This window comes from Nanorana parkeri, unplaced genomic scaffold (genome assembly GCF_000935625.1).
Source record: "Nanorana parkeri isolate BGI_ZX_2015 unplaced genomic scaffold, ASM93562v1 scaffold167, whole genome shotgun sequence".
Classification (NCBI taxonomy): Eukaryota; Metazoa; Chordata; class Amphibia; order Anura; family Dicroglossidae; genus Nanorana; species Nanorana parkeri.
The window spans coordinates 1,249,227-1,321,315 of NW_017306435.1; the positions used below are offsets into that span (position 1 = coordinate 1,249,227).

Consider the following 72,089-nt stretch of genomic DNA (forward strand, 5'->3'; position numbering starts at 1 on the left):
ACCAATGTCGGTTTCGGTATTCATTCGTTAGCAATACAAACTGACCGAATTTTGTTGATCGACAGAATGGATTTTCATTTGCACATGTGCAGTGTTCTTGCTGTGATTTTTTTCTTACGAAAACACCACTAATCCATCGATTCGAAAAATATTTTCCAACCTGAACGATCTAGGAAATTCAGCCACTAGTACAGTAATTAAAATCATTGGTGTCCCATCAACTGAACGGTTATTGTTTGAAAGGCCATTCGTAGTTTCCATATGTGTATGGGCGCCATTAGCTAGACTTTGGTTATCCCCAAACTATTGCCATCAGATATCTTTACATAGATTGGCTGACAATATTCACCATTTGACATCATCCTGAGATGAGTGCAGAAACTTTAGATCACAAGAAGGCATTTTCTACCATGAAGATTTTTTGGCAGAAGGTAAAGGGATTGTGAAGATCACGATGGTCTGGTGCATTGCAGTAACATCAAATAAGACCACAGGGGGTAATATTTGTTAAACTCCCCAGCGCTGGTATAAAATAGTGAGTCTAACTTTATCAAAGCACTGATTATAATTTTAAATATTACGCACTGCATTTATCAATCCAGTCCTGTTTGCATGCTCTATATATTTTCTATCTTGCAAGTAGTTAGCCTCTACTCATATAAATAAACTATCAAACAATTAGCAGCACCAAAGATGAACTAATGTCTTATCATTTTACTAATACGGATGGTAGTTCAAGACTTTACTTACGACAGGGTATTCCCCGATCTCTCATTAATCTCAACCCTTCACTTTTTCCAGAATAAGTTGCAGTAATAAGGCCTCGTATCTCACATTCTATCCATTATAATTTTACCCTATATTCAGCTGAGATAGTGAATTCTCAAGGTAAGGGCCTCATAACCCCTTTTGTTAGTTTGTACATTAAATATTGCCTTGTCATGTATGTACTTGTTATTAGTACAGGCATTTTATAAATGTAACATATTTTGAACAGCAAACCCTTAAAAAGAAACCTGAAAAGTAATTTGCTTGAGCCATAACCAATATACCCTCAGAGCCTAGACTACTCCATATCAATCAATAGAAAACTCATATTTCTCCAGCTCTTCTCCTGTTTTACCATTGCTAGATTGAGAATGCATTTTTAATCATGTTAATATATTTAAAGGTTCACTTCACCCAACACTGTTTCTCGGCTTTTGGTAGATTCTGCAGATTTAAACTACTTCACAGTTTCATATACCTCTCAGGGACTCTATTGGTGAGAACACTGTCTCTATTGGTGAGAACACTGTCTCTGTTCAACTTTGTATATATTGTACATTATGGAGAATGAAGCAGGAGGCTGTGGAACACAGTTCTAAAAGTGGTTGGAAACATCCAACTATGCACATGCAGCCACTGGTCCTGCCTTTTACATAATGACATTAGCAAGAGGGTCGGAGACACGGCCAGAGAAGAGGATCAGCTTCCAGGGACTGGTCACCACTACTGTAAGTGGCAGGGGGTAAGCCTGCAAGACTGTGGAGTAAGGTAAGTAATGCTGTCTATTAGACCCCCCACCCCCCAGACAAAACCAGCATTTTATCCTGCATGTCACACCAACAGCCTTTTCTTCTTGGGAAATGCATCTTATTTGTTTAACATTAATAACCCCTTAATGGCTGCCCTGGGGATGATGATGATTTGTTGCAGCCATCGATCAATTCTGTCAATTTGAGTTGTACATGATATTGACATGACATTTTTATTATTTATATAGCTCATTATATTGTATATCCAAGTTGCATAATGCTCAGTTTATGCAACTGTCAGAAATTATTCTGCAGTGTCACAATTTAGTATAGGCAGAATAAATTCTATTCAGTAACATTATCATTGATAAAGTCTAGCTACTGTTCACCTGGTCAGTGAAGACAACAGCAGTCTCCAAGTGTAAAATGGTTTATTGTCATATCCTGTACCGTCATTGCTGAGTTAAACAATCCATCTGCCATATAAATACAAATAATAGAGTGCAATCTTCTCTGGCAAGCAGGTGTGTAAAGATTAGAAGAGGCAAGCACACATTTCTATTATTTTAATCTAACGAATAGATCCTTATGTTAATTAGGTGTCACAATCTCAGCCTACTGTATATATTTGCCTGAGCAGAGTAGCCATAATGGGTTGCATGTTGGTTGTTACCTGGAATTAATCAGCATGGAAGATTTGTGGGGTTGCCTAAAGCCACCTTAGCAAGGGACCTTGTTTGGACACTCGTTGGCATGCTGATGAAACTATTTGATGGAATAAATTACAATGACAACTCTCCCTTAACCTTGATATTGGACTGTTCCTTTAAAGTCTTTGCTTTAACAGAAGAGTTAATGATATATTGGTGGGTTTCTGAGAGGAAGCAGGTTGTTGACCAGCTAACCGAAGGCAGCTGAGGCCAGCACAAAGTATACACCTGGAATAGAATATATGCACTGGGTTAGAGATCAGCAGTGACATAGGAAGTGGAGACATAACCAGAGATGTGTAACGGACTCAACCGCTGACTCACCTGATCCTCGTTCCAGCGCGGCCAGAATCGCCGTCGGAACTTCGTGACGTCAGCCGCGACGTCACGAAACTCCTCCCACACTCACTTCTTAAAGCCAACGGTTACACTTGCCTGGCGTTCGAGCAAGTGTGAAGACGCCAGGCAAGTTCCCCGTCTCAACCCACCGAACCTCTGCTGCTTTTGGGCCGGCCATAGCCCTCCAAAACCGCCATCCCAGCAATACCCGACCTCCCTCCTCTGTGGGTGTCAGTCTCCTTCCACCACTCTATCCTGAGCATTCAGCAAGGACATCTCAGCCGGACTGCAGTTCCACTAACTAACCACTGGAGGGCACCAACTTACTCCTGCCATTCCTCTCCACAGAAACAGCAAGTAGTCATTTCAAAGACATTGTTTTCACATATGCCTTCATCACTATAGGACTGTGTATCAAGATAACCTGCTAACAATCCTGACTGTTGCATTCCATAAACCCACCAATCAAGGACTGCTCCCCTGAATAAAACCCTCAGCTTAACTTTAGCTCCAGTATTTCTAATTCACTTCCACCATCAACACTATTAAAATTCTGTGGCATAGTATTTCACCCCTGCTTCATACTTCTGCAGCTGTGATCCTCTACCATAACAGACCTGTGGGGTCTGGTCGTTACAAGATGAAGGCTACAGGAAACATAATGAGACTGAGGCAGTAGAGTGAGCAGATGAGCATGACACAGTGGATGTACCTATGGGGTCTACTGGCACCTAGCAGAACCGTGGTAGGAATAGCATCACAAGAGGTGACCATGAGGAAGGGAAACTGCAACTTGAGGGCTAGCACAGGGAACAATGTTGCCTGCCAGAGCAAAAACTAGGACAACATAACTGAGACTGAGTGACAAAGACATTGAGGGACAAAACATCTGGAGGAGAGATGCCATTGCTTAAACTGGTTGTTTTAGGTTGGGGTTGAATCTTGAGGAGCATAGAAAGTGATATTGACTGAACAACAGGTGGTTTAGGAACATAGAAAGTGATATTGAGTAAACATTTGTGCCAGCTTCCTCTATTTGTGGCTGTGGACAACTATATCTGCTTGCCAGATTTGTTTAATTAAAATGTTTGCATAATGAGACTGATTTGAGTTAATGATGATAACATCTTTGCATAAGTAATACCTTCCCAACCCAGCAGCAATAATGTAGTTTATATAAAATACATTTTATTTTCGTGCACCAAATCTTGCTTGTTTTATGTCTCTAGTTAACCCCTGCAATGGTGTTCCCTTATAATTTTATTGTAATAGGCAATTATAATGACAATGTGCATGAGAGAAAAATAGAAATTCACCTTCTGTTAGCAGTAAACTTTTAGCAGCACTTTATCTTTTTTCCCTTATTTATAATTTTGCTGGTCCCTGCTGCCTCAAAGTCTGAGTTTCCATTCACACATAGCAGTAGCAAAACTGTGCAAATGTTAACATACGCGCGGATTCCGCATGTTTGCGGCTATTACTATAGCCGAAACACGTGAAATGCGCTCATAAAATCGGGCTTGTACTATTTTGCGGGAGGTGTGGTTTCGTACCGCGCGGATGCCACAATAGTCTGAACGATGCACATTGCAATGCGTTATTTTTCTGTTTATCGTGTTTCTGCACGTATTCGTATGTGCGAATACGCGTGGAAAACCGCCCATGTGTGAATGGAGCCTGACAGTTCCCCCCATGTATGTCCCCAATTTGTCCTGAAGGAATGTGTCTTACCTGTGTATAGTACATTACCGGTAATAAAGTTTGTGTGCTCAAGGAGATCCTACAGCTCATCATTGCACCTGGATAATGGGAGGTTCTTCATTTCATGTTTGTGTTTTGGAAAGTTTGTTGTGCCCTACCAGACTATACAGTATATGGCCTGTGCAATGGAGGTGGCTAATGAGCACAACCGCAGAGCTTATAGACTGCTTCTATTACAGCTTTTCCATATACCAACTGCAACTTCTGGAAAATGAATGGGCTTGAGTAATAAACCATAAACAGGGTACAAAGAAAGCTGTGGTATACATTACATGTAGAGATTAATAAACTTGGCAAGAAGATATATGTGTTTTGGAGGTGGGATTATATTGACATTAAATTATGCACCAACAGATGATTACTGAGCTCTGTACAGTTTGGTGGATGTAGCATGGCTATGAGTTGGAGTGCAGTCAAAGTGTATCTAAACTTAAGAACAAGAATGCACTAATATGTCAGTCTACCAGCCCTTAGATTTGATGGCTGCAATCATTTTCTTTTTTTCAGGCTTTTTGTCGTATATTTTTACCTGGAGATCCTGGCCTAGGTTGACAGCAATTACTCACTGTATTGTATCTATGGGGGAGAAGTAATTTCACCTTAGGACGGGACTACCGCCCTCTATCCACTTCTCCATAACATAACCCGGGGGAAGGTGTTCTGTAGTCTACAAAGAGGACTGGCAACATTGTAATTGTTAACAAGTCATCTCAGTCAGAGAAAACAATACGGTATTGGCTCATTAGATGTATGGCAGCAACAACAAGAATTCTGAAAAAACATCATTTCAGAATAGAAATACATTTTCTTTCACTGTCCGGTATTATTTAGTCATCCCACCAGATAAAAAACACTGTTGTATTGTGGGAACATATTATGGAGTAAAACCACATGACTTTTTAGAAAAAGAGTTAAACACACTCCAAAAAAAGGAGATAAACAACAGAAGAATTGCCACTGCAAAACCTAAATCAAAGGATCCCAACCATTAATTCTGTCTATGGCTACCCAAGATGAGGTAAGTACCGCTGTCATATTCATTAATGAAAAACATATTTAAACGTACATAGAAACAGGAAACTTTAAAGTTGCATTTATATTTTCAGTGCAGTCTTTTGTTATATTCAGCTAAAGCAAACAGGCTGCCTGCATAGTCTTTCATGAGACAGCAAACAGAAAGATTGTTGTGCGCAGAAAAATATCTCCCATTGGGATCAGAGCTGTATCTGCATTATATTCAGGTTCTATAATCCCATAAAATGTTTCGATACATATTTGTGAATCTTCTCAAAGCGATTTCAACTTTTTAGCTTATCTTCAAAGTGAGCCCTCCTTTGAACAACATGAGAACATAGCATACCACAGAAGTGTCCCATTCACATTTTTGTATCATGCTCCAGATGAAGCTAGCATCAAATGTGTAATGGGCATAAGCAATGATAACAAAACATAGCATGATGCAGGCTAAATAGTAATCCTGGATTACACTGGCATACTTGGATAATGTCAAGTAAGATGCGATCAATTGTGAAGGTATTTTCAGGGTGTTTTCATTGTTTTCACCTACGAATTTTCCAGCAGGGACCAGCGTAGATGCTGGGGGCAGTGAAGGCTTCTGGTGTTAACCGCAGTGTCCTAGTAAATGTTTCTGTTTTTGTGTCAGTGTGTTGTTGTTTTTTTACTGATACTATGAGTATTAACTGGAACAAATAAACGGTCAACCTGCAGCAGTGTATCATGTATAACTATTGCCTAGAAAAATGCCTGGATGTTTTAACATGTAATTACCAATGCATTTGCATTCTGACGTCTGACCAATAACTCTAGCTATACAAGCATTAGCTAGGGGGGAATATTGAGAGAATGACAGTGTACTTCATTCGGTGAAATGATGGTTTATGCATAAATTGCCGCACACCTGTGCCTGTTGACTTGCCCAGTTTTCTGTCAGTTCTCCAGCTCCAGCATTTTTCTTGCATAGACACATTTACAGTTGCTATAAAGTCACTGATGATCAGCTTGGTTTTCATTTAATTTTATTAATTTATGCAATGCCAACATATTCTGCAATTAAACCAAAGACCAAAGGCAACACAGCTAACTGCTATTGCAACACGTGGTTTGAATATATGACCAAATATTCGCCCGATTTTAAATGCTAATGGGGTTTTTTTTTTAATTGTTTTTAGAAATTCTATTTTTTTTCTTGTTTTTCAATAGCTTACATTGAATAATCACATTAAATAAAACATCATTTAGAGCTAATAAGATATATAATTACATATACATATGTAGCTTTTTAGTGTAATACATACAAACATATCAGTATCGATGGACCTGTTCCTTTATTCAACCTCAAATACTATGTAAATATGTATGCAGGAACTTAATATGTACAGCCTCTGTGAACGGTGGGACATGACGGAAACCTTTATATACATTAAGGGTGTGAAAAAGGCTGCGGAGGGCTATTTTCGATATGAAGCTGAGATTAAGACCATGGGGGCATGGCCTCATACTAGCTGGAGGAAAGTTCAAGAGTAACTTGAAAGTGTTATTTTACTAAAAGAGTAGCGGATGCTTGAAACAGACTGTCCAGTAGAGCTAACAAAACCATCATCAGTAAGTGAATTTGAATACGCTTGGTATAAATATATACTGTATACCAAGCTTCAGGCTATAATGTTAAAATAATGGTCATTCTTGATTGGCCACTTGGTCTATTTCTGCCTTCAGTTTTCTGTTTCCATATGTATTTATTACATACACTGCCTTGCCAAAAAAAAAGCCAATATTTAGTTGGACCACCTTTAGCTTTAATTACGGCATGCATTTGCCATGGCATTGTTTTAATAAGCTTATGCAATGTCACAACATTTATTTCTGTCCAGAGTTGCATTCATTTTTCACCAACATCTTGTGGTGATGATGGGAGAGTCGGACCACTGCGTAAAGTCTTCTCCAGCACATCACAAAGATTCTCAATGGGGTGAAGGTCTGACCCTTGTGGTGGCCATTCCATGTGTTAAAATGTCTCATCCTCCCTGAACCACTGTTTTACAATTTGAGCCTGATGAATCCTAGCATTGTCATCTTGGAATATGCCCGTGCCATCAGGGAAGAAAAAATCCATTGATGGCCATTCACTATATCCAGGTAGGCAGCTGACCTAATTTTTTGGGGACATAACATTGCTGAACCTAGACCTGACCAACTGAAGCAACCCCAGATCATAACACTGTTGGAAATCCAGGTGGTAACTTTTTTTTGGCCAGGCAGTGTATAAGAACAATGTTAATATACATTTCCAGATTCCCTTTTCTTTCTTACATTTTCTTTTTGCCTATTTATTTTCAGACATTGTTGATTAGAATAATAAAAGACAAGTGAAAACTAATTGACTGCTTCCAGCAACCAATCAGAGTCCATATTTTATTCTCAGAATGAGTAACGAATGAGTGATAATATATGATATGTAGCAGTGGACAGCAGTACTTTTTATTTTGTATTAATTTTCCTAAATCAGCCTTTTTGAAAATGATAATTCCCTGGCTGTTGTTGCTTATGCTTTGGCTTCAATACTTTCTGAGTCATTAATATAGAGGGAGCATGCAGATGCCACATTGTGTATTCATTGTCTGGATGCATGGTCTGGTCTGTAACTCTGAAAGTATTGAGGCCACTGGATCAACATGATAGCCAGGCAGCTACAATTTTCAAGAGAAGAGCAGGTTGGTAATGGCTGCTTAGGTTTCTTTTAATAGTTAATAAACTATTTAATACATACCACAGATTTGAGAACTGCTTATAAAGTTAACATAGTCAGTGAACATGCAAGAAATAATTAGAATTGTGTGTTAGTGCTATATAAATATATTACATATTTTTAGTGGAGTAGGGAAGGGTTAGAACCTCAGGTTTTCATTGTTATCTGTGTCTCTGTTAGGGAGATTGCCCTCACTTTCTGTCCTGGTGACAATGGACACTGGGACAGGAAGCTTTGTTTAACAGGGACACAGACCGCAATAAAACATGACTAAGGTTGTAATTCCCAATTTACCAACATTTAAAAAATTGTCTTGAAGATCATCTGTCTAAGACTTTAAACACACAAGGCTTAGCTTATAAAAACATGGGGCAAAATATGGACCGCCACTAATCATACTGGCTGCATTTGAAAGATCAAATCTGATTGGCTGTGGCCAGCAGCCTCTGTTGATGCTGTCATTTTCATGTTAGTGGTATACCAACAAACATTTCGAGGTATACAATGAGATGCTTTGCTGGCTTCAGGGTATTGTATTATATGAATACTGTAATAGGTTCAGGCATAATTCTTTATCTGGCTGTATATCGGGTGTGGATCTTTATACATTTTTCCTTTTCTGTGTTAATCGCCTTACTCTCCTTGTATTTCCCTGTCTTAAATTTCCTTTCTTCCCCCCTCTCTTTTTTCTTCTCCCTCCACTTCTGTTTCCTTGTTTCTACCTCCTCTCTTTGTTTTCCCTCCGCTCTCTGTTTCCCCCTCCTCCTTTCTCTCTCGCTTATTCTTCACGCACTCCTTTCACTTGAATTGTCGATCGATTGTTTTATCAAGTCTCCCTGACTTTGTCCTCAGGGTGGAAAAGAGAGAAGGATTTTGCTTATGATAGAGATCTGCAGACTTTTCATACAGAATCTCCACATGTATCACATGTACACAGTATTTGTGTCACCTCTGTGTCTCTTTCTGTCATACGTGCAATGGTAGAAAGCTCTGTGTACAAAAATTTCCTTTAGCATTCCATACATCTTTAACTACAAAAGAAAAATGATTATTTGTGGCCAGAGTACGTCCAATGACAATTTGTCAATGACAGAACTGACATTCGTTGGACATAAAGTATGTGTGCTAAATGTTTAAACAAATGAGGCTTGGACAGTGTTAGAAGAAATCATTAACTTAGCTAATATTACCAGATATCATAAAATGCTACTAAAAGATAATTTAAAGGATTTCTCCCATTAAAAAAAATATATATATTTTTGATGAAATGTTTTTTTTCTTGTCTTTAAACTATAGAATATGTGGTTCTTTGGTCATTGAATTTCTCAGCCAGTCCTGATACTGTTTTTTTTTTTGCAGATGGAACATAATTGCCTGCAGCAATTATGACTAAGGTTGTAACTTAGAAATAAAGATGACAATATTGAAACATCTTGGAAGTATGCAGATGGGTTAGCTTGAACACACATGCTAATGCACCATTCGTGCACCTTGTCATCCACCTTACCATCAAATTGTTCAGATAAGAGTTCCAAACATTTCTAGACAGGATATGGATCAGGGTGTCTATTTGTTTCCCATTTTGATCAATATTGGCCAAATTGGGCAATGATTTTCTTCATGTTTATCGAGGCTTCTAGATACCAAACAGGAAAAATATCACTGACAAGTAAGAGATTGTGACAGATGGAGAAACATCCCTAGTGAGGGACAGGCATACCTGTCTAAATTCTCCAACACAGCCTCTTAAGGTTGCTCACCTAAAGAGGTAGTATGTGGGTGATTTTTAAATAAAAGTGATTTAAAGCCTAACTCTCTAAATAAAATTAATATACTACCAACGCCCTCCCCACCACCACCACAGTAGATGATGAAGATATTGCTAGTTTTTCTATGGTATGATATAACACAGAGTAATACTTTTATCCATGGTCCCACGGTCTTCTTTTCTACTGATTCTGGTTGTAAAGACGAGTGCCCTGAAGCTGCTTATCCTGCCGGTCTCCGACTAGTCTTACTGAACCATCTCGCTGACATCATTACTTACAAAGCAGGACCATCGGCCACCACTGATCCTGCTGTAGATGTGATAACATTGGTCTGCCCACATTCCAACATTGAAGAGAAGACAGTATCATGGAGTAATGTGAGTAATACTCTCTGTTAAATCTTCCCCTAGAAAAGCAAACAGTACATTCTGCATTAGCTAGCGAAACTGGCCATGCTGTATGATTTACAGTAAATATGCATATAGACAATTTATAATGGTGGTGTATTGTAATATTACCTTATTCCTTGGTTTTAATTATTAAACGACAATGAGGGGAATGTATCAAAACTGGAGCAGACAAAACATGGAGCAGTTGTGCAGGGCGATCAATCAGCTTCTCCCTTTCATTTTTAAAGCTTAGCTGAACAAACTGAAGAGAGAAGCTGATTGTTTGCCATGGACAACTGCTCCAGATTCTGTCTGCTCCAGTTTTATTAATCTCTTCCCAATTACTTTAATTCACAAAACTAACATGCACAGATAAGGATACTTCTTTTTAGAAAAGTTATGTTTAAATAAATCCAATGAGATTTGAAAATAACAGTCAAGTGGCTAAAATTAGAGCACCTTAGCCATATGTACAGTTTTGTGAATTGAGCCTAATCCATAAACATTTGCAGTAGTCTAATTACCAACAGCAAACATTACCACCAAGATTTTAGGACCAGCCAAATTGTGCCCAGATCTGAGCGAGCCCTGCCCACATCCGTTAACGCAAGCCAGTATTTACAATTTCCACCTCCTTGTGGGACTGATCCTCCAAAACAGGAATAGTCAGAAGGTGTTTGGAGAAAATGACTAAAGGGGACACAATTATCTGTATCTGTTCTCACCACAGATGAGCACATCGATCCAGGAATCTAATCTTTTTCGTATTCTTGATTCACTGAGCATATGCATCTGTGGATAATTACGCAGTACGTGAATCAAGACAATCAAGTCCCTTTAATTTCATGATACTCTGCAGATCAGGAACATTTGTACCTACATATTCAGGCGACTTAAAAATTTGTGATTTGCCAGTGAAGATTAGATTCGCTGAATTCACCTTGTTCACAAACTGATTTGCTTATCCCTAGTTTTAAACCAGAGTTTTACCAAGCATATACAAACATCTTAAAGAGACAAAAATACTAATTCACAGACCACTGAGAAGGCCTAATCAAAATGGGTGACATGAAAATTGCAGAGATGCAGGCTCTAAACCAGGGGTAGTCAAACTCCGGCCCTCCAGCTGTGCTGGAACTACAAATCCCATGAGGCATTGCAAGATTCTCACAGCCACAGACATGACTCCCGGAGAGAGATGCATCATGGGATTTGTAGTTTCACCACAGCTGGAGGGCCGGAGTTTGGCTACCCCTTAGAGTCTAAACAGTGACGCCACTTTCTAGAAATTGGAAATGCCAGTGCTAACGGTCACAGGTGTGGCTGGACAGAAATACTAATATTTTACTTGTATTTAGGTAAAAGTTTCACATATATTTTTGACCCTGTATTTAGCTGTTGGATGGATCTCTGCCTAAGTATTCTGCACTTTCACAATCCTACTTGGCAGAGAGCTAAGCAAAGGTTTTATTGTCCAGTTTGGTATCACTAGAGCCAATTAGTTCCAATGTAACATCAAGGCCTATAAGACGTCTTAATGTCTGTCATCTTGCAGGCTCATTTACCAGCATCACCAGTAATTATTCCATTGATTCGGATACAATCATTACCGAGCGTTCTGACCATTTTGTATCCAACTGCCCACTGACGAGTGCCTCTACAACATCAGTTACTGTGCTATTAATGTTTTTTCTTCTCAGCTGTAGGCCCCTAATTATGTTGTTTTAACTACTATAAAAGCTTCAGACTTTGCACAGCGTACAAAAAAAAAAAATACTGATATATTTTCTATTTGGTGCTTGCAAAATCTTTTAAGGGCTTATGAACACAGGTTTTTGTGTACATCTCAGATGCTTTCTTCCCCTTACAATTCAATGTAAAAAAGCTGGAAAAACACCTGAGAAAGTTCTGTGCATCCTAGAAGCAGCTTAATGGACTTCTTCAGCAATTAAAGGGCAAACCAAAGTCACTCAAAAGCAAGAGCAAATATCTTGAAAGCATGTTAAAACACGTATCTGACTTGCTTCTGAGTCTGAAGGACATTTACAAAAGCCCTAGGTGACAGGATTGGTGCTCCCTCACCAAGCAGATCAAGAAATAAATCAGCCAAGAAATGTAATGTAGTTTTTGATCTGATTTGCCAATAATAAGCATGCTTATGGCAAGAACATGTGTACGACTACGATTATTATCTGCTCAGATAGGTGGGATGAAAAATCTAGTCTCATGTTTGACAGTGGGTCATATAGTAAAATTAGGAAAAGGGTATATATTGAAAATTAAACCACCTAAATTCAAACCTCTAAAATCGCATATAGATTTTAACATCCTACTATGAAGGTTCATGTTTAGGCTTTGCCTATTATGCAGTGACAACTGTCTCCCCACACACATTAGGCAGGCATGTTCCACTGTTGTCACAATTAGGATGCAGGCCCAGAACAATGAAGTGCAGCAGATGCTGGAGTGATTACATGCAGACAGGAAGTGGCTGGAGGGGATCAGCAGTAGCGCTTAGATTTGAAAAATGACAATGAAAAGTGTATTTTATGTAAAAACGTGACAACTGTTTGTAATGTTGTGTGTGCTTACAGAATCTGGTGATGGAAATCCATGCTGGACAATGAGTATGGGCACATTCACACCTATATCCTTTTAGTGTTGTGTGTAAATGTACATTGATCAGCCATAACATTATGACCACCCACCTAATATTAAGTAGGTTCCAAAGTAGGTTAAGTAGGTTTGACCCAAAGAGGACTTAATTTAAAAAAAAAGGTTTGGCTTTAGTTTTCTTTTAAAGTTAATGTGAAACTGCATGTCTATCTAAAACTACCCTGCCTACTGGGTGACAATGCAGCTGCACAATTTCATTGCAGAGTGAACAGCTTTGTCACCCTATTAAAAGTAGCAAACTAATAGATCTTTTGGCTGGATGAACAGGTGCTAAAATGATGTTATGGGGGGAAAAAAACAACAATTGCTGTTTTTAATGCTATTGACAGACTACAACATATATGTAATTTTTTATGTTGCCCATAGTTTCACTTTGATGCAGCCTATGGCTTTAATTAAACCAGGAAAAGTGTAGCGGTAAATTTCTATTTTTAAGAATTGTAAACATCTTGACTCTAATTAGTACTTATTTTTGTTATCTATTGTCTGACAGTTCGGCCAAGGTGTTACACCTTATCCCATAATGTATACAGATGCTTTTTGGGTTACGATTGTTCGGTTTACGATTTTTGACCTAACGATCATATACGATAGCAGCGTATTTATACTGTATCCAGATGCTCCATGGGCTGTGTATATACTGTACTGTATATATCATAGCTTAGCCTACCTTAAAGTGTCTGAAATACTTACATTAACCTATAGATGGACAAAAGCCTACTGTATTTGATAATAAAAAGTGTTAAATATCATGTATATACAACTCCTCGTTTTTTTATACGATTGCTTTACAATGGGTTTATCAGAACATAACCCCGTCGTATAATGAGGAGTGTCTGTACATATCTTTTCCGGTCTTTTCTATCTCTTCAGAATCCTCCCATGGCCTCCTGTCTTTCACTGAGAGCCATTACCATGTATAAAATCTGTCTAATCCTATAATAGTATTACAGGCCTGAGGGGGCAGAGGGCCATGCTGTATAGGTTAACCCCCTATCACCAGGGAATAATTGCACAAGGCATAAAACCTCAAGGACATGGAAAACAACTTGAGTTAACACAAAGTAGTTAAGAGCAAGTACACCTCGGCCTATGTTGTTAAAGAAGACCTCTACCAAGTAACATTTATGTCTAAAATGGCAACGTAATGTCACTGCATTCTTAATAGAAAACAATGTTAAGCCTTTCTGTGCCCAAATAAATGTCTGCAAATACACATTTTAAATACTATTAAATATTTACTCACATGAAAAACAAGACTCCCATCATGTCAAAGGAATGTCCCTTGCTTGAAACTGCCAAAGAGACACGAACAGATTACAATTCCCACCTTTGAGAAGATGTAGTCAGCTCTGTTCGGTGTAAGCTGTGCTTTTAATCAGGAAGATGTATTAGAGGTGTTTAGAGACAGCGTACACAAACACGTAGAGGTCGATTTATAAAAAATGGGGAATGCATAACCTGAACATATTTTCTTCTCTGAGAATATGAAAAAAGGAAACTTGATTGGTTCCTGTGGGTAATTTGTTTTTTTTTGTCAGCGTTTATAAATAGGCTCTATCATTTTGGTTAGGTTTTTTTTTAGAGATTTTTAACAAAATCAAATGTGCTTTTAAATATTTCAGTAAAGGACAAAGGAGTGAACGTATAGGCCTTTACACTGACAACTGAAAGTGGAACTACAAGCTCCTATCTCTTACAGCCAAGGAAAGTGCTGTCTTAGCCTCTATTTAGCTTGCAGTTGTCATGGTGGTGCACATGTGATCAGCTATGACACCAGCCATTTGAGGCTTGAATATTCATTTGAGAGATGAAATAAGCACACTGGCAACTGTCAGTTGGCATGCCTTAAAAGTAATTGTTTTGGGAGAAATTAAATTGGTGGCTAAAGTTCCTCTATAATATGTTATCTTCATAATGTGTGTCCATGCTTAAAATTCGTGATCGAGACTATTGAAACATTTGAAGAATATTTAGGATTTAAAATTACTTGAGAGAAATATGTTTTAATGTCTTTATTCTCCAGACCATTATCTACTCACCAACTTTAATGTCCTCTTACTATAGTAATCTCCTTTAAATATCTGGGGATTGTAATCATGAAGGACCCCTAACCAGCTATTTACTAAAAAAAATGTGTATCCATTGTTCCAAAATATTAACTAGAAATTGTTAATTTGGGCCAACTGACCATTATCTGTCGCTGGTAGAATCAATATGATCAAAATGATCCTTCTGCCATAATGCATCCATGTCTTTTCCCATATGCCAGTGATGGTACCTAAACCCTACTTCAAGGAACTTCATTAATTATTACCCTCTTTCATATGTATGCTAGAAGCAAACTGAAATGATCCATCTTACAAAGGCATAAGGAAGAGGCAGTCCTGGCTTTTCCAGACTTATTCTTGTACTATCTGACTGGTCAGATATTGGGCCCAACCCACTGTTCCTCCTAATGTAGTAGGCACATTTGGCATATATCCTGAATACCAGACAGGCACTTATATATCGCCAAACCTCCAAATTATTAATAACTGCACATACCAATATTAAAATTAGCTAAGTCTGTATGGACAGAAGTGAAGAAGTTATCCTCCCTTACTGTTCTGCCAGCTGATCTATCTATCTGGGACAACCCAATTTTAGAACAACTTCACATAATCCCGGAAGTCTTTGTTTGGAAAATTTGTGGTATAGTAATTCTCTTTGACATTTACCAGGAGGGAACACTGCTTTTTTTAATATATTTGCAAGAGAAGTCTGATTTGCAACTGAGATTCTTTTACAGAGATTTGCAATTGCACCATAGTCGTGGGACAAAATTTCGAAACCAAGATCTATCTCTAATTACCCTGTGATAGGAATAATAAAATCACAAGAACCTAAAGGGTCCTACTTGGCACATTAAATCTAAATGGCAGGTTCTCATTCTGAATATGTCCCTAGAGGAGTAATACAACATTTGTTCTTCTCATATATTAGTCTCTCCAGCCTTAAATAGCAAATTAATTCAGTTGTATATTATCCACCAAACTTATTTATTACCTGTCCATCTGTAAAAGATTGGACAAATGACTACCACAAATTGTCTGAGATGTACTCAGTTCCAGGCAGACTTTGTGTACCTACTATGGAATTGCCTAGTAAGTTCTGATTAGTAGACTTTTCTGACTAGTTTGTTGACTTCCATGCTACAACTTCCCATCCCATGTACTCCTGAGAATTGCCTATTTTTGTATACTAAATGACGAAATATGGCTGCATTATACTAGAATATTCCTCAGAGGAACCCTATTTGCCCGTAAAGCGATAGCCAATTAATAAATTAATCCGTCTCCACCCATTATTGCGCAATGGAAATCATTGGTTAACCAAATTCTTCCTTAAGAGAATGTCTTATACCATAACAGAAATTGCCTTCTTACATTTCATAAACTTTGGAATACATGGTGCAGGTCAGTACTCACCCTCAATCCAGTTGATACCCAAGGCCCATTGTTTTGGAAATATGGTTTAACTGCCCTTTTTTGCGTCATATTCTGTTCTGGTTGTATGTGTACACAAAGGAGTTACACAAGACTGTTGATAACTTACCATTTTATTTTCATTTTTATGGATAACAGTGTACTTTTATTGTAACTGTTCCACTACTGGGAAACTAATACCTTGCACCAATTTTATGAGTTCAATAAACATATTTCAGTGAACAAATACATTAGATTATGGTGAGCGGTTATCCTTCCACTACAATACTGGTGTCCTTACATATTGAACTGCCTTGTTAGAAATGAAAGTACTTGCTGTCATCACTTCCATAACAGCTCAAAAACTGTAATGGTTTTGGGTCAGTGTGTTACATTCACAAATTTTAAATTGACTTTAAATGTATTATTTACTGATATATTGATATAAAATCTCTATTTTACAAATACATATTTAATATAAGGTGCATCCATGACCCTGGTTTTGAACAGTGTTCTAAGTTTTCTAAAGAGAAAGCATAGCAATAAATATTTAATAAACGATACCCTGGTTTTGAAGCGTATTCTGAGTTTTCTAAAGAAATAGCACAGTAATCGTTTCTCTCCTCTCTCTCTCTAATGTCTGAACCACTACATTAATCCATATAGGCCTTTGAGAGAGGAGGCTATCAGTCCCTGAATCATTCTGTTGTGTTTTGAGCATCAGCTTTTCAGCTCTGCAAAAAAGGTGATTTTTGCAGCAACACAATGAAGGTTAGCCTGGTAATCATGTAAAAAGGAGTATACAGCCCCAACTGCTGAACAAAAATAGACATCTGTAATATAACACATTGAACTGACTAAAAAAATTAAAAGAATATATTAAAATAATATCTAAACCCTAAAACAGAAATTAAAAACATATTTCAGCTTACCAGTCTTAGATGTAGTGGCTAACTTAGTTTTTCAGGCTTTTATTTATCTTTACCTGATTATCCTAACAGTAACACACTACCTCTATTAGGATAAGAACGCTCATTAAGTCTAATTGATGGAGAAGCATTGTTGTTACCCTGGGAGAAGAAGCATGTTAGGACTACAAAAAATCTTAACCAGTTGACATCCGCAGTGTTAAACCCCCTTCCCATCCAGGCCATTTTTCAGTATTCAAAGCATTGGACGGCAAGTGGTTAATCTCCTTATCGCCATAACACAATCTGGAGGTGTTGTGTAGTTTGCGAGATAAACTGGGCAGGACTGATAACATTGCTTAGATACTACTGCAGAGAATGCAGGAAGCTCACTTGATTTCTAGCAGGATCAACTGGTATAGCAATTATTTTGTTGACTTTATTGAAAAGAAAACACTTTTAATGGTATATTTATCATGCTAAAAGGGAGCAGATGAGAGAACTGAATTGTTAGAGCAAAAGCAAAAGGCTATGCATATCACAGATAATGGAGGTATATTGGTGTGGGTGTATTTTCGGCATACATTTAGCATTCCCGTTGACTTGAATTATCAGCATTGATGCAGCCAGGAGACCAAAGAAATGTTGCAGAAGAGGTTTTCATTTGATGCAAATCAATGGTGACACTCTGGTAAGCATTCTGGTTTATACTTGTTATAAATAGTGATACCTTTACCTTTGCTGAAGCTCAAGAATCACTGAAATGATGCCCAGCATATGTATGAACCCTTTACTGCTTAGATACACTTTACATTTCTAATACTAATATCATAAAAATTACTTTCTGGATTTACAGTTAATAGAATGTCCAACTGTTGGGAGGGTTCAGTGTCCTTTTAGGCAACATATAGTAATAAACACTTTACACGGTGCTAGAAATTGTCATCCTGGTTAAAAAGGCAGGAGCACAGTTTAAAAAACTGATCCTTAAACTACTATTGAATAGATTGTGTAGATATTGCTCTAACTTGGGAGGCTAAACAATTTAAAAAGAGAGGATATATTATCAAAGCATTGAATGAAGTCTGTAAATATGCAAGAAACAAGTAACCAGGACTTATTTGTATTGGATAAGATAAAAGAATCAACAGCAATCTTTTAGGTTTTACCTAATATAATTGATTAAGTTGATTAATAATTGATTAAGTTTATGAAAGTTTACCAAAATTAAAATGATTGCCCAGCCATACATACCAATATTGTATTATGATCCAATTTATTCTCAAATGTTAGACAATACTGTTCATCATAAGGCAAAAATGAATATTGGGCGGTTTTTGCTCATAGCTCAGATTTTAATTCACTAAACTTATCACCATGGAGATGTTTTTTTTGCAAATGCAAAGTGAACGTGTTAGAGTGCTTTATGGATGATTCATGAATGATGATTATTAGGAATTATATAGTGCCAACAGTTTGCGTAGCGCTTTACAATGTAAGTACAACATTACAGTTACAATACAATTAAAGACAAGATGGTTAGGAGAGCCCTGTCTGTGAGAGTTTACAATCTAAAAGTAACGAGGGTGAAGTGGCTGTTTAGGGACGGAATTGAGACAACCTAGTTTCACCTGCTGAACGTTCGAGGAATTTTAGTTTCTGACAAGTAAGATGAAGCAATTATGGAAGTTTAAAAGGTACCTATGGAAAATAAAACTAAATATGTATAAATGATATCCCACTGTCAGAGGGTATCTCAGAGGGTATCTGTAAATGGCACCTTTTCAGACTGGGCTAGTGTAAAATTACCATATCGATCTAGAGGTTTGTGAACGTACTTATGAAAGATGTCCATAGGATGTACTTCCTCAATGCACTGACATAATTTCACGCAGCCCTGTGAATATGCACCTCCTTGTGTGACAACTCAGAGGCTGCCGTGTAAACTACAACTCAATGTCTGAAATGCCCACAATGTATCACCATCATTGCTTGCTGGAAGCAATGCATGATGGGATAGGTAATCTTGAGAAATTGAGATCGCATCACATCAAGCAGCAGCAAAAGAGACACAAAGCACACTGGGAATCCAAAAAGTTGATGAAAGTGATGGACAGACAGAAGGCAGCACTCAATACATAAAAGAGATTTTTTTCATGTAAGCTTTGATTGTATTATCAACAACAACTCTAGTATGTGTTCCTATTACAATGCTGATGTTATAACAGCAGAGTATTTGCTGGGACTTTACAACTCCTGTAAGATTTCAGTAGCCATAAGGATGCATTATTTTCTAACACAAGTTTGCTGTTATATAAATGTATCATTAAAAACATTTGCATTTCTTACCTTTTAATTTTTTTCCTGTCATCACCAGTACTCCAAATTGTATTCTACTTTAAAATTGCTGTGCTCAATTTGGTGGCTAATGCAGGATACCTGTGCTTTCCACAGCTCCTGACAATGTCTAGCTGCATCAATAAGGGCCCAGCAATCACCCTCTAGGAACACTTACTTCCCCTTTGTCACTTTATTTTGCACACCTTTTGGCGACTTAGCATGCAATGGTGCGTGCAGATAGGCCAGTATGCATAGGAAAATGTTTGCCAGCAAACTATTTTGACAGAGGATTGCATACAACTTTGTGCCTTATAGGTGCGTGTACATACTTCAGATGTGAATCATGCACTTTCAAGGAAGAGTTTTCACATGTCAAAGTTTGCACTTTTCCTTTAGTGCTTCCTTTAGACACTATGTCTGTTAAGCTGTTTTTTTCTGCAGACCATACAACCGTATGGTGTAAACAGGTCCCTATAATTAGGCAGCCTGTGGCTATTGCCTAAGGTGGCATCTCTTTGGGTCACGTAGGGAAACGCCTTTTCCAGCCAGTGCATCCCAGGTTGCTAAGATTCGGGTAGGGAGATGTGTAAGGGCCCATCCCCCCGCCCAGCTCCTAGCAACTTGAGACGCTCTGGCCAGCATCCCGCCCAGCTCCTAGCAACTTGAGACGCTCTGGCCAGCATCCCGCCCAGCTCCTAGCAACTTGAGACGCTCTGGCCAGCATCCCGCCCAGCTCCTAGCAACTTGAGACGCTCTGGCCAGCATCCCACCCAGCTCCTGGCAACCAGGCCAGAGCTGGGTGGTGAGATGATCTGAGCTACCTTCAATCGTAGCATGCACCAACAGCACAACCTTTCCCCCCACTCACTCAACATACACCACCAACACCACCCCCTCCCTCCTGGCCTCAATAGGTAAAAAGTCTAGGGATACCCTTGGGTGTAAACAATTGTTTTTAATGTGCCCATATGCAGTGGTGTGCAGAAAAAAAGCAGATAAATTGACATGGCATGAAGGAGAACTTAGTGAATCATCCCATTGCTATGTTTACATTTGCAGGGCCGAAATCCTCGCATTGTAAACATGGTAGAGTGTCTCAGGTGGAATTTTTCAGGACAGGGAAATCGTATCCCATCTAACAATTTGTTAATTGCAAGGTTTGTTGCTTATTTCTTGACGTGTCATGAATGTGGAATTCAGTACGTTGGAAGATGTCTATGTGATCGATTAAGAGATAATTTATATGACATGAAAGCAAAACAAGATACTAATGTAGCTAATCATTTTAAGGAAAAACATGCCTCTTGTGCTGGCTCCTTGCTGGTACAGATCATAGAAAGGCTTAGTAGATCTATTAGAGGAGGAGACAGATTCTGCCTTCTTTGTGGAAGTGAGGTCTTCCGTATTTTTATTGGGAATTCTAGGCAACCTAGTTTTGAATGGGATGCTTCCCATTATTATGTATATTTGTTACAGTACACATACATACATACATACATACATACATACATACATATGTGCCTGCAAGACGTTTGGAACATATTTTTTGTTTTAAAACATATATCTGTTGCTTTAGAATATATCTCTTGCTTGAAACTTTTCTGCCACTTTAATTATGCTACACATGCCAAAACGTACACACTGGTTGCAGTATGCGCCAAGGCTTGTGACACATAGGGGCTGAATTACGAAGCCCAACACGCACACGCACAGGTTGCGCGCGCGTTTTAACCCGCAAAAATGGATTTACCAAGCGTGTTCATGCCGTGTTTATGTGCTTAGTAAATCAACCCCATACTGTCTCGTAGTGAAATATGAGGTTAATAGTGCCACAAAATTAAAGTGAGGAAAAAATGCCCCTGCGGTGGTGGTATCACTGCAAGGAAAAAAATTCCTCCATCGGTGTTAGTGAGAGAACAAAATGCTGCGTCAGTGGTGTTAGTCTGAGGAGGACTGCCTTGGCATCTGTCAACTTTTTAGTATTGTCTGGGTTCCCGTAGCAGATTTTTGCTGACACTGTTGTCTGTAAATGAGGAGAAGACTGTAACAGAAGGGGGATCTAATCCTTCCCTACTTTATCTGAAATTCAGATTTACAGGTTTCTAGGCAAGGTTTAGGCAGGGGTGGCTTTTTATTACTGGAGCCTTTAGGCACACAGGTGTTGGTACCCTATGTAACAGCCGATTGCTAGAATCTCTTTTTTACAAACCAATTTTCTTGTACTCTCACCTGAATTAGCATATTATTGGGAAAATGGCATGTCCAATAATTATACAGGGAAAACTTGCCTCTTTGCCTCTACTGCCTCTAAGCATGTACTTACTATACCTAATGGTAAATCCTGCCCTGGGATTAGGTGTTATGTTTGGGTCAAGGGTCAGTTAGGGACTACTTTTAAATTAATTTAATGTGAGAAATATATAAAACATTTAGTACACTTTGATTAAATGACATCTTTGGCTTCGAAACCTCCACATGAAAACCAACCAAGCCAGGTTTCAAAGCTAACATACTATTTACATGTACATAGGCTGACGATACTGTATCCATGGTGTCACTCTTACTGTGACTGGACCAAAGTTTCCAACCCTGCTGATCAGATTTTCAAACACAAAGAACTGTTGAAAGCACTCCATGCAAGTGTTTACATTCTGTGAATGAACCCATGATTAAACTACCAAACCCAATTGTTTTCTACTGCAACCTTGCTAAGCGTTTGGTGGCTTTAAAGCAAGCCCATGGATTGTGTTAGTTTACTTTATTGATGGGCTGTCCCAATAATGCAATTATAGCAGAGTAGACAATATCTCAAGCCCCAAATTCAGCAGCTTGCATGCAATCACTGGTAAGGGGGGTCCATGTGTGACGTGATACCCTGCAGTGTGCTTTGTCCCTCTTTGATGTTTACTTGTTGGCTGCATTCATTATTAATAAGCTACTACTGTAATTACCTGCCCCAGCAGCAACACTACTTTTCCTGAGCAACAGCTGCCCTCCAGGAGCTCAGACACAGCACAGCTTACCAGTCTGTATTTAGTTCTTAGGTGCTCGGTTATCTCTATCATACAGCACAAGAAGGCACACAGCCTTTCCTCATACACCACTGGGCAGCGCAATTGCCAGTCACCTTTTATATCTCAGTCCATCACCACTATATCACATGTACAGCATTGGACAGTGGTCATTACACAGCATTGAACAGCATAGTTGCCTTTCACTGTAATGTACCGAGAAGCTTAGTTATCATTCACTCCACACTGCTGCATGGCACAGTTACTGCTCATTGTAGATGCCTAGCACAGCTCACAATACAGTTATGCATCAACACATAGAGCCTGGCAGAATGTCCAGCTGTTGCTCATACGGTAATAGGCAGAGCAATTGTTTAACTGTACTGTCCTAGGTATGGTAGCAGCTATATTTTGTTTACACGTACTGTGTCTGGATAGCAAAGCTGTTTTGTACATCATCAAGTAGTATGACTACTTATCCTTCTGTCATGTGGTTTACTGTACTTGTCTATAAAATGCCAGCACTTTTACCATGTTATCTCACTATGAAATTATTGATTTAAAAGTATTCCAAGCATATTTCACATGCATTGGCCTATACAATAAAAAGGAGGATAATTCCTTAGTGCAACCAGACAGAATTTGCTTTAGTAGAGTCATATTGTAATCATCGGCACTGCATGTACATCTACTGCATGCCACAAGGCAACATAGTAACCATGTGGGCTGACTTTGTTTGGTGGTCAAACAGAGTTTTAAACTGGACGTAAAGTTTTTTTTGTTATAAAACAAAAGGAAAAAACAGGCACATGCCATAATGTGCTAGTATGCACAGCATATTACCTTTATGGTCAACTTACTTTGTAAAGGATCCCCTCCAGCGCTATGCTTACCGCTCTCTCCTAGGTTGCTGTTGCTGCTATTTTCTCCTGGTCTTCTTTCAGGTTTGGCATCTTTGGCCACTTCATTGTCCGGCTAGCATGATGTAACTTCTGTGCATGAGCACGGGAGTTACCTTATCTTGGCATGGTGCGCATGCACGTCTCAGTTCAGAGAAAATAGAAAAATTGCTGACAGACAGTTAGGAGATTTTTGGCAGAAGAGATAGTCTCTTCTGCTATAAAAAGCCTGCCTGTCAGCAATTTTTTTAGCAGGAACTTAGTCCACCAATTTAAAGAGACTCTAAGCTCCCGTGATGGACTACAATCTCAATACAAATTAGTAAACTAAACGTGAGACGTATAGTTTACTCATTTGCGAGCTTGGAGCAGTGGCTACTTTACAACACACACAGGGATCATGGGGAACAAACGTATCCACCCTCCAGAAGGAAGGACAGTGTCAGCACTAATTCAGATATGATTTGAGGATCTACAGCTGAGTGATACACAGATAAGTTACATTTTATTTAATAGCTAAGGTACTTGAATGCATTGACGGTTACTTTTAAAGCATGCCAACTGTTAAGGTTGCCGGTGTGCTTATTTCAACTCTCAACCCAACTTTCAAGGCCTCAAATGGTTGATCACATGTGAAGTACTATAGCAACGAAATTCCAGATAGAGGCTACCATAGCACCTTCATTGGCTGTAAACGAGTCATAATGGTTTTGTTTATGCAGCACCCAAAAAAGCAATCTCCCCTCTGTACTTATCTTTAGTCAGTGTATATATATGTCCCAACTTTCTGAGATGTGAAAGAGGGACACCTTCAAGCACAATGTATTTAGACAATGGGAAGTCTACTTTCATGGCCCCAGTTTTGTGGACAATTAGGAATCTATATGCTAAAAATTATTGGGTAAACCCAGAGTAATGGTTTGTTTCTCCACTACTTTTCCATTATACTGCTTTGTTTTGTTTTGTTTTTTAAATAGCAAACAATATAGTTAAGAGATGAGAAAAAGGTTTTAGTTCAGAGTAATTCCCTTGGTAAGTAAATATTACCTTTTTAGAGATATCTGTACATCAGACCAAATAGAGGGACAACTGATGAGCTACTTTTTGTCAGGTTACAGAGCTTTTTGGACTTCAATGGGAAACTTTGTGCGACAAAACACAGAAAAAAACACTTAGGTGTGAACAGAGGCCATATAAATCAATGGGATTCCTTGTCTCAGTGGCGTAACTATCACCATAGCGACCCACGTGGTCGCTATTGGGCCTGGGGTGGAGGGTGCGTGGCCAGGAAACCGGGGCCAAGCAGCTGAGGTGGAGGAGGCCGGGGCACGGTGGTGGCTGCGGTGGAGGAGGGGGCTGGGGTATGGCGGCGGGGGGGGAGGGGGAGTCTGGGGCCCAGCAGTGGCGGTGGAGGAGGTTGGGGCCCGTCGGCAGCTCTGCAGGGTCTATAGTGGGCTCTGCAGGGTCAGTCTCAGGTGGGCTGTGCAGGGTCTATGGTGGGCTCTGCAGGTCTCTGGTGGGCTCTGCAGGGTCACTTAGGTGGGCTCTGCATGGTCTCTGGTATCTGTGAGGTCTCAAGTCGGTGCTGCAGGGCCTTAGGTGGGCTCTGCGGGGTCTCAGATGGGCTCTGCAAGGTCTCAGGTGAGCTCTGCAGGGTCACTTTCACGTGGGCTGTGTGGGGTTTCAGGTGGGCTCTGCAGGGTCTCTGGTATGTGCTGGGTCTCAGGTGGGCTGTGCAGGGTCTATGGTGGGCTGTGTGGGGTCTCAGATTTTGCTCTGCAGGGCCTCAGGTGGGCTCTTCAGGGTCTCTGGTGGACTCTACAGCGTCTCAGGTGGGCTCTGCAGGGTCATTCTCAGGTGGGCTCTGCGGGGCCTATGGTGGGCTCTGCAGGGTGTCTTTTGGGCTTTACAGGAGTGAACGGCGGAGTGATCTGTTCTTTGGCTCTGACGTCAGAGCCATCAGGAGCAGTTCGGAAGAGATGGAGATTGTGCAGGCAAGGGAACGTGTTCTGGATGTAGGTAGTTTTTTTTTTTTTTTCCGGTTGGGGGACAGTTTGGCCTATTCACACCATAGCATTGTGCTAAAGGCATGATATGCATCCTTTTAGTTCACCCCATCACACAACACAAATGCATCACATGTAAGGTGTATTTGTGCGCTGTGTTGCCATTCATTCATTTCCTGGCAGTGCAACGCACCATAACGCAATAGCATACATTGTGTTGCCGTGTCTTGAAAAAAGTAGTGCAATACATGGATATGTTGCCTTTAGCAGAATGTGTGAATAGGCCCTCGCTGTACCCTCAGATGGGCCCTTTGTACAGCAACCCAGTATATATGGTCTGTACACTCTCTCATAAACATATAATCGGATGAATAACTCGGAAGGCTTTGCTGACTTTGTTCTGAAAATAGCAGTTGCCTGGATGCCATACAGTATTGATGATCTGACTTCAAAGCCTACTAAGTCAATAAACCAAAATATGTATGTTAGCTAGTAAAATCACCTTATCAGCATGCAGGCCTGTGCCATGGAAACAAAGCCTTTCACTATAATGAAGTAGCCTGAGGCGGTTGCCCCAGGTGGCATCTGATTGGGGAGCAACAGGGTGGCGGCCACAGCTTCTCTGGTTGCTAAGAACTCTCACCAACCTGTGACGTCCTGTCCGGCTTCCCGCCCAGTTCGCTGATATCACTGGTTGGCAGGAGCTGAGTGGGACTCTCTGGCTGGCCAGTGATGTCAGTGAGCTGGAAGGGATGCCGGACAGAGCCGCTGGAGAGGATCAACCCGACCTTCCGGAACCCCTCTTCCCCCAAAATGACCACATACATATACAGATTGTATTGTATTAGGAGCAACAGCATGATAGCCAGGCCACTAGTATTTTCAAGAGGAAGTCAGCATTGACATTCTATATATTTTATCATGACAGCTTTCCTTTAAATGAATAAATCTAATTAATGTGTTATAGATCTAAGTCAGAGCCAAAAATACATACAACCATTTCCATAGCACGGTGACAATAAATAAACTAGTATACAGTTAATGTACTGAATATACTGCACTGCCATAAAATGGGTAATTTGGAAGCACAGTATAGAGCTGCAGACAGAGCTCTGGGATAGTATAGAAATGCACAGCGCTGTAATTCAAGCAGCGAGATGGCTCATTAAACCAGGGTCCAGGCTATCTCTTAATATATCTAGTGGACAGGACATCTGTTTCTGACAATATAATGCAGGGCAGTGGACTCTCATTTCACAGCACCGGGTAGACCGCTGCCTCAGTGTAAAATGCATTGCTGATAATTCTCGGAATAAATGTTATAGAGGAGCATAGCAATCCATCAGTGGGCAGCTCAGGGTTGTACAGTTATCTGTTAACAGCCAGCTGTACAGTATGTCAGCATGCAGAGGTGGGCACGGTAATTATCTCTTTATTTGTAGTAGTGGGCAGCATAGTTATCTCTCTGAATACAGCAAAAGCCAGAGCAGCTGTCAATCCTTATGCAGCTTTGGATGGTAGATTTTTGGTGAACACAAAAGCTTTGAAGTGCAGCAATCTTTCTGAATATTGCTCCGTATTAATATATAGGTCTGAGTAGCAGAGTCATTGCTCTCAGCCTCTACTTCTCTCCAGCTTATTGTCATAGTTCCTCCTCTCCTCTCCCTCTCCCCACTTCTCCTCATTCCCCTCCCTGTTCTCTCTTATTCTGTATCTGTGTGTCCCTCCTCTTTGCTCGCTTCTTCTCCCTTACCCTGAGTGTTTTGCCTGCTCTCTCACCCTTCTCACTCTGATTTGGTTCCCTCTGTGCCTCTCCCTTCGCCTTCTTCGTTTTGACTGTCTCTAGCCATTATAGCATGTGTGCGTGTGCGCACGGTCATATTACTGTCCCTTTTCCATGCTGTACAGCTGCAGATTCACCTTTGGATTTTTGCCCCTTTTCCTCTCTTTTTTCCCCTTGCTTAGTGTCAATGGATGTGTGTCCTTGTGCTCCTATGTGTCCTTGCTTGGTGCATGTGAATCGGTTTGCCTTATTTTTTTTGTATGTGCGCTGACTTCTGCACAGGGTAACTATGTCATTGTGTCAGAAGGATTAATCCTTTACCTGTGATTAGCCTGTGCCACGGCGCAGATCAACCTGTGTGCGATTGTGTGATGCATGTTATTGTGTGGATACAGAGAGAATTGTATTAAGGTCTTTCCGTGTTATCCTCTGGTTGGAGATGGAAAAGAGAAAAGGCGGCTCGAAGCAGCGAAAAATGAAGGCCAGGTACAGATATCATCTATCTATTAATTTGATATCGATGTTTCTGTCTATGCAGCCAGTCGTGCTAGTCTAACTAGCGCTGTCTGAAAAGGATACATGTATTTCCAGGCTTGTGAGCATCCTTATGTACAGCTCTGCTAATGCAAAGATAATTTGGTCATTCCCTGCATACCGGCTTACGTATTGAGGCTACTTAGATTTGAACTGAACATTTACATATGATGCTATTAATATTTTGCTCTTTGTCTTCGCTGTTGTGTTTATACATATTCATTCTAATGTATGTCTTTCTGTGTTACACTTCTGCAAGATATCAGTACCCAGGTGTATCTGTGAAGCATCCCTGCCCTAACGCCCCCCGTTCTTTCCAGCTCTTCTACCTATCATCCTCCCCTTCTTCCTGCTCCCCATGCACACATCATTCTCCCCCACTCATGTTAGCATTCAGCAGTCGTCCTGAGAACCAATGTAGTCTTTGTGCATCTCTGGCCTGCCGTCTGCATTCATCTCATGTAGCTACACTTCAGCTGCATTATTGACCCCCCATTCCACCGACTGACCCATGAGACCTGAATGTGCACTGAGAGTAGGTGGATGAATGGTTCCTAGAGGAACATCAAAAAAAAAAAGCTGTGTCTGAGAAACGTAAGGGATAAAGAAAGATGGCCACACATATTCCAGAACTATGGAAATGGGAGCTACCGAGAAACAGCATAAAGAATGGATAAAACAATTGATGATATACAGTATAATAATATTATACTTTACAGAGAAGGAACAGAATATGGAGATTGCAGCAGATAACACCATGCAACTCAGGAACAGGGAGGAATATACACGCAGTATCAAGGGAGACAGCTATGTATTCAAGAGATAGCGTATTACCAGCAAATTGCTTTTCTGCTTATAGGCAAACAAAAATCTAACATTATTGGTATACTGATGATGCCAGCACACATTGGAAGAGGTAGAAAGCTGCTGCACAAATTGCACAGATTTAGCACTATTTGGAAAAGGGTCTGCATGTGCTTGAAAAGCCAGCAGACCACAGATAATCCCAAAGCTTATTTTACAAGATCACAGAGGCTTCTCACACTTCTTGCCTTGAGAAGCAATCAGCTGTTTGAGTGCTTACATGGACTAGTAAGGTCCAGCAGCTATGTAGTAAAGCAAATATATGTGCTTCAGTGGTAGCCTTTGTCTCTGGCCTGGAGGTAGTGGATTATCACATTTTAAGGTGTTGGGTCATGCACATATTATTTGCAAAAGGGATCATTGTAGACCTCCATCGGTACTCGTCATTAGTGATGAGCCGAACACCCCCGTGTTCGGTTCTAACTCGAACTTTCGAACATGGAAAAAGTTCTAACTCGAACTTAGAACTCATCATGTGCATGGACTATTGTCAACTTCACTAGCCAATACTTATCTGCCTGGATATAATTCTGTTGGGTTGAAGGTGAGATTGGTGAAGGAGTGTACAGTATTAAAATCCACTGTGGTAATTCTTTTGTATGTAATTCTTTTTTTTAGTGCATCATTTTTTTAAACAGTGGCCATGATGTGATTCCTAGACTGATAGTATATGAAGAGAACCTTGTATATGTTCATAAATATTAATTTTAAAATCTCTTGCAGGTTATTTAAACTTGTGGAGAGAAAGCTATTAAACAGTACTCAGTGCCAGGCAGCTGCTGCAAAGGCAAAATCCTGGGTTGTATTATAACTCAACTCTAGCCAATACTTTTTTTTAGTTTTTAATAGAGTTGGAAGTATCTAATTAGTAAAGATGAGAAAGCATTGTCACGTATCTTTAAAATGATGTGAATTTCATCGTTTTCTGAAGAACTGTACATTTCAAATGTGTCCAGTTGTGCAATTCATTAATCCAGGCAGTCATTAATTATGAGTTGTTTGATTCTCACCAGACTGGAAAAATATGCACACAAATATTGAGACACATTGAAAAAGGTAACAATTAGCTAATTTGCTCAATTGTACTGAAATACAGTATACTGTATAGTTATAGTATAGCTTAGCTGACCTAAAGTCATTTATTGCTATATTACAGTCCTATGCTAATAGAAGCACTGGACCCCCTTTAATTGTCTTCAGAACCTGAAAGCAGCCATACATCTGCTCTCTGTCAAGGGGTGGAAGCTATGCTCAGATAGATTTACTGAATGGCCAGCTGTGCTTCAACATCACCCTTTGCAAGAGAGCACGTGTCCTGCCTCCTAACATTGGATTTACTACAACCTCCTCCAGCGGATGGAACTAGAAACAGCAATTCATACTATAACGTTTAGAACAATCACTCCTCTGATTAATGCTAAAGAGTTAATCTGACTGCCTTTTATCGAGCCAAGAGGTGCATTTACTCTAAAACAGATGCTTCTATAAGATTTTGGTTTTCAACTTCTTCTGAATTAGCAGTATTAAAAAGTTATTAAGGAGGAAGCAGACTTAATCTAATTGTCTCCTTTAGATTGACCAGTGACTGTGTAGTGTTAGGGCCCATCTGACTGGACATAAATTGAATGGATTTATTAGGCATAATATTGAATGGGCACAGAGTATACACTCAGATTGTAATGTGTGTGCCTGCCTTATATAGGATGAACTTACTAGACTTTGGATGTACTGTATTTCAACCTATGAGTCATATTTATAAAACATTTCTCTGCGTATTTCCTAGACTTTAATTGCATATTCGCCGGCATCTAATTTTCAATAGCAAAAGGTGTTTACTGTAACAGTTATCTTAATTGTTACAGGCCAAACGTTTGTTTGTTCCTGCACAATAACTGTTTAAAAACATCTCTTTTTAAACATTTGGCAAGTAAGATTATAATCATTGCATTTTCAAATGAAAATGAAATGATTGCCCATGGCGACCTATGTTCATATAGCTGAAATTGTTTTTAACGCAGGTTCAGTACCAGGGTATTTTATTTTTAATGGAAAAAAACATGTCCTTGGGTAGTAGCATTGGGGGAGGTAAACATTAACAAAATTATCTAAAAAAATAAAATAAAAGTTAACCATTCCAGTCATTCAAACATGTGAAGCATGGATTCTTTATCCTCCACTGAGGGACACAGTAATGTAGTAATGTTTTTAACATTTGGGTTATATGCTGCTGCCTACAGTAGGTGTAGAAACTGGTAAACAGAAAAAAAATGTTGAAGGCCAACCCCCATATAACCCCATCCCTAACTGCTTTGCTTTAGTTTTTTTGCTAGTTTCCTAGGAGGTTGGACATTTATTCCTCAGCTCCGCTGAGAAAAAACATATTTTTTTGTTTGCTAGCCTATTTATTCAGATTTTTTTTTCTGAGATACTAGGTGATATTATTTTCTTTCTTGGGTGACTGCAATCAAGCCTGCACAAATGCAGCTTGAGGTAGTCACTTCACAACAGCTATTCTGATTGGCATATCTTCAGCAACAGCTTTGGAGGCCGTACCCAATTCCCGTTGGGCTGAAGATTGTGTGGCTAGATGGAATGTGACCTTTTGGGTGCTGGGCTCTGCATTGTTGCACTTTCCAGACCTTTGTGTACGATGTTACTTAGCTGCAGAGCGCTCTCCAGGTCCAGAGCCATGATATAGCCTCACATGTGACCCAGTCTTTGGTGACTCAGTTAGTAGTTTTCGGTCAGTCTGGAGCACCAAGTGCTATCTCACTGTTGTACAGTTGCACACTTCTATATATTTTCCACCAACTGTTGATTTCACTGCGGTAAGGCTGAGGGACTTGATAGTTGACATGATCAGTTAGGTGGAGTGCCGCACACACCCGCTTTGGCACCATACAGCCTAAAGGTAGCACCATCTCACTTCTACTCCCGCTCTTAAAACATCCAGTGGATCTCCGATTCTATCTCTGTTCCATTCTACTGCTCCCCTACAGTGACTTGATCAACTCTGAAACCTTCATCAGCAACAGCAACTCAGATTTGTGGGTACATGAGGCCTTGCCTCACATTGGGTCTAGTTGCTTACCTCCATGTGGTGCAATGTGTCTTCTCATACTCCCCTAATAATTCTGGGGGGAATTTTTTTATATTTTCAAATAGAATCATCACCTGTAATCTGGAACCCAGGACCTCTATTGTATAGGATTTTCATCTATGGAGTCTATTTTAGCTCCATCGAGAAAGGCTAGGTCCTTCAACATCCTAGCTGTTCCTAGCTTCCTAGCTGTTTGTGCCCAGCTACTGGAATATTCTGACGAGGCATGCACTGGCGCCATCTCTGGCAGACTCTGTCTCTGACACAGTCTCAGACTGTGAGTCAAACCAGGTTTGCAGGACTGTTATCATTCTGATTCAAATATAGAATCCCAACAGTCAGGAGAGACTGTTTTTTGTTTCACCTCAGTCTCCTGAAGGTGACTCAAATATACAAGGGGTTGTTTTGAAACATTTTTGATGCAGCGGCTATCACCCTGTTTCTGGTGGATCAGCTAGCGGTTATAATCCTGGGGTTTTTTAGGGCTTCTACAGCTGCTAAGAACTTGATGCTACAACAATTATTTAAAGACCTCCTTTATATGGACTGGAAACACCAGGAAGGGTCCTGGTCCCACCTAAGACTGTGCCAGAGCATTTCTCCTTTTAATAAGGGGCTCACTAATCCCAAATGTGGATGCTGCAATAATACATTTTCACCTGTATATAGCGATAGAAGGCATATATATCTTTAGGAACTTCACTGATATGAAGTTGAATTCCATTCTTAGATTCCAGTTTAAGGTATTTGGTTTGGCCCTCTGTCCTTTGTTAGCAGTAAATCTGATCTATCCAACAATGTCAGGTGGTGGATTAAACTCTGCAGTGAAGTTCCTCTCACTGCTAAGCTACACTACCTTGTTATGGTGTGGTTGGATTGATGTCTGGAGGCTTTTGCTTTACTGATGGTTTATTAGAAGCCTCTGAACTGGTGTCCTAAATGGGAACAATGTCTGTACAATTGCATAAGTCACTCTGGCTATGTGCCTTTTTTTAAAGGTGACAAAGAGATAGAGTGGGGCGCATGGGGGAATATAGAGATTTGAAGTGGGATGGACGGTGGGAGAAGTTGGGCCTGTTGTTTCATACAGCAAATAAGGAGAAGAAAAGGGGGATCCATGGAAGGGAGGGGGCACTAATAGGTGAGGGACTGAGGGAGGAGGAAAGGAACAGGACAAGATGACTAAGAAAGGTAAGGAGGGGGCATACAATGAGAGGGCAAAGATAAGTGGAGAAAAAGGTCATGAAGATGGAGAATATGTACATCGGCAAAGAGTGGGATTAGACAGGGCCAGACAGTTTTGAATTAAGGGACACATAAATGAGAGACTTTAGACCTAGACCCTACTGCTGAACAATCATTCTGATGAACAATTGTTGCACTAACATGCACAATGAAACCCCAGCCTTAAAGGAGAACTATGGGGTTAGGGCTTTTCCCCATAGTTCTCCTTAGGGTAACGGGAGGACACAAACTAGCGTCCTCCCATCACACTAAGCTCAGTATACCGCGAGCTACAGCTCGCGGTATACTGAGACGCCGCAGCTTAAGCGGATCCCGACAATTATGTCTGGATCCGCCCAGCTGCGTGAGTGACAGCTGGCTCTGCCTATCTGGAGGCAGAGCCAGCTGTACCCTCCCCCGTCCGTTCCGCCAGTCAGCGCTGGAGGATCGGGGAGGGGGGAATCCAGCCCCTCCCCTGTTACGGCAGAGAGCCGTGACCAGGATCGAGAAGTGAGCGAACCCCGGTATGTGTTCGCTCACTTCCTGATCTACTGAGCCGACCTGTGACAGTCCCATTGTCACAGGTCGGCTAGAACTATGAGGTGAGTGAAAAGCACTCACCTCATAGTTCTCCTTTAAGTCTAGAAAAATCCATCCAAAAAAGTTAGATCTTTTACCTAAGAATGGTGGGCCGAGAGTGCCTGTACTAGTCAGAAGGTGCTAATACACATAATGTAGTTATCTAATCCAATTGAAATTGACCAGATGGAATAGCAATCATCTGGTGTCAGCAGAAGTCTTCACCAGCAGAATTCTAATTAGTAGCTAGTCCCTAGTTAGGCATTAGAGTTTGGGGAGGTGATAAGTATTGCATCTGGCAAAATTGACAACAAGACATCTTCAACAACATGAAGTGTGGCTAAACCCTGGCCAACATAGCACAACTTTAAACATGACTTAGTGTGACAGTAAATTTTGCTTTTGTAATGTGGCACTGCTAAGTGGTTGTGGTGCTATGACATTATTATTATTATTATAATGACACATATATGTAAAGTTTAATGGCTTGCATGTTGACAGTAATGTTCTGGTATTTGAGAAATTAGTGTTTTCCGGTACTATTGCTATGCCATTAATAAACAATGAACTTTGCAATGTCCTATACCTTTAAATAATTTGTACCTGTTGTATAAATGGTATTATGTCTTGGTCCATTGTAAAGAAACATCATAAAGCTAGAGCAATGCTAGACTGAGACCGCACTGTTACTAATTGATTTGGAGCACTGTATAGCAGAGATTAACTGATTGTTGTGGTAGTTTGAAAATTGAGCTCATTATAGCAAGTACCATATGTTTACAATTGCCTATTACCTGTGATTACCTCGATATAAAAAGCATGCAGAGATGTAGTAGCTTTCACTTGTGGCACAAGTGTAAACATCCTCATGCGGTGTGCGCCACATGCTGCCATTCTACACACTGCCACTAAGCGAGTTATGTGTCAATTACCCTCTCAGATCCCACCCTGTGCAGAGGTCTTCCTGCTCTGGGACAACAATGTAAGCACCAGCAGATTGAAAGTGATAATCGCTGGGGCAGGATAACTATGCAGTTAATTCTTCACACACACACAACTGCTACTATCTGCTTTAATGGAAACACGCACCGTTAACAGCACTTGCTCTTTCAGTTTTGACCTTTTAAAAGAAAAGCCTACATTACTCACTTCCACACCACACAGGAACGTAACAGAGTTTACAATATGGTAGCTCACTACAGAGGCAAACATTCTTTTAATTTCTAATTAGAGTTTTGAGAGATTCAATGTTACAAAAAAATTTCAAAACAGACAATAGCAACAGTAAAACAAATGTGATGAAAAGTGAAAAAATCTTGGCAACCTATTGGGTCCCTGCAGAGTCCAATTCCCTTGCAAAATAAGTCCAATCTGATATATCAGAGTCACTGGCTCTCATGAATGACACTTAGCATTCCTTCATAGCTTTGATGGTGAATTAAAGCTGCAGCTGCTAATTTGCAGCAGCTTTTTGTTGACCTTCTAGAGGGTGCTGCTGTTAACTCCCAATCAAAGGGTCTGAAACCTCGGTGCAGTTCATCTGTATGTCAGGGCATTTACATCATGACTTCATTAGGATTTCCCCATTCTCCCCACTCAGTCTGGGGTTCATCAGACCTCATTATCCTGATAAGTGAGACCTGCCTTTTTTTAATTGTGTTGCCTCCTTTTGTGCCCACTCCAAATCTTCTATGTCTTTCTTACAGTATGATGTCCAAAAGGATATCCCATATTTCAGATGCAGTCTTGAAAGTGATTGCAAAGACCATACTCTACCTGAATGGGTTTTGTTTTTCTCTTTTTATACATCGCAAGATTTTATTGGGATGTATAAAAACAGCTGCTGCCCTAAAATGAAGTGGCTTAGCTTCCTCCTAACCAGCATTTTCAAGTGCTTTTTAAGGTTTGTTTTCCCCAGCTGCATTCTACTTAATGTACAGAGGCCATCTCTACTAGCACAGTCTAGGTAAATTACATTACATTCATAAACAATACATTTCAGCCATCGTTTTAAGATGCCATATTATAAAAATCCCTAGGCAATACATTACTATCCTGCTGAGTTTTAATAATTTTACATTATTTTGTCTCATTGGAAATAATGGCCACATTACTCTGTTTTATTCACCAGGTAATTAATAAAAAGAACAGAAATGGGCTCAATACCTCTCTAAAACATCACTGATAACTCTGATTTGGAATATGTTCTGTTGTCCACCACACTTAGTCTTCTGTCCTCTTAAGCTTTCATTACCAATGTACATACTGTACATGTCCCTTTGTCCTTGGATATTCAACATTTGTACAAGACTATTGGGAGAAAGAATGTCCAATGCTTTTGCAAAATCCAAACATATTACATTAACAGCATTTCCATCATCCAGATGTGAATATACCTCTTCATAAAAACTGATCATGTTAGTTACACCTAGAGGTATATTGGGTATATGAACCCATGCGAATTCTCTTCCATTAGATTATTCCTCGCAGTATAGTTTTGCATATGATCCCTTACAATACCTTCATATAATTCAAACACAGCAGAAGTTATGCTTGCTAGTTTATAACTTCCCATATCTAGCCTTTTACTTTAAATAATACCAGGTTGGTTACAAAAAGGTTAAACACTTTACAAAAAGTAAAGTTTAAAGGTTAAGTTTACTTTTCTGACCATGTTTCATATTACACCCATATTCAGGGTGCAACGGGAAACACGGTAACATCGCAAATCCCCCAGCACCCTCCCGCTCCTCCACTTACATGAATCACTGGGTTCTCCTCCCGCAGGCTGGTGTGGATGTTTGAAATCGGTTCCACCTACACAGTCATGTCATACATTCATTGATCCTTTGATATGATCTGTAAATGGGGAAAGAACAAGTTCCATCAGCTACCGCAGCAGAGGGAGTTGTAGTTTTTAATGGAATACAAGTGCGGTGACATCACTGCACTTGTAGTCTATTCATTCTTCCTCCTGTCCATGTTACTGAATGTCTGTACCGAAGTACGGATATAGACGGTAGAAAAAGTCTGCAGGAGCCAGAACATTGCACATATGATCTACTGATCACTGTTGCAATGCTTTACTGGCTCCAATGCAATACAATAATATTTTTACAGAGCTCCTCATGCGGGGCTCCTGGGATTTGTGCATTCCTGTTTTAATGTATGATTTTTTTTTTTTTATAAGTATATATAAGGGATGCACCGATACCATTTTCTCAAGTACAAATACTGATACTTGCCCAAGTACTCACAGATACAAGTACTGATACATTTTATGTTTATTGTCATGTGACAGTTTTTCTAAAACAATACAGACTAATGATTTCAGGACAGTGGTGGGGCGCCAGAGCCAGGTCCCAGCTGCAACCTCTGCAACCCTGGTAGTTCTCATGAAAATGCCAAGTATCGGCACTGGTATCTGAACTGGTATCTGGACATCTCTAGTATCTGGTGTATTATAAATTACCAAATCTAGAAGTCTCTCCTCTAGATGTTTCAACCTTCACTTGTAAACTGGACAACAAAAAATGTGTCCTTTACTAGAACCACTAGGCCAGGTGATATCTGTGTAGTTGAAATGACCTTTAATGCTTTTTCAATTTGCAACAGCATTTAATTTCATCTGTGTAATTTTTAGGGTGGCTCATAACAAACCCCAGTAAGTACATTACAACAGCTGTCTTCGCCATGCTTATTTAACTATATCATGTGCAGCAGCCAATGAGAATAAATGTAGTTTGCAGAATCTCCCCATATCAAACACCTCAGTAGCAGGTTACCATTTCATGTGTTGTGTAGACAGGGAAAAGATGGTAGAGAGCAGTAGCTGCTTTTATGTATGGATCTTGAGCAGTCCAGCATCTATTGCAGTGGGTGTAAAATTGCTGTTGTACTTCTTCAATTTTGTCATTTTTATTTTTAAAACTTCAGGCACAAAATGCAAAGAAAAAAGGACAGGGCACGCCATCCTGCATACTTGTTATAGAAGTGTTATAGAACTGTGAACTTCTTCAGCAGCAAAGCTTGCAAGTCCTGACCTTTTTTTGCTCTTCCCCGAAGTGAAGCCCCAAAGTGGTTGCCTCTTCTGCATATCCTTTGCTGCATCCCTGCTTTGTTATATAACAACCCACTGAAGGTTGGGCAGAATAAACCCCAAGCCAGAAAATCCTTTAAAATCAAAAAAAGCCACATTGCTTTAAATCTCCTATTCAATATGATATAGAATAACATCATGAAATGACTCAAATGCATACCCACTTATGTAACCAGTTTAGGGTCATCCAGAGAACAACGCTTACCTGGGTCATATAAACCAATCTGTGGTATTATAGTATCATGATCATAATCCAAAGCAATATATGTCTGTAGTATTTATACAAAAACTCCTACCTATCCAATGGAATCTACAAGAGTACAATTGCATTTACCAGATATTTTACAAAGGAAACTGACAGTTGTGGCTGCATTTTTTTTAATTGCGGGAAGGCTAACATTTTTTTTACAATTCTCAGTCTGAGAAAAACTGTAATATCTACAGAGATTTAAACTAGTCACCAGGGTGCATCTGCCAGATTGTTCATAGAGAAACTGACAGGCTGTGGCAGCACTTTTGTTATTTGGCTTCAAACTTGACACCTTTGTACATTTTTCAAGAAGCTGTAAGGGCCTATGTCAACGACTTTTGTTCACCTCAAACGGGTTTTGCTTTTCCATACAAGTCTATGGGAACATAAAACCCTTTAGAAGCAGGTCAGAAGGAGCTCAACTGCAGGTCAGATGCATCTGTCACTAAATTCTGAGCAATCTCAGAAGTGTCTCCCTGTGTTGCCCCTTGGTGTATATTACATATATATACACACACACATATGTGTATATTACATATATACACACACATATGTGTTTTATACCCATTCTCTATCTTTACACATGTACCCTCCTTTGTTTCCTAGCTCAGATATGTGTACATTTCTGTAAAACATATTTTTTCGTATGTCTGTCATCACTGCTGCCATTGTGCCTTTTGGAAGATTGTGCCCCATGCTTTTTTATACGTTTGCATAGTCAGTAACTCTGTCCTGGTGGTGGTTGCACTATTAAATTATTAGGAGCAAATAGTCATTATAGTAATGAAATACATCTTTGGAGAGAGTTGTCATAATTAGTCTACTTCATATTTAACTACACAGAATGCAGATCATCATTAGAAAAAAAGAAATACAAACTACTCCCACCTCTCCCACACTGATTCTACCTACAGAGACCAGTGCAAATGCACTTTACTTACTGTTTAGAGTTTCTGAAATGTTGTCCAGCAGTCCATTCACTGCAATAGTTAAATAAAAGTAAAAAATTGTAAGTGACACTTGTAAGTGGTCTGTAATCCAATTGTAGAGTTTATCACACTGAACAGCAATGTAATTAAAGGTGCTTGTATTGGGAAACATAAGGCACCATTGAAAAGGGGAGTTTATAAAAGTGCTATAAGACTACCACTGACCATCAATGTAAACGGCGCTGTTATTACTGGTCATACAAGCTGTCACTGATCACTAATGTAAGGGGGCTATTTTTGGGCATGTGGTATAGGCCACTGGCAACTACGCTCTGTCTTAGGAAGACCCATTTGGTGAACTATTTTAGAAGGTGTTAGCTATTTCCTTTGCAAACAGAAGTTTTGAGTTTCTGTCTTGGTTTAAAACATGTTGTGAGTTAGATTATAATATAGAAGTGAAATTGCCAGAAGCTCTGGAGTAATGATGTTTACATAAAAGTACAATTTGATGTGGATATAGTGTGTTATATTTTAAACTACAAGAAGCACTGGGAAGATAGTAATTTAAGATATTGAATCTTAATCTACTACACATTGTACAATCTGATTTCCCAGTTGTTAGCTCTACCAACAAATATGTAATGTAAGGACCTGACTGACTTGATACAAATTGATTATATAGTTTTGGCAGATCCTCATATTACATAGTTTTGGTTGATCTAAAGTGGATTGTAGAGAGATTGTATGGTCATAACGTAACATGTATAGTAAGCCTTCAAGAGAGGAAAGTCTGAATGGTATGAGCAGGACCAGTCACCATAGAAGCGCTTATATGTATTTAATAAAAGTTTAACATCCATTTTAATCTGAAAACCCAAAAGTGGCTGTTGTAAGATATTCTCGGTTCAATACAATTATTTGGGCAACATTTGGCACTACCTAGGAAATAACAGCACAGTTACTGCAAGAGATAGAAAGGATCATTTACAAAAGTGTGTAAAACGAATTTGCTGATTGATGCTCCATTGCACCAGTCTGTTCTTGTATGTTTCTTTGCTCGTGAATATGGCTATACAACCTTAGGCTGGGTTCACACCTAGGCGTATCGAATATGCGCCGTGCGTTTTTACCGCGATTTGCGGTTAAAAAAACATGCGACAAACGCGTGTTTTTGAGGGCTACCTGGCTGTATCCCAATGGAAACGAGCGGCAAATACGCCCCAAAGAAGCGCCTGTACTTCTTTGGGGGTAGGGCGTTTTGCAGCGCGTTCCTACACGCTGTAAAACACCCAGGTGGGAACCATGCCCATAGGCAATCATTGGTTTTCACATGTTGAGCGTTTTACAGAGCGTAGGAACGCGCTGTAAAACGCCCATGTGTGAACCAGGCATTAGTTTTGTCCCTGTGACAGGAGGAATTAGGTGTCTAAGGCTGGGTTCACACCTAGAGGTATCGAATATGTGCATTTGTTGCGCATTTCATGCTGCGCGGTTTTACCACAATTCGCAGTAAATAAAAAACGTGCGACAGACGCGCGTTTCCGGGGCTACCTGGCTGTATCCCAATGGATACGCACGGCAAATATGCCCCAAAGAAGCTCCTGTACTTCTTTTGGCATAGGGCGTTTTGTAGCGCGTTCATACGGCCTGTAATACGCCCAGGTGTGAACCATACCCATAGGAAATAATGGGATTTCGGTGTTTGAGCATTTTGCAGAGCGTAGGAACGCGCTACAAAACGCCCAGGTGTGAACCGGGCCTTAGAGCATTATTTATTAATTCTATGTACTGTATCTTTATAACAGGGCAGTCATTGAAATGATGACAATTAAATCAAAGGTTCAGAGGATCCAAGAATCTAAATCTGACATTAGGACAGCCTTAATTTTATGTAGCACTCAGGGGAGACTGAGCAATAGAGGACAAGGCCAGGGTGATGAATATTTTTTAAAAAGAGTACTAGTGCCAAAAGAGCTTTCCATTGGAAAAGTGTTATGGTCTGGGGTTGCTTCAGTTGGTCAGGTTTAGGTTCAGCAATGTTATGGCAGCTAAAAATTAGGCCAGCTACCTACTCAAATATACTGAATGACCCTGATGGCACCGGTTTATACCAAGATAACAATGCCAGGATTAATCTGGCTCAAATTGTGAAAGAGTGGTTCAGGGAGCATGAGACATTATTTTCACACATGGATTGGCCACCACAGAGTCCAGACCATAACCCCATTTGAGAATCTTTGTGATGTGCTGGAGAAGACTTTACATTGTGGTCCGACACTCTCATCATCACTACAAGATCTTAGTGAAAAATGAATGCAACTTTGGAGGGAAATAAATTTTGTGGCATTGCAAAAGCGTATTCAAATCTAAAGTCGGTCCAGCTAAATATTAGAGTGTGTGGCTTTCTGTTTTTGACAGGCAGTGTACATTGAGCTCATGGGCATGGAATGGACAAATGTGCAGCAACAACCAAGGTTCTTTTCACTCTTTTTTGCAAAATGTTTTATCTTAAACTTCAGGATTCTCCAGCCATTGGAAATCATACAGACAGCACCTCTATTACTAGTGTGTGTGCGCTTAAAAGCACTTATAACATAATTTTTTGGGCGTGTAAGTTTAGCTGCATAGGTCTGTATCTGAAGTCAGATTAGTGAATTGATCTACTTGTGTTAATTATATTTTTACTACTATTGTTTAGCTTTTGTGTGGCCTTGGACTATACTAAGTAGAAATTGGCCCCTGTACAGTAAAAGTCAGACTACTGATATACATGTAATGAATGGGGAGGGGGACAGCTGTAAAAATCCATATAACAAAGTAATGTACTACATTTTATCTTAAAGAAAACCTGGAGATTGCCTTTCTTGACTTGAGAATGCTCGTTAGCAAGTTGTTCTGGCTGCAATACTATCTGATTTACTAATTTGGAACAAGCAGATAGGTGAGAAAAGGCTCCAATATGCAAACTTGTTCTGGGCCATTGACTAAGGAAATGCTGATAAGCCCTAGAGAAGGCATCATTTCAATGTCCTCTGACATCCCCAGTCCACACATCAATGCTAAATCTCTGCAAGTCCACTCCTTTAGGCCCCATTCACTCCCGTTTTTCAATGGATGCCATTGCTAGAAATTCTGAAAATGAATGGGTGTGAATGGATGCAGTTCACACCAGTGTGTTGCGTTACATTGGGCTGCCCTCCACTGAAAAAAAAAAGTAGAGCGGGCTCTGCATTTTTTCAGCCCAATGCAACACGGACTGGTGTGAACTGATAATGCGTGTCAACACAAAGGAGAACCAATCCTTTATATAGCTTAGTGTAAAAAAACAAATCAAAAAGGCAAAAACCCCCCCAAAAAAATGCAAAATAAAGCAACCAATGTCAATGCACTTTGCAAACTCAAGTCAATGTTTTTTGTGTGAATGCACCATTGATAGCCTAAAATTGTTGCTTCCCAAGATTATAAGGAAAGATGGAAAGTTGTCACTACCCAAAGAAATATCATAGACTCAGGATACCCTTATATGAAATGAATAAAATGGTTCATATCAGAAAGTGCAGTGATACCATACCTGGATGCATATACAGATAGCACTATACAGACAGCTTTCGAAAAAGACATGGCATTATAGGGATAGTTGTTCATCAATGAGAGGGTAAGAGAGGAGCCTAGTAAGAAATGGCTGCATATAGAGTATAATTAAACAATTATAAACTGCAATATAAAAAATTGCTGCATTAGAAATGTAAACTGTTTGTATTATAGAAGCAAAGTGATGAATTAGATAGCAGTGGTGTAACAAACATTGTTTTTATACTCTTAATTTGTCTTAAAACTCTGAGATAAGGAACATTAGTTGTGCATACATAGATAAAGGGGGGAAAAATGTATCCTATAAGCAGTAAAGTGAATATCTACTATGTGATATACCTTTATTTCACTATGGAGACTAACTCATTGACAGGTGCCTGTGGCGGAAATGTAAAAGAGATGTGTAAGCATATACTAGAGATATTTCAGTGTGATGTACACAGAATGAGAAGGGGTTTCGTCACTGAAGAGGTATCTTATACAAAATGCTCATTATAGCCTGTCCAGGAACTGAGCCAAATAATATGTGCTTCACACAATAGAGTAGTGGCCATTTGGCATGAGATTGCAGACTACTGAATCCTAAGATATAAGTGACATCTTTGTAGCTTTATTGGACAAACACATTAAAGCAAAATACAGCAGATGTTTCATTGGTCATACCAGTATGGCATACAAATGTAAATGTTTCCCTGTATAAGATAGCCAGCGTTCCACATTGTGATTTTTCTCGGAAGACACCTGGAAGCTGAACTTACTGTTAATTTGCTAGCCATGACAGTAGTAGAAAGAAAATAAACATACCTTTCCAACAATCCAGGGTTGAAGAACGCTTACTCAAATGTGGTAAATTGTCAGTATACTAAAGCCCGGGTTTTAGACCTGCATGTATTTTTTGGTAATTTTGTGTATAAATAACTTGTTTCAGATGTCTTCTGGCCAGTTATTTGATGTTGAGGGTCCTCTTCCTCTTCCCCAGTGCTTGGTGGTCCTTAAAGTAGTATTAAACTCTCAAACTTTTTGTCAATAATGAATCCAGATCAAAGAAATATACATTGCCCAGCAAAAATATTTCTTAACATTTTCACCCAAGCACTTAGAATCATAATTTTTCCAAACAGTTGGTTCCAACTCTCTCAGCTCACTTCCCTGAACTTCTTGCCCAGTACTAGTAATCCCCAGAAGCTGTCCACCTTTTGACTTTAATATCATATCAATGATGCACAGAGCAGCTCTGACATAATGTCATTGTGCTTTGAGTGCAGAGCTCTGTGATGAAACACATTCAGAAGGTGGGTCTATGATGTCCTGGGCTTACAGGAAGATGACTGAATGACAATGGGAATTATTCAGCCTGGATGAAAACGGCTGCTGAACCAAGAAGCAGTAAGGCTTACAGGGATGGCATCGGGGAGAAGGTAAGTTATACAGAAAAGGCTGTATTTTGTATTTTTTACAAAAGTTGGACGTATTTGAAAAAGGAAAACTGGAATTGGGTTTTAATACCTGTCAGAAATGTGATGCCATAATTTTAGGATACAGACCATATAGAGGGGGGCAGAACTTTGCTACCTCTTACCAGTTCAGAAACATGATTTCTAAAGATGATACAGATAATGTGACCTACAGCAACCCTTCTTAGTCATTTTATTTTCCTAGTACAGGTTAGAGAATTAATTCTGAAATTACAAAGAGCAAGAGTGGAAAGATGAAAGCTGCTGGGATTGATATTTTTTCTGTGCTCTAATTTTTATAAATCAGTCGCAGAGTGGTTAGACAGAACTACTGCAACACATTCAACTGTCAAAAGTGACAATGTATCTGTAAAAAATAAGTCAACGCAACTGAACTTGCTGTATTTTTTTTGAAGACGTTTCACTGGACATCCGACCAGCTTTCTCGATTCTGAATTGAGAAAGCTGGTCGGATGTCCAGTGAAACGTCTTCAAGAAAAATACAGCAAGTCCAGTTGCCTTGACTTATTTTTTACAGATATACCATGACCTGGATGAATGAGAACCTACACAGACACAAAAGTGATAATGGCAAAAAAAGAGCAAACTCAAAGAGTAATATATACGGACATAACTGTAATTCTGTGCTAGATGTTCTTTCTCTTTAAAATGGATTATGGGTTATGTTTGGGGCTAGTGTATTGCACAAACTCTTATAAACAATGTACAATGACAAAGTTTTTAATTTCTTGTGATATCTCCTTGATAACTCATGTTCAGGTCTTTAGCATTTAATCTCCCCAGTGCATTGGGGAAGAAATGTATGTTGCTTGCTTCTTTCTGTTATGATGGCAGCAACTGACAGCTAGGTACACAAGGGAAACTACCAGCATGAAAGTGTCCATGTAGCATTACCCTTAGGCTCCCTCCTGTTGTTCCTTTCCCTTGACATTTATCTAGATCATGTTTCACTTCAGTTCATTGTTTCCTGTTCAAAATTCTTTTATTAAATAAAGTTTCTTTGTACAGTACATCTTCAAAATATGCCTCTGTATTTTTATTATGTCTCCTGTTTCTTTTAGTTTACCTTTTACAGTTTCCTAAGGCCATGTTCTCATTCTATTACTTTACACTTTCTTTTGTATATCAGTTTCCCATTCTTGTTCATCTTTAAGGTATCCATTGTTGTAGCACTGTTCCCTTCCCCTGTTTATGTCTATGACACTTAACACTGATACTTACCATACTATCTGCCATTCAGGGAAAAATGAGCAAGGGAAGACAATGTCTGAACCATTTTTGTTTTAAAGGAAAACTGTATTGAGATATTAGGAGACTGCCATTGGTGAACTACTTCTAAAAAATGCTAGTTGTCTTGCTGCCTGTGGCTTAGTACTTTCTGTGTCATGGACAGGAAACAAGCAGATCAGGAAGGTCAGAAATCCTGATCTCCATACGAGTTCCTGGTCAGTTACTCAGAAAGTATTAACCCCTTCGTGACTGACGACGTACAGTGTACGTCGCCAGCATTGGGGCTGTTTAAGAATTAGCTTGACAGCCGGACAGCTAGCATTTTTAGAAGGGGAGGTAATCAGTGACAACCTACATATTCCTTCAGTACTGGTTCCCCTTAAAAAATGATCATTGATGTTATGAAAATGAAACGATACTCCAAAAACATACATCTATGACAGCCACCATGACTGCTTCCTCTACATTTTCCATAATCAACTAATGCTGCTGCAACATTGTCTTCTGTGTCAGCCCCAGAGACCACAGGTAGCCTGTCCTTCACTGGAGTACTATGTATATCTTACCAAATCTTCAGTATAAAAATCAAGGAGCTGACAACCAGTACATTATCTGTAGAAGATGCCAGCTTACAGCAGGCCTGAATTAAGTGTCACTGAACATCTTGTTTATCAGTTTACTCCTTCAAGACACCTTTGAGTAAATTCCCAATCTATAAATAGCCAGTAAGTAGTCTACACGTCTGAAAAGCTTGACTCAGTAAAATGACATAATAGATTTGCCAATCCCAGATTGTCCATAATCTTTTCAGGAAGTTCCATATGCTTTTATTGGTTGATATGATATTGGGGGTGTATAAAGCTGACACAGCTGCCATGAGGAGCAAGCATAGGACTTAGCCTTGCTGCTAACAGAGATTGGATTACACGATCATTTATGTGCGAGAAAAGTGGAAAATGGCAAAGGATCAGAATTCACTTTTTACTGGTATGACATAAACTGATTTTAAAATTGTTTCTATAGGCTTTACTCTGTTTTATTGTGTAGTAGTATTTGTGTCTCCTAGGTTTATAGTACTTTAAAAGGGCATTGGTATTTTGTGGTGGTTCAGCATTAGAAAAATATGAGTGTTCCCCATAAGTTTGGACAAAAGTGAATTAAACAAAGAAGAAGGCACATCACATGATTTCTGCCATATGGTTTTTGCAGTCACAGCAATTATATTAGATGTGCATTAAAATTACATGCACCAGTGTCTGGTACTTGCTTTCTATAATAAGTACTTTATGAATGCCCCAGTGTATCTATTTTAGAAAGCACTTATTTTTTCCCCTCATTGGCAACTGGGACTGTCTTTCTACGAGGCATAATGATATGCTTTGTCTAGGATGACTACTATATTTGTCGGCTCCAACCCCTCTGTGTACGTTTAAAATGATGTACTCCATTTTCCCATTTCCAATAGGAATTGGGGTATAAAGTTCTGTAAAATAAATCTCCAATTAATTACATTTATACAACATTGTAAAAGCAACCGTGATAAAATCAAACCAAACTAATGGTGGTCGTTCACTGCAACGTTTATATTTATAATGTAAGTAAACATTTGTTAACTGGGTAGTATAGGGCTACAAAATTAAATCTAAGTCTGTGAAATATGAATTTCAGTCCCAGGTATTGTATACCATGCTGAAAAACCGATGCAACTTTTTCCTATGAGAGATCTGGCCGTAATGATGAGTACATCCGTTTTCTTTATATTGCATTAAGGGACACAGGATTTAGGTAAATCCAACTATAACCCCATACACTCCCAGCATGCTTCATTTTTTTGTTAGTGTCCTAGCAGGGTGGATGTTTTTTTCTCAGTTGAGAAAACTTGTCCTTTTCTGTTACCAGCCATTTAATTTTTCCTATTTTATTTTTATTAAGTTGTTTTCCTTCAGTTAAGTTATAGTCTACACACTGCTGAGCTGGGCTCTCTGTGAAACTATCTGCATCTGCTAATCCTGAGAGATGCCTTGGAGGCCCTACCTGGACCTCACTGGACCAAAGATTGAACGTGTCCTTTGGGCATGGGGCTCTGCTAGTGGTGCTTCTCAGGCCTTCGTTTTGATTTAGCCGCAGAGTGCTTTTCAGAATCAGAGCTGTGGTACAAACCTTAGTGTAACCCAGTATTCAAGAACTCTTTATGAGCACGCCCTTTGGGATGAGCAGCAGGAGCTACTGCTTTATTGGTAACATTGAACGCCGCCATTATTTCTATACATTTTTAATTTCTGTTCTGAGGAATGGTTTAACATGCTGGGAAATCTCTGTTGCTGCCTTTTTTCCTTCAAGGTTAGGTATCTGCTTGCTGCCATTGTTCCAGTGTGCAAGAAACACAGTTCACACCCCAGTTAGTTCTTGCTGATGCCTACAGTGACTAGTAACCTCCAACCATTAACCTCTTCTGCTTAAGCAGTTTTACCTGGTGCCTCTATTTAATTGTCCCTGTTAAATCAGAACATCCGAACATGTCAGATCCCAAGCACAAGGGGACCAGTCTGGCGGCATCAGCTCTCCAGCTTACAATCCACTAACAGTTCTGGGGTGGTCTGCTCTGTCCCTCCTAGGGGACCTGGAACCGATAGCCTGCACTGATGCACTCTACTTAAGTCATCTCACTCCTCTAAGTCTCTCATAGCTCTGTCCCGGGTGTGCCCCTCTCCTGTCTTATTCAGTGAAGTTCTCTGAAGTTATGCTTAATTTTATAGGTTAACTTGAAAATATGATTGCTGACTCTGGATCTAGAGGCTGTAAGCATAGTTCTATGCCTTCCTCTTTGGAATCTTACTCTGTCATTCCTGCAGCTGTGGTGGCTTATGAGCCTTCCGTAGCAAATGTACTGGCTGACAGAGAGTCTCATGAATCCAATAGGCCCTATGCACACTTGAGTAAATCACATTACATTTATGTGCAGTTTCCCATGTTTGCCATGCATCACCCAATTAATTTCATTGAGCTGCCCTAAGCATTACAAAAGTGGCAAAGAAGCTCATGCAGCATTTCTAACTGTGAGCTTCATGCATTTTTTGAGCATGCATGTTTGGGCATTTGTCACACGTCACGGGTAAAGATGCTTGTTTTGCCTGCCACTTTGGGGTGCCATTAACAAGTAATGGTGCCGCAAGCGCATCATGCGTTTTTACCTTCAGAAATACGTCTGACTCTCTGCTCCCAAATTTGGACACTACAGTCCAGAAGCCATCCAAATCTGTGATTCTGATTAAGACTTCTGTACTTAATGGTAGCCTCCTTTGAGGCAGTGCCTTTTGCTCAGTTCCACTCCAGACCTCTACAACACAACATTCTGTCTTTTTGGGAAAAATCAGTTCAGTCTTTAGACAATCTGACTCCCCTAACATCCAAGTCCAGATTATCTCTGGCTTGGTGGTTTAGGAATCTAGCTCTGGCACTGAGAAAATCTTTCCTCCTACTGTCTTGGAAGATGATAATAACATTCATGTCACGTTCCTGCTCCCTCCTTTGCTCCTCCAATCACAGAATGCCTTTGAAAAAATACAAGGCATTTTCTGAATGGGAAAGTAGAGAGAAGGAACGGGTAATGCGACCGCAGCACTTTACTGATCAAGTCGCTGCTCTCCCCTCAGTGCAATGTTGTGTAGGAGCTGGTGCAGCTGCAGCTGCCGTTTACACATTCCATGCAGAAAAAAATAAAAATGAGCCTTATAGAGAAAAAAAGGAGGAAAACAATATTATCTGTATCCTGTAACAATGATGTTCACCTAGATTAATTAAAACATTGCAAAGAGTGATTATTTGCTGTGCTGTAACCTATTGTAGCCCTTCAGATGTTGCTTTTATAGCTATTTAATGTACTGTTGAAAACTGAACTTGGATTTGTTGCTGTGGACACACTATAACTCCTTTCACAGTGTTATTAAATTAAACGCCATTCGTTGTGTACCTGAAATGCAAAATTACACTGCCTACTCTGGGAGTATCACTGATAAGAAGGAGCTGTGAGTGCTTTGTCAGCTTGCAGATCCCAACAAGCACACTGTGCTTCCTGTGTCTGTATGTGTTAATTTATCCTCCATTTCCCAGACTAGATTTCCTTGCCTGTAATTATCGTTAATCGTCTAATTACCCTGTCTGCAATGAAATATCGGAGGACGTGGGGGTTGTGTCTTTGTTTATATCTCTAATGGGAAGATAAGGTTGGTAGTTTGTTCAAGACTCCTGGTGACCACATTTTAGCCATTCTATCACTTCTGTTAGGTTGTCTAACTGATCAAGCAAAGATTTAAAAGCATGAAGTAGATCTAAACCCAATCACTTAAATCTCAAATACGCTTTAACGTTAATGGCAATTTAAAATGTGTCTTCAGTCTTTTTTAATCTACATTTTTTATTAAAGTAATATTTGGTAATCCTGCCATGAAGGTCTTTTTTCAGGAACTTCCTATCATGGGGTGACAACTGTCTCCCAGTTGTACTTCTATGTTGTTACCCTTTAACATATGCTGCTGAGAGTGGACTAGCTTCACTCAAATACCTTATTAGGTATAGAAGTGACTGTGCTGAAACATTGTGCAGGCAAAGTGACTCAAAAAAGCATGCAGGAGTTGTGCTAAGATACAAAAAAAGATGAAGTAAAGGTGAAAACAGTATTTTCTGTTTCAGCAAGTTGTATATGAGGTTAAAGAAGGTACAATTTAGCTAACACAGTATTTCATACATGGATGTTGGAAGTAGAACCACATGTGCTGTACTGTAACATGATGAGGCATATAGACAAGGTAATTGCAGAGGTGGCCCAAGAGGTCATCTGCTAAGAAATACACTAAAGCATTTACATATTCTGAACAAGCAGTAAAAGCACTTTTAAACAAGCTCTCATTTAACTCTGTAGCTATAGGCATTGTGGAGAAAGTATTCTTCACAACAGAGGCACTGAAATCACAGCTTCTTTCACCTTTTTTCTATGAAGAGCTGAGTGTTAGCTGTCTGCTAGCCTTCTAATGTAAATAAACAGCAGGTGCTGTAAGCTGTTAGAAACTAACTAATGCCTGACTTCCTTTGTCTTTAAGGTGCAGCTATAGAGGTCAACGGCAGATTGTTTTAAAGCTCCAATGTAGCTTGTTAATAATATGTAAATACTTTATTGTCTATAGTCTGGGACATGTGCAATTACCGGTAAACTGTATTTTTTTAATATCAAATGTAACCAACAAAAAGGAAAATCAGCATGTCACCCCCTTTTCCCTTTTAGAACTAACCTACCCAGCACACCAGAAATGTGAGCTGGCATACCAGTAGCAAAGGGCAGAGAGCACACAGCCTTATTTATATGTTAACGTACAGAATTCCCTTCAACATTGGGAAACACCACTACCCCATGCCCTGGAGGGGGAGTTGTCAAATGGGGAGCCTTAAAAGGAGAACTATGAGGTGAATGATTTTCACTCAACATCATAGTTCGAGCCGACGTGTGACAATGAAACTGTCACACGTCGGCTCAGTAGATCGGGAAGTGAGCGAACACATACCGTCGCTCGCTCACTTCTCGATCCTGTCCCTGCAGAGAGCCGTTACTGTCACTCACGGCTCCCTGCAGGGATTCCCCCCTCCCCGCTCCTATCCTCCAGCGCTGACTGGAGGAACGAACGGGGGAGGGGGCGGTGCAGCTGGCTCTGCCTTTGGATAGCCAGAGCCAGCTGTCAATCACGCAGCTGAGTGGATCTCGACAGTAATGTCGGGATCCGCCCCGGCTGCGGTGGTCTCAGTATACCGCAAGCTATTGCTCGCGGTATACTGAGCTTTGGGTCACGGGAGGACACTAGTTTATGTCATCCGTGACCCTGACGAGAACTATGGGGAAACACACTTACCCCATAGTTTTGCTTTAAGTGCCTCCTATCTGGCCTCCACTAATAGCAAGCTTTGGGATGGAGTTAGCAGGGCCAAACAAAAAATGTGCATATCATTTTAGCTGCCCATATCTGTGGATGGTTTTAGTTGAGCCTCTGCCTATGCATTTTCTTCATCAGAAGCCCTAGCTGTGTATATAAGAGAGGGTACATGCTTTCTTTTGTTCTCCCATAAGCCTCCACTGAGAAGTTGGTAGATTCTGACTAAGGATGGTTTTAAAAGGTAGAGGGAAATGGGTAAGCGATTCCCTTGTGTTCCATGTCTTATCACTCAGGCACAATACCATGCTAGTTAATGCTTGCATCATTTACCAGTTTATATACTATATGGTATTATATGCCACTGATACCAGCCAATGAACATCTTGAAAAAGATTGTTCATGCCATTCATTTTAAGCCAGTGTTCAGGTAACGTAAATGGTAAGTGCATGTGAGACATTATTTACTTAGGCATACATGGAAAAAAAATTTTGATTCATCCAATCACTTTTAGTAAATTGAGCCCCATGTTAGTCTGTACAGCATTGTAGAATATGTTTGCACTGTGTAAAATACAGCAAGTTTAATGCAGGGTCTCTATAAAAGAGTGGCGGATAAAACTAAGGAAACTATTTGGATGTGGTTCCACATTACCCTTAGCTGAACTTCAGGATAACCACATATTGTCTAAATACAAAAGCATAGGTATGCTTACTTGAACAATGTAATCCAGCATGAAACATTGTCTTTGTGCAGGAGCTTCTTGCAATAAAGACCAGTCAGTGTTGTTATCTTTCCTTGTGCAGTGTGACTGGTCTTATATCAACCCCCTGCAAGCAGCCTGTATTGGGTGACCCTCCTGCCCACCCCCCCAGCTCTGCTCTCTGCATAGGCTATGTAGTACCCACAATTTACGTCAGCACTACTTTACAAGGTTATATCCGGGTTCGCAAAGACATTTGGTGCACATGGGGACATTTAGTAGATGTATATCCTTTGTGGCTATTGATGAATATATTTGAATTAAAGTTTTTGGCCGGAGTTCAGCTTTAAACTTTCAACTACTGTTCCTTTGGTGCAGTTATAGCTTTGTGGACATGTTAGTTGTATTGTTGGATTAACTATATTGTAGCTGCAGTGGCAGCTAATTGGGATGTTAGCAGTCCTCTTAGCTATAGAAACAGAAATGTTCTTGTTTAGCATCATTTTGTGCCGTTAGGTATAGGTAAAGACAGTAAACAGTCCATTGTTCAGTAAAAGATGAGTTCATTTGGACACTTTGTCTTACTGATTAAGCCTTTAATTGTGTCTGCAGCATCTGCACATGATTGCGTTAGCAGCATTAATTAATAAATTAATAACATTAATAAAAAAGACAGCATTAAACCACTTTACGTTACACATGTTTCATACATATTAGAATAGCTATAGAGCAGGTTAAATTTAATACAATTAGCTGATGCTTTTTATATCTTTAAATTTTTAATACTGCCAAAGCATAAAAGATTATGTAAATATTTTTCGTGTTTAACTTCCATATGATTAGGGTTTGTTACATAAAGATCAGCAACAGACAAAAGCTGACATCTAATTTATCTTCATTTTATAGGTAAACCCGGAAAAAATAACAGAGTTAGAATAATGCAATAAATCAGATCAATTTCTTACCTTATTTATGTTTTTATTTCTCTTCAGGTGAGTCCACGATCCAGTATGATTCTCCCGCTGCCACCTTGCCTGTGTCCCATCCTGTTGCTTGTACTGGGTTCCTTCCTGTCTGGCTCGGCCTCAGGTTGTCCCCAACGTTGTGAATGCTCTCCTCAGGATCGTTCTGTTTTGTGCCACCGCAAGCGTCACCTCAACGTCCCTGAAGGCATCCCCACTGACACACGACTATTGGACCTCAGCAAAAATAGGATCAAGGCACTTAACCAGGACGAGTTCTCTTCATTTCCCTACTTGGAGGAGCTGGAGCTCAGTGAGAATATAGTGTCTTTGATTGAACCTGGTGCCTTCAATGGCCTTTTCAACCTACGATCTTTGGGTCTGCGAAGTAATCGTCTCAAGCTCATTCCTTTAGGTGTATTCACAGGACTTAGTAACCTTACACAACTTGACATCAGTGAAAATAAAATTGTCATATTGCTGGATGACATGTTCCAGGACCTTTTCAACCTCAAAGCTCTGGAAGTTGGAGATAATGATTTGGTGTACATTTCTCATCGTGCCTTCCGTGGACTTAACAGCCTGGAAGAGCTAACACTGGAAAAGTGTAACCTCACCGTGGTGCCCACAGAGGCTTTGTCACACCTGCATGGTCTGATCTCTCTACAGCTCCGTTACCTTAACATTAACATAATTCGCGACTTCTCCTTCAAAAGGCTGTTTCGGCTGAAATATTTAGAAGTGGCCCATTGGCCATATTTGGACACAATGACATCCAATAGCCTCTATGGATTAAATTTAACATCTCTTACTATTACACACAGCAATCTGAGTGCTATACCATATGTGGCAATCAGGCACCTTGTTTATCTTCGCTTTCTTAACCTTTCATACAATCCAATTACATCTGTAGAGGGATCTATGTTGCATGAGTTGCTGAGACTTCAGGAGTTCCACCTGGTAGGTGGCCAGCTTTCTGTTGTTGAACCCTACGCATTTCGTGGTCTAAACCATTTACGTGTACTTAATGTTTCCTCCAATCTCCTGAGTACACTGGAAGAATCTTCTTTTCACTCTGTAGGCAATCTAGAAACGTTAATTTTGGATCGTAACCCACTGGCTTGTGACTGCCGTTTAATGTGGATCTTCCGGCGACGCTGGCGTCTCAACTTCAATCGACAGCAGCCATCATGTTCCAGTCCAGAATATGTTCAGGGGAAGGAGTTCAAAGATTTTCCAGATGTGCTGCAGCCAACTTATTTTTCGTGCCGAAAAGCACGCATCCAGGATCGAAGTCCCCAAGTGGTCCATGTAGATGAAGGGCATACAGTACACTTTTTTTGCCGTGCTGATGGAGATCCACCACCTACCATACTGTGGCAGTCCCCACGGAAGACTTTCATCACAAGCAAAAGCAGCGGGAGGCTGACTGTATTTCCAGATGGAACTTTGGAAGTACGTTACGCTCAGATCCAAGACAATGGGACTTATCATTGTGTGGCAAGCAATGCAGCTGGTAATGATACTTCACTGGCCCATCTTCATGTGCGCAGTTACTCACCTGACTGGCCTCACCAACCTAACAAGACCTTTGCCTTCATCTCAAACCAGCCGAATGAAAGCGATGTTAACAGCACTCGTACAAGTGTCCCTTTCCCATTTGATATTAAAACTCTAATAATTGCCACCACTATGGGATTCATATCCTTTTTGGGGGTTGTCCTTTTTTGCTTGGTTTTACTCTTTCTTTGGAGCAGAGGAAAAGGAAACACTAAACATAACATTGAGATAGAATATGTGCCGCGAAAGTCTGATGCTGGACTCTCCACTGCAGATGCTCCTCGCAAGTTTAACATGAAGATGATATGATACTGATTGATCAGTGGGGGGAAGGAAAGAATAGGGCAATAGGGGCAGGCAGTGGATTGCACGGAGCCTGTTCTTGTTCCACCTTTTCTGTTAAGCCCTTACTGGCCAAGCTGTATAACTCTGGAGGGGAAGCAATGGAAACAGGAATTCTATAGTCTGTACTTTTTGATCCATGGACTTTGTATTTTGGGGAATGACCTTTGCACTTTGAACCTTGTGAGTTTAACCCTCAAAACTCCCCCAGAATGCAGAAAGCCCACCTGTCTCATACCAACTATACAGTTGTTGATATGGGGGGGGGGAAGAAGGATTGGGCACATACACTAATAGAAAAGGAAATTAAAAATCCCCAGTCAAAAACAGAAAAAGCTGAAGGAATGCGAGGCCAACTGACTCTGAAACTGAACTTTGACCTCTGTATCTTCTCCTAATTTCAATACCTGTGATTTTTATGAAAAAATAAATATGAATATTATGGAAAAAATTAAAGAAAAAACTGTAAAACTCCAACAGCAGTCATCTTTTTGCCTTACAATTTATTTCATATCTATTTATTTAAATTGAGATTTACTTGTTAATCTAGTGGGTCAAAAGTTGTTATTACAACCCACAACCAAAGCATTGAATGGACTCATGAATACAGTTGGTATAGCTATAAATTCAACTGAGGTTAATTTTAATGGTCCTAGTCCTAGTCAAGAAAAAAAAAAATTGTAATAAACTACATAATGCAGTCAAATTGTTTTTGATCTGGAACCTGCCCTTTCAGAAATACTGATTGTTAGGAACATAAAGCATATTTCCACCTTTAGAGTAAAATTTGAGAAAACCCTACTATTTTTAAAGTGACTGGAAACTCTGGCTGTCCCCATAGAAGGACTAGGGAAACCCTGAGCATGCTCTCATTAATATGTAATGCTTCTAGATGTTCAATATTTGCTAGGATAGGCATTGTTCAAATTTAGTTTACAACTAATAATAACATCTGCCAGTACAATACAGACGGGGTTAATTAGGTTGAAAATTAACTCCCTATCACCCTTGCATTCCAGAGGAAAATTTAGTATAGAGAAAACGTATCTTTCTGAATAGAGCAAGTAATATGTAAGCAGCAATTCTTAAATATTTTTTAAGTTATGCTATGTGAATGAGAACATGCAAAAGTGGAATATGCTTTAAAGCTAAATTGCACAGATGAAATACAGATGTGGTAGATGGTGTACCCGTCAAAGAGTTTACATTTTTGCCTATCTAGTTGTGACCTTTACACATCTCTGCCACACAGCATAGCCAGAGATGATACCACTTTCCCAATTACAGAAGATATACAGTTGTGTCCTTTCCCCACTCTTAGCTTGCAGACTGGACAATGATGTAACAGCAGGAGAATGATGAGGTAATTTCTTTGCTCTCTCTTTCTGTGAGTACGCTGCTTGTAGCACATTTGCAGGCAGCACACTAATTTGCTCCTAGTCCTGCCCCGCTCTATCCCAGTCTGATTGTTGCTGTATAGTAGTTTGCAAGAAGCGTATGCCATATCATATTCAGGCACTTACACTAGTTTCATTAAAAATACATTTAGTTATTTATAAGTGAATATATGGTTTTGTTGATTTTACAACAGTCTTTAATATTTACCCGGAGTTAGGCTTTAACGAAAAAATGTCCTGAGTATGGTAATGTGGTCAAAAAGTTAGCTTTCCTCCAGCTTTAAACTGGAGGAAAGAGAAAGTATACAAAGAAACAGAGGCTATCAGTAAGGACACAGAGGGAGGAGATACAATAAACCTCAACTCTATGCACATATAAACGTCCCTATAGAGCAGAGCTGGAAATGTGAGAGGAAGTAACAGCACAAGGAGCCAATCAGTTTATGTTCCAACAAAAAGCAGGCTGATAGGAAGAGAAAGCAGAGAGGCAGAGAGATGAGATAATCACTGAGCTGCTTCTCTTTTACATTGTCTAGAAACAGGTTGGGGCAAGTCCAGAATGACCTGGGCCCAGATTAAGTGGGTTGAATGAAGCTGGCCATCAGACTGAGGATGTCTAGTGGCAGGAAAAAAGTGATGGAAATTGATGGGTTGGTGCTAAATACTGCAGCAAAAGCTGGCTTTATTTTTGTCATATTTAATTGGGCTATTCATTTTTATTTTTTGCTGGAGATCTGCTTTAAATACTATGAAGGATATATGATGACAGGTGTTTTTATTCCTGCTCATGTATGCTACACAGCTTACCAATGCTCTTAGTAGCCCAGCACCTATGCTGCTCTAAATTCAGTTTCCTGTATTTTAGAGGAATTGTGTTATTCCAGCAGTTTTAGTAGTAACTCTACACTTTCAAAAGAAGAAATATGTATATTAAATGTATTTCCTATTGTAGGGGCTTGTCTTGGTGGACTAGAAAATGTGAGGTTTTCATTTGATTAAGCAGTTCTAACTTCCCTGTCATACATATTTGTAATATTAGACTCACTTAAAATAAAAATCTTGTTACGCCTAAACACTAACAATACATTGATATCATTGTTAAAATGTATATTATTTAGTTCAAATATGGCCACTTGTTTAACTGCGTAAGGCACTGTGTATAACACAGAATTCTAAGGTGTTGTGGATGTCAACTTCATAGTTTACAAGCTTACATAAGTTGCTATATAATTTACATTAAGGTACAGAATTTGTTAAATGAAGTGAGCCTAATATTCAGATGTGTTTAACATTATGAATTACAAGGAACAGTTTACACTAATGGGGACCTATTAACCCTAAAATCTGCATATCTGCAAGTCAGAATATGAATGTGTAATTTGGAACATAAATGTTGCTTGCATTGTGTATGTAGCATGGTAAAAGTAATGCTCCTGAGAGATTGTTTTCCTAAATGAGAAGAGCAGACAAATTACGTTGCAGTAAATGCATAGGAACTTCATTAAGAGAAAACACACGTACAGTCAATGCAGAGGAACTGCATTAAGAGCAAGCACATGTACAGTAAATGCCTGGAAACTGCATTACAAGCACATTGGCGAGAACATGGCCTTACAAATGCAGAGCAATCACACCACTCCCTCACGGCCCAACCAAGAGTCTCCTGGCTGGTAGAGCGGGCACTCTTCCAACTAGATGAAAGACAAACGAAGTCCGGCCGCACACCAGAGAGTATTAAATCATTCAAAGATCAATTAGGTACCTTCCTCAGAGACCATAAGATACAAGGGTACAGGTACTCTTAAAACCTAGGACCACGCAGGGACTCACATACGCACGCACACCAAACACACTTATACATAAGGTTGAACTTGATGGACCTGTGTCTTTATTCAAACTCAAATACTATGTAACTGGGAAACGCTGTAGCAGTTAAAACTTTACTGAGGCTCTACCCATTCGTCTTTCATCTAGATGGATATGTCATTATACAAGCAGTGCTTCTGTTATGCTGTTTGCAGAAGAAAAGTATATTTTGGAAGTAATTTAGAATACAAATGCAATATATACTGACTAAATGATTATTAGTTTTAAATAGAATGGGGAAGGCTTAGAACCACTGATATTTATTACAGTTTGTGTACACCCTATGGAGATTCGCCGTCTTTCATTTTGTCCTGGTATCCATTGTCATGGAGCAGAAAGTAATGGGAGATCCAAAAAGTTTATGGTTGTCACCAGAACAGGATTGGTGGGAAGATCTTCCAATGGGAATACCTTTTTTGTCTTAAGAGTGGATTTTCCCTGACATTGGAGAAAAGGAAGGAAGGGAAATCTTCCAAAGGGGACACAGCAGAAAACCCCATAAATAGGGGATTGCAGCATTCCCTACTCTATGCAAAGATAAAGAAAAGTTATATATATATATATAGTGCAATATAAATGGGTAAGCCGTATTAGCCCAGTAGACAAGATGTCAAAAAAGACAAAAACACAGTATTGCAGTGTGCAATGATACCTTTCTTATTGGACTAACAAAATATATAAAAGACAAGCTTTCGAGAGTGAACCTCTGTTCTTCAGGTCAGAAGCAGTTATATATATAATTTTTTAAAGCTCACACATGATGGTACATTTAATGGTAAATGCCTGTAACAAATAAGGCTTCTTCACTGTTCAGTAAAACATGTAAGCACATTATCATGTAAAGAATGACATGAACATGCTTACCCATTGGGTAAGGTATAAAAGAACACATACCTATGTAAATCGTACATTCCCAGAGCACAGTTCATTGTAAAAGTGCTACATTTATTGTCAAAGCACATACGGTTCACTATTTAAGAACTCTCCTATGGTCAGAGAATATGTAAAAGGATGTAAAAGACTGAAAAGAACTTTCTTGCAGCTGGTAAGATGTGGATAAGTTCCCTAGTGGCCAGAAGAAATGAGAAGAAGCCGAACTGATCACGTAAAAAAATTCCCAGACTTAGCCAAGTTATTCAACAGCTAAGATGTTCAGCTGACGCTTTAATGGATAAGAGGTAAGAGAACACAGCTGTGTGGATGTGACAGATCTTTCATTGCTGTATGAAATCTAAAAGAACTCTACTGCTGCTGGAAGAAAAGGAGAATACCGACACACAAATGTGAATGACAAGTTGTGATTTTGTTTTAAGTGATGTTTTGTGTATTTTTGAAAAGTGATGTTTAAGGCCTGCCTGGGGTCTGTTTCAGCTATGCTTGCTATTACATTTGCCTGTTACCTTGTCAGCAGTAAAAGGTTAGGATATGGAAAAGTGAGAGAGGGCAGACATTTATAAAGGGAAAGCTGGAAAGAAAGTGACGTGATATATGTCAGCTGTAGTCGCTCCTTTCTGCTTTCTCTCTATAGTTTGTAATCTCTTCCAAGCTCCTCAGAACGCAGAGCCAGTGACAACCAACTCTTCAACCATTCTGCCCCCTAGGACTGCCAAGGTAATATGCATACAATGATCGTTGTTCTGATCAAGTCGGAATATTACGAGCATAAATTCCAACTATGCCTCAGTTGGAGGGACTGTCTTTCCTTCTTGCTCAGTTGTCCCTTTTTTGGTCTGATGTGTAGAATTATATTAAAACAATATTTTTTAACTAACAAGAATGTTATACTACACTATTACTTTTTATCCAGCAAACAAATAGCTTTTTTACTTTGAAAAGCTAGTATAACAGAAAAGTGACAATGAGAAAAGCACTTGTGACATTTTTGCGTATTAATTCTCCTTCTTCTATGTTCCTGGGGTCATGATAGGCAAGTATCATATGCCTACATACTTTGTGCTGAAAGGAGTCCCTCTTCCTCATCTTGGCATATTGGAAGGTATGTACAAGTGTTATTCACAAAAACAGTCCAGTTGCACACTGCATGCTTCGCTGAAAAATATTATTGTAGCACACAGGTACACATTGCCCTGCAATTAATCCTCCTGACTCTGACATGTTTCACCCAATAATGGGCTTAGTCATAGAGATGGAGCAGTGATATTGGGCTATGGAAGTTAGTATGTTTAAGTCTGTAATAATCTGGTATCTATAATGTGTACAAATGAGATGTGACAGCAAGGCATCAACTATAGCACTGATCTTTGCAATAACTGTGCTGCCTGATATCACCTGTGTAATGTATACTACAAACAGGCACACATAGGGGTCTATTCACAAAGCTGCCGAGGGCAGCCGAGTGAATGACCGATCAGAAGTGAAGTGAGCCGAACACTGTTCGGCTATTCACAGTTGTAATATACTGAGGCATGCAGGTCCATGCAGCTGCCTTTTTTTATGGCCTTAGAGACTGATATGGGATGGGAAGCTGATAATGGGTCCCTATGTATTTTAAAATCCAGCGCAGCTGACCACAGTCTGTTTAATGTTTTTCCTCATTTCAGGATGGCTGCTTCCTTAATTTTCCATGTGACTCAGGACATTTGTTTTTCTAGTGTTATTATTATACATGTTTTTTATTATTATTATTATTATACAGAATTTATATAGCGCCAACAGTGACTCCTTTACAATATAAAGGAGACAACAAAATAAAGTGCCCGGATATGCGCAATGTGAAGACACCTCGCCCCCATATGTAGCAAGAAGAAATTGGCGTTTAGTGAGGCATCAGGACCATTGCATAAGTAAAATAAAAAAGAATGACAACAGTGTGGGACTTCGGCAAAACTCTCAAGAATTGATCTGGATATGTATACATATGTTATTCTTGACATTCCTGTATATTATCTGGTGGCGTATTAAGGATAATATGGGAGAGATTGTACCATGTTTTGACGATGTGCTTTTATACAAGTTTGTTTGAGTATTTATGAATAAATCTTTTTTTTTTTTACTTATGCAATGGTCCTGAGGCCTCACTAAACCCCAATTTCTTCTTGCTACATATTACAATATAAGGATGACATTAGAGTCACATTATAAATCAAGACAAGATGGTAAGGAGGGCCCTGCCCATGAGAGCTTACAAAGGATAGTTTGTAAGCTGTTGGATAGAGAGGGTAAAACTTAGAAACTCGGTTGGGTTTTCATCTAACCATCACACCTACACTATTTGGGCAAAGGTATGGGATTATCTCTCCAAATGATTGAGTTCAGGTGTTTCCAGTGGAGGGTATTGTTAATGCTACAGCACACAAAGACATTTTAGACAATTTGCTCTTCTATACCTGATGCAACAGTTTGTGGAATGCCCTTTTCTGTTCCAGCATAACTGTACTTCTTTGCACAAAGCCTGGTCTAAAGATATGGTTTGGTGAGAATGGTATGGGACTGGTCTGCACAGAACCCTGACTTCAACCCTATTAAAATAAACTGGAAACTCTTTGCTTTTTTTTGGCTGAATGCACACAAATTTCAACAAACACACCACAAAAATCTTGTGGAAAACCCTTTCAGACTGAGTGTAATGGTCGGGTGTCCCCAAATTTTTGGCCATCTACTGTATCAGTGGGAAGCTCTTCCTATTCTTAGGCCCCCACCCTCTGATGACAATGTAATCCAGTAAAAAGGAGTGGGCTAAGTATGCCTATCGAGCACCTGATATGCTCTTGTGAGGCTAGAAAAACTAGGGTGCCTAGGCACTGTAACATGCAAGTGATCTGCTTTTTTATTTATTGCTTTGTCACATTAAAGTGTGTTAATAAATCCCTATTAGGCAACCAGACTTTAGATTTTATGTATAGAACCACTTTGTGGGAAATGTACTGAGAAAACTACGAAAGCAGCCGTTGCTAATCTTCTCCTGAAAATGCTAGATGACTGGCTGACAATGGCTTCTGGAATCGGAATGACCATGCAACAAGTAAAGTCAAAACCCTTGAGTGTATACGTCATCTGGGTTAGTGACTCAGAAAGTATTTAAGCTATTTAAATCCGCATGACAGACAGGCAACTATCATTTTCAGAAGGACAGCTCAGCAATGGCAACCCATGCACTTCCCTCAGTACAGGGTTTGTTTGTTTTTACCATATACAAACTTTTGATGATTCTATAATGCAATTTATAACCAGTACTAAACACTGTCAGGAAACAAAACTGGACTAACGGTTGAATTTAAACTAACTCAGCTGTGGATGAAAGCATGTTGTCCATAGGGTCCAGAGAACAAATAAGTTGACACCAGGAGAATATTTTTCTATTTGCTTTCAGGCAAGTCTGGAGTAGGCTGGGCTCGGCTAGACAGCAAACAACATTCTACTAAATCCTTAAAATGTCTCTCCATTGGCTTGATGAGATCACAGTAAGCCTGACTGAGAAGGATTACTAAAGCTAATCTAACACGTAAAGATTTTTTTCTCACCAGCCTGCAGGCCTCCATTTCCCAGAGTGAATGGAGGAATCTCCTCTGTTGGCTGTTGTATGCGTTGGTTATTGTAAGGATGTGTTCACTGTTTGGCCAAAATTTTACACCCAGCTTCTTCTATTTTCAAATCGAATTCCATTGAGCCAACTGGTGCTGTCAGGGCAACGCTCAGCATCCACAATTCAGCAGGAACCGGACAAAATTTAAGCCGTGTATTGCTAGCCTAACACTAACCTAAAAGGACCTATTGCATACAAACATTTCAGTTTTCATCTGACCTCTATGTGACTTCTTTTTTTTTTGCTTTCAGGTAATGAAGAAACTGCAGCATGTGTGCATCATAGGTTTGTGCATTCACAAGGAACACATACTGCATTAGTGAATAAGGCAGTCCAAAGTCAATGGGCAAACTGCAGTCAAAATAGCAAAGAGTCAGCTTTGACCTCTTTCTAAGGGGGTTATTCACTTAACCACCCACTTAACCCCCTTAACGACAAAATAATTTGTAAAAAACGACCCACGACAACCCGCCCGCATGCGACGAACTCCCGCCGCAGAATCTGATAGATGCCGGCAAAATACAAACAATTGGGTGGAGCTAGTGGTGACATCACCACTAGCTCCACCCAACTGATTACTATTGGCCGGCACCTGCCAGAGTCTTCTAGCAGGTCCCTGGCAAAAAAAAAGAACTGGGCTCCACCCAGTTGTTATTGTTTAATGACAGACGAGTGTCCCCAGGTCAGTTGGAGCCAGCCGTGAGATCACGGCTGGCTCCAACCTGCTGTCATTTGTATGAAGAACGGTCGGCCCTTCGGCTAACCTTTCTCCATGCTGCGGGTGTCGCTACGGCTCAGCCAAGCTGAAGCAATGGCTTCGGCGAGGCTGAGCCGCTCTGCTGCCTTTGGCTGCTGTACGGGCTATTGTGAATAGCCCATGCAGCAGCCCTTCCGTTCGACTAAACCAAAGGGCTCTGACGGCCGAAGTGAGCCGAAGGATCAGCCAAAGCTATGGCTGGATCCTTCAGCTCTATAGTGAATAACCCTCTAAGTGTGCCTACATTAAAGTGAAGGTTGGGTGCTAAGGGTTATTGAATATAGTCCTTGTACTGCTTATCGTCTTAAATATGATAATAATATGAATATGTTTTGTGATGGCTGACGAGGAAAAGGTAGGATAATTAAATCAAGTCTACATTTCAACCACCAAGCCACAGACCTCCTCTGTGATTAATGCTTTACCTGCTAAAAGGTTGATTGACCACCCCAGGTCACTCCAAACCTGAATATAAGGATGTATCTTCTTTCTGTGAAAAGACATGAAAGAACTTAGCAAGACAATAAAGGCCTGTCCATGAGCAAGGTAAATTATAGAATGTACATTCATATAGCAATAGATGTAGATGTTCATTGTAAAAAACGCTGTCATATTCTAATGGCCTTATTATGATTTTATAGGGTGACTTTATATGAGCTGTCTGAACATTAAACCATAGACTGAAATTGCTCCTTATAATTGCAACTTATAGAATGAATTACAATATGGTGCATAAGCATTTCAAAGAATTCCCAAGGGAGGCGAGGAGCTGGCTTCTTCCTGACAGATAAGCGTCTCACTTCATTACTCTCACACACTAAACAGGTCAGTCTGCTAATTGTGGGTGTGACTAACAAAGATTTGCTATTGAACATCTGAGCTTGGTACATGTTTGGTGGGAGCAGACCGCTTGAACTAATCAATAAGAAATAAGTGCTGCTAATTAATCAGATTGAATGTTAATGAGTTGTTAATCAAAAGATGATTCATATTTTATGAGAAATCCTTCCTTGTATAAATCTGTTGAGTGCTGAGGGTTTATGTAAAGTACATAGTAAGAGGATTTTCTCCATAAGTATCAGGGTCAAAATAGTGCTGCTTTTAACAAGAAGACGAGAAAGAGGTCAGGTTTTGTTTCAGGTTTATAAGACTACATTGGACTTCTGGCACCCTAAAGGTAGATGTAGACATAAGAAGATCATAATTTTATTAAGTCAAATCAAAATATGAGTCTCGTCTAACTACCACAGACACCCTAGCTGACTATTGTTGGGGTGCTGGATATTGCTAGCCAACTTTCGTTGCCCTTCACTGCATATTTTGGTTTACATTTGTTTAAAGATTGTTTGCACTTCTATCTTCCCTCCAATGTCCATGACGGCAATGATGCCTATGTAGCAACATCAAGCGCAGTATATGTTATTATTTGTACAGGAAGGTTCAATGCTCTGTCTTAAAGGTGTTTAGCATAAGCAGCTAGGATCTCATAATGTAATTGAGTTCTTATCTAATCTCCTAGTAGACAGCTCTGATCCTTGTTAGAGACAGATCACAAATGACAAGACTCCCATTTTCTAGCACAACTTGGCAACAGCTACTTTAAACAGCAGAGCTGGCTTAAGAACAAGTATATAACAATACATGTGATTTCTTAGAACAGAGCATTTAAAGAACAACCGGGGTCACAAAGCTAAAGTTATTCAACGGGCAATGTTTATATTAAAGTTATCTCTGTCCAAATGATGCTTCAGGAATAATCTTCTGAATTAGATTGCTGCAGCTGTTCAACACAGAGTCCAGTTTTATCTTCCACTCTGCTGAAATAATAACTTTCATGGCTAATACCTAGTTGCATGTGCACTTTGCTCAAGGCTCCTCAATTTCCCTGAACTCTTATGAGTTTTAATTTATACTGCATTCGCCATTCATCGCTACAAAAGAGATGTACAAATCCCAGGAGCTCCGTGTGCTCCTGACAGAGCGGGGTCAGCGCATGGTGAAGTGCACAGTGCACAGAAGTCGCCAACTGTCTGCAGAGTCAATAGCTACAGACCTCCAAACTTCGTGTGGCCTTCAGATTGGCACAACAACAGTGCATAGAAAGCTTCATGGAATGGGTTTCCATGGCCGATCAGCTGCATCGAAGCCTTACATCACCAAGTGCAATGCAATGCGTCGGATGCCGTGCTGTAAAGCACGTTGCCACTGGACTCTAGAGAAGTGGAGACGTGTTCTCTGGAGTGACGAAACATACTTCTCTGTCTTGCAATCTGATGGACGTGTCTGGGTTTGGCGGTTGCCAGGAGAATAGTACCTGCCTGACTGCATTGTGCCAAGTGTAAAGTTTGGTGGAGGGGGGATTATGGTGTGGGGTTGTTTTTCAGGGGTTGGGCCCCTTAGTTCCAGTGAAGGGAACTCTTAAGGCATCAGCATACCAAGACATTTTGGACAATTTCATGCTCCCAACTTTGTGGGAACAGTTTGGGGATGGCCCCTTCCTGTTCCAACATGACTGCGCACCAGTGCACAAGGCAAGGTCCATAAAGACATAGATGAGCGAGTTTGGGGTGGAGGAACTTGACTGGCCTGCACAGAGTCCTGACCTCAACCCGATAGAACACCTTTGGGATGAATTAGAGCGGAGACTGCGAGCCCGGCCTTCTCGTCCAACATCAGTACCTGACCTCAAAAATGCGCTTCTGGAGTAATAGTCAAACTTTCCCATAGACACACTCCTAAACCTTGTGGACGCCTTCCCAGAAGAGTTAAAACTGTTATAGCTGCAAAGGGTGGGCCAACTCAATATTAAACTCTACGGACTAAGAGCAGGATGCCATTAAAGTTCATGTGCGTGTAACCGCCGGCGTTCCAATACTTTTGGCAATAAAAAAGTAGCTGCACATAGCCATACTTAGATGGATGTCTAAGGCATGTTTTTTTGCAGTCCCATCTATTTGGCAATGCCTCTTCCTTTTTTTTGCCTAACTTAATTTATTTTCCTGGAGTGGCTCCTATCACTAGCGGTGTCCTATGAAGCTACTGTAGCATACGCATTCCCCTATTAAGGACTACACAACTTTGTGCATACGCTGACACACACAGGCAGCACAAAGCAGCTAGAGCTAAGGAGGTTATGTGATCCGCTTCCACCTCCTATTGGGTGACATCGCAAATATTCAAGGGACATATAGTCCCACAGACAGGCCTTCCTAAATAAGAAGGACGCCTATTTATGAACAAAGAAGATGGATTTACATGTACAGATGATTTTGTTATCTAGGGTTTAGTAATATTTGAACTCTGAAAGCCTAAAAAAAGCTTGCCAGCACTCTAATGTTGTACAACATAAACAATAGATAAACTATACTACTAAATTGTGCACTATAATACCATAAAGTGCAATGGAAATCAAAATAATTTCATACAATAAATAATTATGTGTATAAATGAAAGCAATACATATAAAGTGTTAAGTGCAAATATCCTCCTTATGTAATATAATGCAATAAACAAAAGTGCAGCAATTCTGTGCTATAAACATCTGTGTATAAACATCTGTACCAGTATAGGAATAATATAGATGAACCATAAAGTCCAAATATACACACCCTGTGTAAGTATACAATAATCTTTGATGAATAATTACTACTTATATCTGTGTAAAATGATCCTTTAGACAAAATACATTGGGGGGAATTTATCAAAACTGGAGCAGACAAAATCTGGAGCAGTTGCCCATCGCAACCAATCAGCTTCTCTCATCAGTGTGGTCAGTTGGGATTTGAAAATGAAAGAGAGAAGCTGATTGGTTGCCGTGCACAGCTGCTCCAGATTTTGATAAATTCCCCTTATAGAGTTTTCCTTTTTAAAATATTTTTTTATAAAAAAATAAATTAAAAAAGCATATAACTGTGCATTCCACTCAGATAACGCTTATTACAGGTGACATCTAATACCAGCAGGGATGCTGCCACTGATAGTACTTCAAGACCCACCTTCTAGCTCCTCCCAATGTAATGGTGTTACCTTTACTCGGCCCTACACGTTACATCCATTGACTTCATCCAGGGTGACGATTACCTCCTTCTCAAGCCTGCAATGTTCACCAATTCTATGGCAACCTGTTCTAAGTGAACAAATCTGTCTGTGACACTAATCGTTGGGAAATTTCCATGGTAACCCACCCTAAAAAGTCTGATATACCCACAGCAATATTCTGTCAGCGCCTATCTTATATCTTATGTTACATCCATCTTAATAATATTGTTTGATGCGATGTGTCACAATGTAACATTTCAAATAATCTACAACTTACCGTATTTTATATAAAAGCCTTCTAGGGATATACATAGATAAAAGAAAACACGCAAATTGGAAATAAAATATATAACTGAAAGATATGCACCAGTTTAGTTTCAATATGAACATGGACCTACTTACACTGGACAACATAGATTTTGCTTTTTTTAGGTTAATTAATTTTCAATTGTGTTATATGATGCTATGTGTAGCTCATACATGTCCAGGCATGCACACAGGGCTGGTTGCATAATGTTTGTGGAACTTGCCTCCGTTTGACATAGAACTCGGAATGATGAAAAATGTTGTTAAAGCGATGAACAAAGAAGGGGAAGGTTGACAAACTTATTAAAACATACAAGAGCATGAAGTCCAGCATGTCAATGAAGATTCACTTTCTGCATTCACACTTTTTCCCAAAAGTCTAGGTTCTCTCAGGGGCGAATATAGTGGAAAAACGCTATCAGGGCAACTGGAATCCCTAAGTGCTGGCTGACTATTGTTGAACACTGCAACAAGATGCACCGAACACTGAGTACAAATGCAAATCAGGAGCAAAACACCTTTAGCCCTCTTGAACCTGTGCTACGTATCAGAAACGATGCATTATATACAGTATACTGTAAATTAACATTATGCAATCAAACTTGTTATAGTGATTGAAGTTAATTTCATATTTCTCACGATTCCTACATGATAGCCATGCTGAAATTTAGTAACCATGGATAGGTACATTAAAGAAGGGAGTGTCCCATGGAAATTTCAGATGGGATGTCCCAACTAATGATAGGTTGGTTGACAAAGAGAAGAATGGTTCACTTTCTTTAACAAAAGTGGAAGGGAACTATTCATTTTGCTTCTGAAATGTAAACAGAGAAAGTTGAATAAAGTGGTTGCACACATACATGAATTAGAGGGGAAATTACTCCTATGCTAGAAGTTTCCTAATTATGTTTCATTATCAAAGGATTTGCAAGGCTTTTTAAATATAGTGGACCAGGAGGCCAGGTATAAAAAAGGGAAGACATTCCAGAGAGATCTGACACATTACAAAGAGAACCAGGTTTTTAAGTGGCAAACTAAATTAATAGACGAAAATGAATCTTCACAGAATACTACACCACTCAAAAGAAGAACATGGTAAGACATTCAGAAAAAGGAAAGATAGAAAGTATACTATTCAAAATTAAAATATGGCAACATGGGAACCAGAATACTTCCCATACAAAGAGACTGCCCCCTATGTTTCAGAAGAAGGAGAAGGGTGTAAAGAAGAGGATGTAGAGCAGGCTACAAATTACAAAAGAAAAAGGAAAAATTAGACAAGGGCATTTTTAATTTAAGTGATGCACACTTAGACAGGACGGACCTATTGATACTTGAAAAGGGTTTAAAATCTACCCCCAAGAAGTGTGACACATATATGGGTATACATAAATATATCAGAAAGCTAAATATTAAGAAACAAAATCTATCTGATCCAGTTGCCAGCTGTATAAAGAATATGAGTAGGGATGAAGCTAGAGTATATAGTAATTTATCAGCAAATCTATTTTTAATCCATCAAAGAATGGTTTTATATATATATATATGTATTTACGGCAGGGTGCACATTGGGAAGATTCCCCCCTCCCCGCTCCGATCCACCAGCGCTGACCGGCGGAACGGATGGGGGAGGAGCGGGTACAGCTGGCTCTGCCTCTAGCTAGGCAGAGCCAGCTGTCACTCACGCAGCTGGGCTGATCTTGACATCGATGTCGGGATCCGCCCCGGCTGCGGCGTCTCAGTATACCGCGATGTGTAGCTCGCGGAAAACTGAACTTAGGGTGATGGGAGGACGCTAGTTTGTGTCCTCCCGTTACCCTAGGGAGAACTATGGGGAAAAGCCCTGACCCCATAGTTCTCCTTTAATACTGATACAAATATCTAAAAAAAAACTAAAAAGCACTAGAAGTACTGCATGATGTGGAATATACACCAGATTTTTTTTTCAGGTACTGCAGATGGTAACTCCTTATATAATATAATTGACCACAGAGTAGCAGAAGGGTTGGCTAAGTGTATCTTAGAATTAAAAAAAGGATTAAATGATGAGCATAAGGAATTTATTTTAAAAGCTTATAATCCATACTGCAACATAATTACATCTGGTATAGTGACTATTTGTATAAACAAACAACTGGAGTAGCCATGGGTGCTAAATGCGCACCAAGTGTTGCCAACACATTTATGGGAAAATACGAACTAGAAAATGCTGTGAACCTGAGGAATTATTAATGAACAATACATATATTTATGATATCTTGTTGATGTGGAAAGGATATGAAGCTGCATTAGTACTGTTCATTAACAGACTAAATAATAATAATAATAAAAACATTGTTTTATCATGGCACTTCTTTAAGACACATTTAAACTGTTTAGATTGACAGATTTGTTGCGGAATACAACAAGTTATATACTATCTACTGGCTATTCATCTGCCATTTTCCATTGAGGACAATTCATTAGCTCAAAAAGGAATTTTACTAAAAGAAGCGTATCTTGAACAACCCCATTTACTAGGGGAAGTTTTATACAAAAAGGATACCAACAAGGATTAATTTAGAAAGAAATAAAAAAAAAACAAAGTACAGGATATGGATAGAAAACAAAGTACAGGATATGGATAGAAAACATGTGACAGGGTACGGAAAAGATAATAAGAATAAAGATTATTGCTGTGGACTAATTTTAGATTATTATGTGCAATATATAAAAAGTTGAGATAATTATTAACACACATTGGGCCATTCTTAAAAAAGATAAATATTTTGTTACTATATCACAGGACAATTCTAAAATGATCTACCAAAAAAAGCTCCTGTTTTGAGATATAGGCTCAGTGAAAATGTAGTAGATCCCGTGTTAAAGAAAAAAAATGACGTTCTTTGACGCAAAGGGCTTTGTTGCATATCACAGGTGTTATGCGTGCATATATGTTAAACATAACAAAAAATGGTGTACTTTCAAGGTCAGGAATACAGAAAGGGATTATGAGGTTCGAGATTTTATTTCCTGTCATACTACGGGGGTGGGGTATATGTTAGGCACACATGCGGCCGAGGGGCAGTAAAAACAGGCAGTTGATCTGCAATTTTACTGCTCCCTGGCCATCCACCGACAAGTTAGCATTGCAGCCGGACAGTGCTGTACACATTGCCGCAATGCTTTTATTCGCAACTCCAACTCATGCATGTCACATTGGCGGCATCGCCTACCAGATACTACCATTGAGGTGAATAGGACCAGTAGTTCCATGTACAATCCGCTTTGGGATCAAAGAAAAAAAAAGCATTAAATGAGAACTATGGGGTTAAGGCTTTTCCCCATAGTTCTCCTTAGAGCAGTATCACCTCCTGAATGCCTGGAAGCTGCTACTCTAGTGACCTCTGAAAAAAAGATTTGTGTGAAAGAGCCCTTACACTGCCCCGTGGTACTAGGTTTTTCTGAGGAGCATAGGAAATAAATACTTATTTCTTATGCTCCTTAGCCCCATCTAGTGGCATTACAATACATACATTTGACCTGAAAATGAAAAAAAAATCAAAAAATTGTTTTTGCATCTATTCACACAGAACAAACATTCAGAAAGATTCATAGGACAAATCGATCTGTGGATCCGTTATAAATAGACCCCTAAGGGCTGAGAGCTCTGAATGATCATTTTACACAGATATAAGGAGTGAATATTTGTCAAAAACTGTTAAACACTGTCACAGGGAGTGTAGATATATGGACTTTATGGACCATCTATATCATCCATCTATACTGGCACAGACTTTTATAGCACGGATTTGCTGCAGTTGTGTTTAATGCAATATATCATTTAAGAAGGAGAACTGTTTACTGATGCTTGAACCTAGGAACTTTATATGTTTTGCATTTGTTTGCACAAACAATTGTTTATTCTAAGAATGTATTTTTGTTTTTTGTTGCATTTTATGGTATGGTAGTGCACAGTTTAGTGAATTAGTTATACTTAGCACTGCTGAGCAATGGCCATTCTTCCCGCCAACAGTCCAGCTTCTGCTCAGACAGCATCCTTAGGCTGTGTAGTCCAGTTAGTAATAAAAAGAGATTAATCTCCATGTACTAATCTACACATACTATTTAGCTTTATTAGATACTAAGTGCCAAAAATTAACAGCGCTCGGATGTTGTTGAACAGAGACATTAATTCATTAGCACAAACTGAGTGGAAAGATGTATTAAAGGTCTTTTTCCAAACTGTAATCTCATAAAGAGATAAACTTGTATAGCAAACATTATACTCCACTGAGATTATTAAAAATGAAATAAAAATCTTCTACAGATGTTTGTTTTCAACGTCGATATTCCATGGACTTTTTTTCATCCAAGCAATCTGAATGACCTAAATCAGATAACTCTGGTCTGAAATAGAAAACTGTATCTCTACAGCACTTCTTCCTATTAAAAAAAACCCCTGCATGTTGGAACAGTGTGAATGAATCGATACGTAAAAATC

The 72,089-nt window shown here is 39.6% G+C and overlaps 1 protein-coding gene across 1 annotated transcript; it reads left to right on the forward strand.

Moving 5' to 3' along the window:
* Positions 1–27,269: 27,269 nt before the first annotated feature.
* On the forward strand, positions 27,270–54,795 carry LINGO1 (leucine rich repeat and Ig domain containing 1). Its single transcript, XM_018554658.1, has 2 exons — positions 27,270–27,827; positions 52,828–54,795. The coding sequence occupies exons 1-2, from the start codon at positions 27,717–27,719 to the stop codon at positions 54,664–54,666; spliced, it is 1,950 nt and encodes a 649-aa protein (XP_018410160.1). The 5' UTR covers positions 27,270–27,716; the 3' UTR covers positions 54,667–54,795.
* Positions 54,796–72,089: the final 17,294 nt, after the last annotated feature.

What these genes read in the sequence shown, in the direction of transcription:
- LINGO1 (XM_018554658.1), top strand. Translation starts at nt 27,717, where the DNA reads ATGTTATTGTGTGGATACAGAGAGAATTGTATTAAGGTCTTTCCGTGT. An exon ending in CAGCGAAAAATGAAGGCCAG is followed by an intron (nt 27,828 to 52,827) that starts GTACAGATATCA and finishes ATTTCTCTTCAG; the next exon opens with GTGAGTCCACGATCCAGTAT.